Source organism: Echiichthys vipera (assembly GCF_963691815.1).
Source record: "Echiichthys vipera genome assembly, chromosome: 19".
Taxonomy (NCBI): domain Eukaryota; kingdom Metazoa; phylum Chordata; class Actinopteri; order Perciformes; family Trachinidae; genus Echiichthys; species Echiichthys vipera.
The window spans coordinates 16,120,009-16,177,178 of record NC_139844.1 but is presented as its reverse complement, the minus strand read 5'-3'; the positions used below and the strand labels follow the sequence as shown (position 1 = coordinate 16,177,178).

Below are 57,170 nucleotides of genomic sequence, written 5' to 3'. Positions count from 1 at the left end.
TATTTAAGATGTGATTTATTTTACTATATATAAACTGGCAATATCTTGCTGTATACAATTCCATCACAAAATACAGTCTCAAACTGTGCTAGTTCAATCAATACCTTTCTGGAACCATCTTAGATAAAAGTGTAACAGTAAAAAACATCACAAAGGGTGCATTTTCCTGAAGGTCGTGGTATTGGATTGCATTGCATTGCCTTAAGCCTGTCACCATGAAATGCACTTACGGCTCATACTGTAGAATTGTGGCATTGCTTACAAAGAAACATATAAATACACTTCGAGATGAGAAGGAAATACATCACCATGCTGTCAAGGTTCCAACTTTGTCTGACTGCTTTAATGAGGTGATGTGGATTGCACTATTGGCATTGAATTGAGAGTTGCTGTAATGTCTGTACACCACACAAGTGGCTTGCCTCTATTGCATTCCTGCTCTGGAAACAGTTAGGTGTGTGGAAGAGCACAAGTTGTTGTGGTGAGTGGAGTCTGATGACTATCACACACTGTTTCTAGAGTGGAGTCACATGGATCCCTTAACTCTCTCCCTCTCGCACACACACACACACACACACACACACACAGTTTGAGTTGTACCTTTCAGCTTCATCCATTGTACTTTGTTGCTTCGAGGGAACTTAACACTGTTAGTTATTGTGTTTTCTGAAACATCTTACATTCACACATTTTGTAAGCTTTTTTGTCACTCCAACAGAAACAACAGTACCAGTGATGGCTCTACACACATAGTACTAAATAATGTCAATCTAGACTGTTGTGGAAGTGAAACTGTCAGATTTATTACAGCCATCAGCCTTACTGTGGTCTGTGCTTATTATTAGGTTGACTAATACTCAAGCCTGCTTTCAACGTTAACTCAAGTGCAGTGAGAGCGTTCTGCTCTAGCATGGCAATACCAACTGCCTTACCCAGGAGGTCAGGTCTACGTTCCAGTGAAGACCTATTCATTTCATAACCTAGAACATTTGCTTGGGACAATGAACTATAAAATCAACAGAGGGAAACAAAATGTCTATGCTGTATTTGAGCATAACACTGTCAGAAGGTTGAATGTATTGTAAATTATTTTGAGCATGTTGAACACCAACATTGCCCCATTGTTTTGTCGTTTTACATGTACAGTAGATGAACACATTTAAATAAATTAGATAAATAAATACAAACAGACACTCTAGTCATAATGGACACCAAAAATCTGTTAAAATGTTTATTCTATTTTGGTCTTATAAAGTATTTTTGTTCACCTGTAAACTTCATCTCAACTCAATGTTTTAAAAAAATCATCCTCCATTTTTTATCTGAACACTTTAATGTACAAGAGAGTTAAGTCCTCTGTGATTCTGTTTTCATGATATCTCACCAACACGTACAAAAGATACATACTGTAAATCAGATAAACAATTTCATACTGGTGGTTATACAGTGTCTCATATAGTACCGTTTTTTTCTGAAATACTGTAGTGCCCATCTTTCTGTGTCCTTGTAAAATGTTTTGAGTGAATAACAAACTTTCCCAGCTATGACAGCTATATGAGATACAATACGATAACACATTGATAACTGATGCCTGTTTGCTTACTTTTTACACAGTAGACTAAGGAACAGCCAGAAACATAAACATGAAAAAAATATTGTCATTAATGTCCATGTATGTTGCCTGAAGAACTACTTCAGTCTTGTCTTGTTTCTTAGATATGTTGATTGATACTGAGAGAGAATAGATCAAAGTGACAGAAATTAAAAAGGCTACAGGTTGTTTTCTAGCTTGTGTTTCGCAAATTTCTGCTTAGTTTGCACCCCTTCTCACGGCATGGTACAGTCCACGGCTTCAGAGGCTGTCAGGGCAACAGGAGAAGCATCTGGGTTCAAGTGTTGGGTTCAAAGTTGGTGGTTGAATACACAATGAGAGAAATATGCAGTGAGACAAACACAATAACAAAGATGCTGTGTTTTACAGGTGTGGGACAGAGAAATAAGCAGCCGAATAGAGGCATTGACAATACTTTCAACAACATTAAGATAAAATTGGGCTCCTATTCTGGACTAGGGAAAGTTTCAAAGAGAAACTTGGATGTGCAGGTCAAATGGGCATCAGTGCAGGGAGGAGAAGATCCTGGAGCTTTGAAGACCCAAGAATTCCCTTTCCTCAGGGAGGCTGCAGAGAGGACTGAGAACCACAGGCTGGGTGCTCGGGTTGGACCCTGCCAAAGGGAGTTGGACGACTAATGTGAACGGATTGAGTGTCAGCAGCAGCCTGACTTGCTCTCAGCAGCCACAGTCTCCTGGTCCAGTTTAATCCGGTCTCCATTGCTCTCCTCATACGGCAAACCTTTGTCATTAGCCAAGATATTCTCTACCAGGAAACGTGCTGCCTCGTCCACATTGATGTTGTCCTAGGAAAATGTCAAAACAGTATGTCAGAGTGGAGATAAGGCACTTATCTAAAGCAATTATAGTACATTTACACAGTGACAATTCAGAAGATAGTCAATTTCCTTGCTTTGGCATGCTAGAGTACATTTAGTAGGAGGATTCACAGGCCTTTATGCATCTTTTCAGAAAAGCTTCTGAAGTCCACTCAACCCCTCTATATGAACCAGCTTGTTAAAGCAACAAGAGACATATATGAGGCCAGCAGAGACCAGGTAAAAACTGCCATTTGCTTTTGTTCTTTACATCCCATAACTAAGATTTGTTTTATTTATTTTGTGTCCATGTAAAAAACAGCTTGTTCAGTTTCAGAATTCAAGAATTGCATTAGCAATGGAAATCTACAGTAAATGCTTATTATTTCAGAAAAATAATCTAATAAAGCAACATGGCATGTTATTTTCCCAAATCCACTTTTCAAATATGTGACTGAAGTGCATGTGAATGCAATCACATGATGATGATGCCTACAGTACATCACTTTTATGATTTTTCCGTGAGTAGAGGGCCAATCAGAACCAGATGAACCTCCCAAGAGGGACTAAGTTGCTGATTGCATCATAGTAAATGCTGATCAGGACCAGAGAACATTCACAGCCCCTCAGTATTTAACAAAGTAACCTGCATCAGCCGCAAACTCTCAAAATTGTGATGAACACAATGCATAGCTCATATATTATTATTAGTAGTTGTATGTATTAGTCTCTCACATGACCTTAAGGAATATGTTTTGTCCCTTCAAACAGAAACCAAAACACTTCATTGCACTCACAGCAAGGAAATGGCCAGAAAGGCTTGGTGCACATCTCATACCCACACTTCACATGACACAGCATGTGGTTTTGCTGCAAGGCCTAAGGTTATTCAGGATGAGTTAACTAAGAAAACTGCTTTTTCAAAAACTCATCAAAGCATTCCTTGACACTTTAATATAAAAGATGGTTCTGGTTTAAATTGCAGAAGTATGTGTTTGTGTATTTTGGCTAAAGAACACTCATGTGACAGGAAAACAAGGTGAGAAAAACACAGGAGGGGGCTTTCCCTGGAGTCTAGTTAAGAGGATGAACATTTGACTCGCTGTGATTCGAGTGCTTGTCAGACACAACTGCATCTTTAAAAGGGAGGTGATTTATCACTGAACATGAGGTGGCACAAGCAGACTGCTGGCAGCCTTTTGTTAGTGTCAGCCCCGTGCTCTCACCCCTGCTGATGAGTCTTGTGTTATGGCCTCACAACACAGACTAACAGCTGTGGAAAGTAAGCCAGTAGATTTACTCCAGTACTCTGCAATTTGCCAATAGCTCAGTACTTTTCCCATGGTAGAATTTTCATAATGTGGCATTACTACTCCAGCAACTCCGCATTGTTTACTCCAGGGATCAGCTGATAGAGCTGAAGCCGGCCGGCTCGGCTACGGTGAAGGCGGACATCCCTGCTGAACTATGGAGGAAAACACACCGTGGAGGCAGAGGGAAAGGATCGCTACGGCGGAGAAAAGGAGCGAATCACCGGAGACTTATGGAGAGGAAGACATTCAAGCCGTGTCTCCCATCTCTCATCATGGGCAACGTGAGATCACTGGGGAATAAGATGGACGAGCTAACAGCGCTAACCCGGAGTCGTCAGGAATACCGGGAGTGTAGCCTGATGATTTTCTCGGAGTCATGGCTACACGCGGATGTTCCTGACCACAATATTTCCACCGAGGGCTTCCACACTGTCCGGGCTGACAGGGACTGCACTACGAGCGGCAAGCGTAAAGGAGGGGGGCTTGCTGTTTACGTGAACAACAGGTGGTGCAATCCTGGTCACGTTACCATCAAAGACCGCATCTGCAGTCCGGATATTGAACTGTTATCTGTGGGCCTCCGTCCATACTATTTACCCCGTGAATTCTCACATGCTATCGTTGTGGCTGTTTACATTCCCCCGTCCGCTAACCCAACGTCGGCATGTGACGTCATCCACTCCACAATAGCCAGACTACAGACCGCACACCCGACTGCTCTGATTATAATCTCGGGTGACTTCAACCATGTCTGCATTAAAAAGACACTGCCGAAATTCACCCAGTATGTGACCTGTACAACAAGAGAGGAAAGGACCCTGGACCTGTTGTATGCTAATGTGAAGGACGCATACACCTCCACGTCCCTTCCCCCCCTGGGGAGATCAGATCACAACCTGGTGCTTCTCACCCCCTGCTATGTGCCTCTAGTGAAGAGGCTGCCTGTGACCACAAAGACAGTGAGGACATGGTCAGAGGACTGCTATGAGGCACTGCAGGGCTGTTTTGAGGTGACAGACTGGAATGCACTCTGTGAGCCTCATGGAGAGGACATTGATGGGCTTATAGATTGCATCACAGACTACATAAATTTCTGTGTGGACGGCATTGTCCCAGCTCGGACTGTGCGTTGTTACCCAAACAACAAGCCCTGGGTAACCAAAGACATCAAAGCCACTCTGAACCAGAAGAAGAGGGCCTTCAGAGGTGGCAACAGGGAGGAGCTTTGGGACGTTCAGAGGGAGCTTAACAACAAGATCAGAGAGGCTAAGGACAGCTACAGGAGGAAGCTGGAGATGAAACTCCAGCAAAACAACATGAGGGAGGTCTGGAGTGGCATGAAGACCATCACAGGCTTCAGACCAGCTAGCGGTGGATCTGATGGCAGTGTGGCTGGGGCTAATGAGTTGAATCTGTTCTTCAACAGGTTTGACACTGCAGCCCAGGCCCCTGCTGTCTCTCCTGCTGACTGTCTACAGCCATCACTGCTTCTGACCCCCCCTCCTCCTCCTGTTAGCACCTCATTCAACGCCATGAGACCCTCACACCCATCCCCCTCTCTTCACACCTCTCCTGGCTCCCCTGCTACCTGCCCTCCTCTCACTCTGGACTTCAAACCTCCCCCTGCTCAACCTGCACAGTTTACACCGCTTCAGGTACGGAGACAACTGAGCAAACTCCACGCCGGTAAGGCTGCAGGCCCTGATGGTGTCAGTCCACGGGTTCTCAGAGCCTGCGCCGAACAGCTATGTGGAGTTCTACACCGCGTCTTCGAGATGAGCCTGAGCCTCCAGAGGGTCCCTGTGATATGGAAGACGTCCTGCCTCGTTCCAGTGCCAAAGACGCCGCAGCCCAGCGGTCTCTCAGACTACCGACCGGTGGCACTGACTCATATCATGAAGACCCTGGAGAGACTCGTCCTGGAGCAGCTCAGGCCTATGGTCAGGCCACACCTGGACCCCCTGCAGTTCGCCTATCAGCCCCGGATTGGAGTTGAGGATGCCATCATCTACCTGCTAAACCGTGCCTACACCCACCTGGACAAGCCGAGGAGCACTGTGAGGGTCACTTTCTTTGACTTCTCCAGCGCATTCAACACCATCAGGCCTGCTCTACTGGGTGACAAGATGACGGCGATGCTGGTGGATCCCCCCCTTGTTTCCTGGATTGTGGACTACCTCACTGGTCGACCACAGTACGTGCGCCTGCGTCACTGTGTGTCAGATACAGTGGTTAGCAGCACTGGCGCACCACAAGGGACTGTTCTCTCTCCTTTCCTCTTCACCCTTTACACCACGGACTTCAGCTACCAGACAGAGTCTTGCCATCTTCAGAAGTTTTCTGATGACTCTGCTGTAGTGGGATGTATCAGTAAGGGTGAGGAGGCTGAATACAGGGCTGTGGTTGACAACTTTGTCACATGGTGTGAGCTGAACCACCTGCAGCTCAACACAGCAAAAACCAAAGAGCTGGTGGTGGATCTGAGGAGGACAAAGACACCAGTGACCCCAGTTTCCATCCGGGGGCATAACGTGGACATTGTAGAACACTACAAATATCTGGGGGTGTTCATTGACAATAAACTGGACTGGACTAAGAACACTGAAGTCCTTTACAAGAAGGGACAGAGCCGCCTCTATTTTCTGAGGAGGCTCCGCTCCTTCAACATCTGTCGGACCATGCTGAGGATGTTTTATGAGTCTGTGGTGGCTAGTGCTTTTATGTTTGCTGTAGTGTGCTGGGGCAGCAGACTGAAGGTTGCAGATGCCAACAGACTCAATAAACTGATCAGAAAGGCCAGTGACATTGTGGGGGTGGAGCTGGACACCTTGGCTGCAGTGTCAGACAGGAGGATGCTGTCGAAGGTGCGGGCGATACTGCAGCATGGCTCTCACCCTCTCCACAACACTCTGGCTGAACAGAGGAGCACCTTCAGCCAGAGACTGATTGCTCCTAAATGCACCACTGAGCGCCACAGGAGGTCATTCTTACCTGTGGCCATTAAACTGTACAACTCATCTCTTTAATTACCGGACTCTTGACTACTTAAAAACAAAACAAAACAAAATATAAATATCTGTTCTCATTTCATTTCATTTGCCATAACAACCTAATTGTACAGTGTATATATCTCAGATTGTATTTTCACACCCACTTCAGATTGTTTACTTGATTGTTTATTATTTATTTGTACTGTATTTTATTGGCTATTTATTAGCTACTTTAGATTTATTTTAATTGTATTTTATTTGAGTCTTTACTTTATTTTATTTCTACTTTATTCATCTTTATGGCTTGTTTCTACTGTGCACGGAGCATTAGAACGAAAGAATTTCCCCCCGGGGATCAATAAAGTATTCTGATTCTGATTCTGATTCTGATTCAAAACACAACTCATAGAGCAACTGCCTCTGGTCAGGTAAGTAGTGGCAGTATGCAACCTCAAAAGCAATGGTTGCAATGTGCCTTAAAACGGGAAGAAAGGGAATCAACCGAGCAGAAAGTTCCATAGGGGTGTTAACGGAAACAAAAGTGGGTTTGAATATTAAGCGTTTACACATATAGCTCCTGACTCATTCAGAGGTTTTAGGTCTAAGCCCTGAATGTCCATTGACCCTAAAACCTGTCAAATTCTACACGTAACACCACAACTGTGACACTATGACCACAGTTGAGGAGAAACACAACCCAACATTATCTCTTAGAGACCTACCAGTCTAACTCTCACAGCTCTGGGCTGCAACATCCATCAATGTCATGTGATACCGTACTGCCACAGCTATCCAACAAATCTTCTCACTAGTTGGAAAGATAAATGCCCATAGATGGTGTGCATGAATGGAAGGGTAAAAATGACTGTCACCAATTTTACAAAGCTCAAACTGTATCATTCATCACAGTGTTAATGTGAATTACTGTTTAGTGAGTGTCCATGAAAACATATATTATAAAAAACTTTTAAGAAATATATACAAGATCATAAAAACCGGACTAATGTGCAATAGAACAGATTTTCTATAGTTGAGTTTAAATCACAGAGAGAGGATGACAGACTCTCCAAGGGATGCACTGTATAATTTAATGACCACAGGCAGGAATGATTTCCTGTGATGCATCTGGGTGCGAGGAGTCTTCTGCTGAAGGTGCTCCTCTGCTGGGTCAGTGTATCATAGAGATGGTGGGAGACATTGTCCAGGATAGACCAAGCCTGGACAGCATCCTCCCCTGCGACATCACGGGCCCTCCTGATCAGTTTGTTCAGTCTGTTGGTGTCTGCGACCTTCAGCCAATTGCCCCAGCATGTAACAGTGAAGAAGATCGCACTGGCCACAACAGACTCATAAAATATCCTCAGCATCGTCCAGCAGATGTTAATGGACCTCAGCCTCCTCAGGAAGAGGAGATGACTTTGGCCCTTTTTGTAGACATCCTCTTCCTTTCTATTCCAGTTCAACTTATTATTGAAGTACACCCCCGGGTACTTATACTCCTCTACAGTGTCTACAGGGACCCCCTGGATGGAGATGGGGTCACAGGTGTTTTCCCCCTCCTCAGATCCACTATGAACTCCTTTCGTTTAGTCACGTTGAGGTGCAGATGATTCCGCTCACTCCAAGTGACAAAGTTGTCCCCCAACAGTCCTGTATTCACCTTCTTTCCCCTTTCCAATGCAGCAAAGCATTGCTGAGTCATCAGAAAACTTCTGAAGGTGGCAGGACTCAGTGCAATAGTGGAAGTCTGAGGTGAAGAGGGTGAAGAGGAAGGTAGAGAGGACAGTCCCCTGTGGGGCGCCAGTGTTGCTGACCACCCTGTCAGACACACAGTTCTGTAGGCGTACATACTGTGGTCTGTCCATCAAGCAGCCATCTTCTCACCCAGTAGAGCTGGACGGATGGTGTTGAATGCACTGGGGAAGTCAAAGAACATGACACTCACTGTTTTAGCAGGCTTGTCCAGATGACTGTAGACTCTGTTCCGCTGGTAGGTGATGCAGTCCTCAACTCCCAGGAGTGCTGGTAAGCAAACTGGAGTGGATCAGTAAACAGCCTGACCATAGGTCTTAGCTACTCCAGGACAAGTCTCTCCATTGTCTTCATGATGTGGAAAGTCAGGGCCACTGGTCTGTAGTCCTGAGGGCCACTGGTGATGTCTTTGGCACAGGCACGAGGCAGGTCATCTTCCACAGCACAGGCACCCTCTGGAGGTGCAGGCTCAGGCTGAAGACTTGACTCAGTACTCCACACAGCTGGGGAGCACTGGCTTTAAGCACCCGGGAAATACGCCATCGGGGCCTGCAGCTTTGCCAGAGTGGAGTCTTGGCAACTGTCTTCTCACCGGGTCAGGCGTGAAGGACACTGTAGAGGTGTCCGTTGGGGGAGGGCTGAGGTCGTCAGGTTGTGGAGGACATGATGTAGAGCAGGGGGGAGGGGTGGAATAGGTATGTTTGAAGTGAGGTGGTGAGGGGCAAACAAGGGGTGGGTAAGGAGGAGGAGTCTGGGGATGTAAAGTGGCATTGGTTGAGGGGCCGACAGCAGCAGAGTCATGTGGGGGATGGGCCGCAATATCAAACCTATTGAAAAATAGGTTCAGTTCATTGGCCTGGTCCATATGGTCCTCCAACCCCGTGCTACCAGTCTTCTGGAACCCAGTGGATGGTTTTCATGCCACTCCACACATCCCTCATGTTGTTTTGCTTGATGTAGTCTGTGATGCACTCAGTGAGCCCATTGATATCCTCCCTGTGCGGCTCACAAAGTACAGGCCAGTCAGTCACTTCAAAGCAGCCCTGCAGTGCCTCATAGGCCTCCTCAGACCACCTCCTCACAGAAAACTAGCGAAAGTAACCTCGTTGTAGTGGGCAGAACTTCACAGAAGTTAGGGTGAAGAAACAGAACGAACAAAAAAAGAATAAAAGTTAAGAAAGTTTTTAAAAAGCCAACACAAAGACTGGAGCAGTAACAGGCAGTATGCAACTTCCGCGCATGCGCACCATCCAATTCACCAACCAATGAACAAATTCATTTGATAATTTAGGTTATTACGGATTAGATTATTAATACAAAATAAATGATGTCGTGTTATCTTAGATTAAACTACCCAGCAGTATATAGATTCATTGAAATGAGCTCCACCATTACAAACTGCAACATAAAAGTGATGAAATCATTAATGCATCAAAAAATGTAATCCATTAAAATAATACAAATCCTGAAATGGGCAAAATGAGTACTTTTACTTTTGGTACTTTAAGTAAATTTTGATGGTAATACTTTTGTACTTTTATTTAAGAAACAATTTTAATGCATTGCAGTATTTCTACATGGTACTATTAGTACTTTTACCAAAGCAGAAGATTTGAGAAGTTCTTCCACCTCTGATGTAACTATTTCACAACTGTAACCATTGCGATTACATAATTCAGAAGGGGCCTGGAGGATTTCCTGTCACGAGAAGTGACGAAGCCATTCAGTAAAATGGAAAAAAAGTCTTTTGACACAGCTGTGTGGGCAATTTTTTTTCCCAAACTCAACTCACGGTCATGCATAAATAAATTAGAAGGCATTATAGCCATGTCTGGCTATAATACCATGCCTCAAGAAGCTTTAAAGGAAATACGTATGTATGCAAGATATTTCAACCAGCATTAATATGAACCCTAGCTTTCATCATTTCATGCTGCTGAAGTGTACAGTACCACAAATAAGACAAAGCAACATTAGAGAGAACATTTATGGAAAAAAGCTGCTAAACACATAAGTAGCAATGTATGTAAAAGTGCATGGATCTTTTTTACGCAACTAATAGCTTCTTTGTCTAATGTATTGATCTCTCACCTTAGCTGAGGTTTCAAACCAGCCCAGGAAGCCAGTCTCTTTGCAGAAATTGTCCATTAGGGCCGTATTGTTGGAGCTATCTTTCTTCTGGTCGCATTTATTGGCAAGCAGCACTGAGGGGATGGGGCTGCCATTAGCCAGCTTCACCTTGCTGTCCAAGTCATGCTTCCACTTAGACACCGCCTCAAAAGTGGAGCCCCTTGTCACATCGAACACCACAAATGCCCCCACAGCTTCTTTGTAGTACACTCGCGTCATGTTGCCGAATCGTTCTTGACCTGAGGGGATAGGAATAGAATGAAATGAAATTAGCATTTTTACAAAGCAGCTAAAAGCTAGATGAGTAACAGGGTTTTCTCAACGCATGTGGATGTTATGAATCCCTCGAAAAGCGGATGTAATTGAACCAAAAAACAGTTCTTTAAGGATGAAACCAAATGTATGCTCCTGATCCTGGTCAGGAGTAAATAGGGAGATGTATTTCATTCTCAATATTTTCTCCGTTTTGTCAACTCCATGAGAGCTCAACTATTTTCCTCCTCTAAATGTGGTCAAAAATGGATGAGGAGAGTGATGGTCCTTATTTGACCTACTTTTCCTAATTTGCCATGGGCCTAATCCGCACAGAGAATGACAGAAGTGATCTGGCATAATAATAATAAGACCTTTCTCTGTAGTCTTTCACTGAGAAAATCTGAGATGATGTTTTACAAAGGCAAAGCAAGGGTCATTACCAGCAGGATATTTGGTGTCTCTATCGATCTAAGGTCTTTTCTTAAACACAACTGGACCACTTTTTTTAACATTTGTTTTATACTCCTACATCTTCTGATTAATTTCACATCATACCAACTCCTTAACGATTGATCAGAAGTAAGTTTCGGATTTAGTTTGTATTTGAAGTGTGTTTAGATTCCACCACAACACCATGTAAAACCACAACAGATAGATCTAGGGTTTAATACTTTAATACTTTAATAAGCACATTTAAAATGACATATTTAAAGGGGAAATACACTCTTGAAGTGACATTTCAGGAAAAGTGCTCTAACATACCTTCTAGTCTGCTCACATCACTTCACCTTAACATAAATGTGCACCGAGACGTGCAGCATTGGGAGGGAACTGAATCTATGATCAGCAGTTCAACCGGCAGAATATATCTCTGGTAAGATTTGGCTGACGTCATCTGAAGAAAAGATCTCTTGATTTCTGCCTCAGATGCTTTATTTCCGTCAGTAATCATAAGAATCATAAGGGCCCGGGCCGTTCTTTATTTCTTTCTATCTTTAAACCTCCCTTTCCTTTTCTGCAGCACTTATGTCTTTTGCTAGTATGTTGGACTTTCACTACTATTTTTGGCTTGTGTTCCTCAGAGGAGAAGCACGTCCTGTATATAAGCGTTAAGGATGACGATATTCTTTATTTTTCTTATAGTCAACGAATCCCATCAAAAGACCAAAACTAACAATGTGTTTATCCATCTTGAGATACTTCCCAGCTTCACCAGCCTGTATGTTGCTCTCAGCCCGCAAATCAAGCTGTCCCATCTTTTTGTCCTTCTTAAAGACAGCCGCGGATTAATTCACATTTGGTATTTACAGAATTGTTCCTGAGAGTATAAAGCAGCAGGACATTTTTGGGGATTGACTAAAAAATAAACGTTCAGTGCCCAAGTTCATTGTAATGAAGAGATTTGGTCCCAATGATATGTTCTAAATAGTTATTGAATTACTATGTTGGTCTATGGCATTGATGAATAGCTACATATCAGGCTTTGGCTATGCAGACTATTCCTTTTTGGTGTTTTCGTGGGATTCGTTGATAATAAGTAAAATACAGTATTTATCCTGTAGCCACTGTGAAACCGATTATCTGGTTACACAAAATGTACCTAGAACAGATTAGTTGGTAACTGAGAAACAGGCCTTGTGACTGCTTTCTGAAGCTCACTGTTTTATTGGATGCCTAAACAGTTTGGTGTGTTAACACTGCCAGCGGCAAGGGGAACTAAGCATGAAGAGGCAAAAGCTGTGATCATAATCTCATTTAAACAGTCTGGATTGCAAAGGCGATGGAAATATTTTCAGTCAGAAAGTTGTGGAGAATCTCCAAAAGAATGTATTGTTTTCACATCGGGAGCTCATGGGTAAAATAACATCTACTACTGTACCTGTTTACAAGACAGTTGACAGCCAGATCTACAACAAAAGCAGTCAGACATAAAAGGTTAGACGAGGACACACACACACACTCTCTTGCGTCAGGATATGGTTCCTGTTTTTTGTGTGCAAATGTCAGTTATGTTGTACGACTACCACCATCCTAAACAAGCTGTACACAAAATGTAAATTTTCCAGGATTAACTTAAAATTAAAAGTTTTTTTATTTGATCACATTAACAGCAGCATCTAAACACATTTCTATTTAGTTTTTGAACTTTTAAATCAAGATTGTATTTGTATTTTTGCTCGTAGGCTCTCACTTTTTTACAATGAATGACATACTGTGCCTCGAAAGCACCAGTTCATTTAACTGATTCCGTCACTGAATCATACAGGCTTACAATAAGTTGAGGTATCATTTGACAAATTTAGCACATATTTTTGCTACACTGTTCCAATTTAAGAAAGCCTACAGGGCAAGTGTAAGTGTACAGTGTATCAGGCAGTTAGCGTCCACTAGAGCTGAGTTACAAAATAGAAAATGAACAGGATTAAGGAACTGTGAGCGCAGCTTCATTCAGCATACTTTCACCTTACTGTGGGCACTTACCCAATCACGCAAGGAACTGGAGTGGCGAGGCGCAGTGCGGGTGTGAGCGAGGGAGTGAATACACTGTGGGGCCCACAGGCCTGACGGTAATTGCTCATAATTGAGAGTCTAATTTTAGCTGATACAACCCCAGGTGAATTCACCAGAGACACGACACAGTGGGATAAAGAGCCGATAGACTGAAATAAGGCTTTAATTTCCAGGTCTTGTAGAGCTCATACATCCAGCAGAATGGAGACACTGGCAGAGAATGGAGGGAAATAATGGCTCAATCATTTTAAGTTTTATTTTTTATTCTATTTCAAGATCTGACTGAGCCCAACATAATGTTAAGCTAGAATGGAGTGAGGCAAAAAATACAGTTTAGGACAGGCGAGCAGACCCATTATTATATAGTACTGACTTTAATAACATCTAGAAACAACTTTTGTGCTCAGCTGAAATCATGGATGAGCGATGGTACAATGGCTGAACATATAATTTTTGGCTGCTCTTCCTGTACTAGGAACTGTTTCACATACAGTGTAGACATGTAAGGTGGGCCAACACACACTTACATGCACACGGAAGCATGTCAGCAGCACAGTATGTGCTTCATGCAGCTCATATTTTCTGACTCTTTGTTTTATTTACAAAGAAGTTAACCAATGATGAGAATAGGTATGATCATTCACTTGTTCTAGTAACTGAGGACAAACTGTTCCATAAACACCGAAGAGCTCATGACAGCACGTCATTATCTACAGTCCACACTTGACTTGATTTTCTGACACGTCCAACCTTATTGCTGGGTCGATGTATCACCACAGCCAGTCTGGGGGTGTTAACCTCAGTCCCCCTGAGAGACAGCCAGCTCGATGGAAAAGACTCGTATGGGGCTATTATATCAACAATTATCATTGACGCCACTGCAATACACACGCTCAAACATACAAACACTGCATGGTGTAATGAGTTATTTGTAGGGCTGGACCAAAATATTCATCTATATGGATATTTGTTCGTTAAATAATACAAAATCATGACTTTCATTAACCTGAAAGACACAAGTTTCAAAAGGGTGTTTCTATTTCAGCTCAGTGATGAGACCTTACACCGTTTTGTTGTCATTTACATTTGTGTTTTTCTCCTCTCCTCCTCTCCAGGGCTGGGTGCACAGCAGAGAGCTGCCGGAGCGACTCATTAGTTGACGACCTAGATGCTCTTACTACCAATGTTAGCTGCTCTGTTTCAACAATGTTAGGCTTAAAAAAACATGCATGCATGCTGAAATTCACCGTGATATTCTGAGCGGAGCAAGTCCGCTAGCCAGTCATTTATGCAGTGTAACCGCTGAAAAAACAGAGAAAAGTCTGTCTGAGTCGCATTGTAACCGAGCTTTCTGATGTGTGTAGAGGTGTGGGTGGTTATTCTGTAGCAGTCTGATGTTGTTTTTAGGTGATTTAGTGAAGATAAACACAGTGAAAGGCCACACGTACTGCCAGTGTGCTCTGGTGCATCTCTGACTGGAACCTTCCCGAGTCATGCTACTAGAGGTTATATTTGACAGCAGCACAGTACATGTGGAATTTACTTTTTAATTAACTACAATGCACTACTAACTAAAATGTTCATTGAAATCTAATGAGCAGGTCACCAAGCCAATGTTGTGTCTCACTGATGACTTAAAAATATTAAAACACAACAATGGATGTCTATGGCAAAGAGGAATACGTTTTATCAGGCTTTTGTCAGTCCAAAAACCCCAAAATATTCAGTTTACTATCATGTTTGACAAAGAAAAGCATCATATCCTCAAATTAAAGAAGCTGGAAGCAGCAAGTCAGATATGGAAATTTGACAGAGCAATGTACTTTCAAATTAAAGACCAATAAACTTATACTTAGAATATTAATGATTCTTATATGCTGCTAACCCAATCAGCAAAAACACAGGGATGGAATAAGCTGTGTGAACAATTGCGTATTTACTCACTGAATGCCACAGAGGAGCATGAGACTGCAGGAGAGAGCAAAGATATGCGCTGCTGGCTCAAACGCTCAACGTGCCTACAAACTAAAGAGAAGGTTGTTTGAATCTGTCCGTAAAGAGAGGCAGTGAACTACTGTGGAATTCCAAAGGCTTTAAACTAGGACATTTCAGTTCAGTCTACCACACTGATGAACACTGGGGCATGACCTAAAGTACCGTCGGGTATATGAACACGTGAAATCTTCAGAAATCTGCAGTTACAGAACTACTGTACTTGATTAAAGAGAAATGGTTCAGTTACAGCCACTGTATCATCTCTGTTTGTGTGGGAGAAACAGAAATAAAAGTCTCATCATTATCCATAGCCCTAGCAACCCCAGTTTCCTCTACGGTCGTACATATTGCTATCCTGTGGGTGGGTTACCATAGAAACTGTTCAAGCCAGACACGGCAGTAGCAACAGCAGCAGTCTCCGTCTGTTGTTAGGAGGCAACTGGCTGTGAAACTCCCCCCCTACGCCCTCCCAACAACTAAAGACGATAACACAGAGTCCTGTCATTAAGGTAGTCTTCAGCACAAGCTTTAAAAGGAGAGACTGTGAACAACACATGACTGGCACGTTCAAATTCCACAGGGCAGCATGTGAGGAGTGACTTACTACAGCTTACAATGGCCTTCAGCACCGAACAGAGTGTGAATTGAGGGAAAACTCCCAACCTTTTCAGTGGTATGACCATTGTTTCCCCGTTAGTGGGGGCTAAGTAACATAAAGCTTTGGCCCAAGGTTGCAGGACTTTAGCTCAAAATACTAATGTTCATACTAATGACATGATGAAATTAAAACTGTGATATTGTCAGAATAAAGTGGAGTAACTGAGAAAATCCATTGCAAAGACTATTACTCTTATAGCAGGAAAGGTAAAAGGCGGAGGTAAAATTAATGTAACCACCAAGGAGCTTCTTCATGCACATATTTGGCGTCAAGCACAAGACACATTGTCCTTGTTACATTCATTGCTCCTTCAATAGTGGTGCCGTATTTCACATTGTGTGCCCGAAAAGGTCTCAGCGTCACATTCAGTATGTACAGTTCCGATTGCCAAATGGAGCTACGGTAAATTGCTTGGCAGCGATTAGGTGCTGCTCAGTGGTTTCCATTTAGAGTTTCAAGCAAAATTCCAAACATTACCCAGTTTCACTTTATCATTCATGAGGATGTGGTGTTTGCAATCGCATGTAAAAGCAAAGCGAATAGCATCCGGATATGAAGTATCAGTCAGACAAACAAGCAATTCAAAGATGCCACATTGGGCCCTGGGAAGGTGTGTTATCACCACTCACAGACAAAATGATTAATACAAATAATACTGCTTTACATACTTTTACTTATGAATCCAAAATAAACTGATTTTGCTTTGTTTTGATTTCGAAAAACAGATCAAAAGGATGCTGAAATAACATCTGTTATTCTGTTTACATCTGCTAATCTGTAAAAAGTGTGAATTTATGCTTTGTCTGGTCTCTCCACAAGACGACAAGCAAATAAACTTTTAAAATTCTTGTTTTCTGAATGGAGTTCGGATTGATCAGCGCAATGATAGATAGATAGATAGATAGATAGATAGATAGATAGATAGATAGATAGATAGATAGATAGATAGATAGATAGATAGATAGATAGATAGATAGATAGATAGATAGATAGATAGATAGATAGATAGATAGATAGATAGATAGATAGATAGATAGATAGATAGATAGATAGATAGATAGATAGATAGATAGATAGATAGATAGATAGATAGATAGATAGATAGATAGATAGATAGATAGATAGATAGATAGATAGATAGATAGATAGATAGATAGATAGATAGATAGATAGATAGATAGATAGATAGATAGATAGATAGATAGATAGATAGATAGATAGATAGATAGATAGATAGATAGATAGATAGATAGATAGATAGATAGATAGATAGATAGATAGATAGATAGATAGATAGATAGATAGATAGATAGATAGATAGATAGATAGATAGATAGATAGATAGATAGATAGATAGATAGATAGATAGATAGATAGATAGATAGATAGATAGATAGATAGATAGATAGATAGATAGATAGATAGATAGATAGATAGATAGATAGATAGATAGATAGATAGATAGATAGATAGATAGATAGATAGATAGATAGATAGATAGATAGATAGATAGATAGATAGATAGATAGATGTGTGTTAGGTGTCAGGGGTCAATATAATATTATAAAAACAGTAAAGCAGGTTAGCACCATGATGGAAACCACTTCATGCTTCCTGTTAATGTGCGCCCTTTTGCTCCTACAGGAGTGTTTGGTGCTACAAGGTGCAGCCTTTTTTACACTATGCCATGGTGGTAATCATCCTATCCACTGGCCTTGACAAATCCAGGAGAGAGTAGCAATTCTGGGTGAAAAGGGGTGGAAAAGCAGCAAGCTCCACATTGACTTCCATGGTGCCTCCATCTCGTACAAGCCCCTGATTACTATCATTCCTCTGTGACTGTAATCATTTGTAAGGATGGTAAAGGACAACGCAACTCTAAAGTTGCTCCCAGCATTGCCAATAATATAATTCCTCCTCCTTTTCTGCACGATTAAATGGCTTAATGGCTGGATTTAATGACTTGGCAAATATCCTTCCAGCTTCTGCTCTTTCCCACCCACGTTTCGTTACTTATTTTATCCTCGGAGTGTCCCCAGGCCAGGCCTTGGTGTAGGTGTGAATAATGGGGTTTAGTATGTCTGTCATGAACTTCAAACTTTCTGTATTTCTCTTTGTGTGCATTATCCGTTTACCCAGTTACTTGCAAGTGTGTTCCCTTTTGTCTCATTGGATATCAGTCTGTCTAGAACTGTGTGTGTATGTGTGTGTGTGTGTGTGTGCGTCTGTATTTTTTTTTTTACCCTCGCAGATCCTCTGACCGAGCTCTGTCTGGCTGTGACAGGCAGACGGCCTTCCCTGGCACAGACGCCCCTGCACACCGGGCTTGTGCTGCCAGGGCCCAAAGTGACAGCGGGGAAATGTAGCCCACACTGCCAATCAGTCTATGATGACACCCCCTCCAACCACACACACACCACACAACAAACTGTCCACCCCCTTTCTGTCACTGCTGTGAGCGATGGAATAAAAAAAAAAAAAGTCTTCTGACCATCTGTCCTCATCTGTCTCAGCTTATGAGGTTTGTTTGATTGAAGGAGAGGACACCTGCACGACCAAAAGTATGAATAGAACCTATCTACAGGCAGGGCTAATTGTTTGTTCTTTCAACAAAATTTCAAAAAATATTAAAATACTCACAACACAATACTCACATGCCCACATGTACGTACAGTACGGGCACGTGAGTTTTGTTTTAAGACAGATGGGAAAATATGAACATATCATTTAATCAGAGCTTATATACTGTAGGTTAATTAATATGACCCACAGCAGCTGACTCTTTCACATAGAATTAAAATGCTTTGGCAATGAAATCTTTTACAGGCCAGATGAGAAGCTATAACTACCACTTCAGGCTATCTGAACAGCCTATATGAGTAAACAATCCCTATTATCTGTGGTACATGTGGTGCTAAATCACTTGCACATGGCGACTTTCAACCATTTGGAATATTTTGGATAATCTGGAATTTCCCCACATTGTTTACCCAAGTATCTCTCTAGCGCTGACTAGGAATGTCACCATATGAGACTTTAATATATTTTGATATGTACGATTGGATCAGAAGAAATATCACGGTTTTCAATGTTATTAAATAAGGGAAGTTGTTATTTGACACTGTGGAAGGTAAAAGACCCACAAGCGTTCTTTTGTTCCTTCACATAGAACATGTTACGAGATCGTACCCTCTGCAATTCTTACGGTTATGAAACAGTGATGTTATGAAAGCGCAGTTATGCTCTGACATGTGCTTCCACTACACGACTTATAGAGTCAGGTACAGTTAAGGATTGCTTGTACTTCAAAATATTTGAAGGTGTGGTACATATACAGAAAGAGAAAATAATGGACCATAAAGTGCGAGTACGAAGTCCATTCTTAATGACCATAACGAATAATCATTTTCTTATCCTGCCTCCACAAAACCCTTTCCAAAACGTTCACTAAGGTTCCCAGCCGCCTACAGCTGGAAACAGAACAAGAGCTTGGTAACAGTGTTAGCAGGTTAAGTACTGCCTGTAACTTAACTGCATCGCAGAGAGAAGATTTTTAGAGCGAGAGTCTTTTATGATAGAAAAAACTCTTTAAATGTGTCAACTACAGTTTTGATATTTTTCACTATTGTCTGACATTTAATAGACCTAGCAATGAATTTGTGAATCATCTTCAAATGCCACCTTCTCAGACAATGATAATCTACTCCTACTTTCCCTCTGCTTGTGTGAGAACAGGATTGTTTAGTCTGGAACTGGACAAAGCAGACAATACAATTTGCATTTGTAAACTGCCATGATTGAGATTTATAACTACAGCAACTAAAGAAGCAGACAGTTCTTGGAGCCTTTGCTACCAAGAACACACTCTGACACACACACACACACACACACACACACACACACACACACACACACACACACACACACACACACACACACACACACACACACACACACACACACACACACACACACACACACACACACACACACACACACACACACACACACACACACACACACACACACACACACACACACACACACACACACACACACACACACACACACACACACACACACACACACACCCTTAAGCCATGCGATCTCATTATACCTAAAATAAAAATATCCACTGTAAGTTGCCCGTATGAGTTACAGTATATGTGACCAAGCAATTTCACAAGCCCTAATGTGAAATGTATTTTTGGAGATACTGCGGATCCAACAAGAAAAAAAGATGTTAATGAGACATCACAGACACCCCTCACCCCACCAAGCGCCCCACATTACACTCCTCATTCCTGCTGATTGAACTGCAGATAGCCTTGTGTCCGTCGGCGTGGTCAACATTTTAAAAAGTTAGAGTTTGTCTGCTGCTTCTCACTTCCTCTCTCATCTGTCCTTTCAAGCATTCTCAGACTCCTGTATTTGTGCAGGGTGATATATCTGTGCCAGGGAGATGAACAAACAACAAGAGTTTGAGTAGAACCGCCTGCGTGTGTGTGAAACTTTTATTTACACTTCACTTCACTTTTCTCTGGGATTGCTTACTCAATGGAATGAACAGGTTGTGTGTGTGTGTGTGTGTGTGTGTGTGTGTGTGTGTGTGTGTGTGTGTGTGTGTGTGTGTGTGTGTGTGTGTGTGTGTGTGTGTGTGTGTGTGTGTGTGTGTGTGTGTCACGTTTAGAGGCTCTGAGTAAGAATTTCCTGAGGTTTGCTGAAATCCTCTCATAATTACAAGGGTCACATGGACACAGGGGCATTTGAAGAATATTACAGTGGCATTGCAACATGAACATGAGGATGAAATAAAAGGATAAGGGCCAGTTAAGTCACTTGGTAAACCTATTAACACATTAAATCCCTAGAGAAAATATTACAAGACCATTATGGTGAGTTTCATGAAAGGGGGGCGGCGCTCAGTCGGTAATAACAACGTGACCTACATTCCAACGATAATTATGAGCCGTGATCACAAAGTGGAAAAGACAGCAAGCAGACATGATCAACCGGTCTTTTCTGTCGGGGTTTCCTATGCCGATCGTTGAGCTCTCTGGAATTTACATCATGTGAGCATTACCGGAGGAGTAATAAAACCTGTGAAAGTGAAACTTCCCCATGTCTCACACTCCTATTTTCAGTCAACAGGGCTCTTGTCTTTCTCTCTCTGTGATGTAGATTATGATTTTACCAATCAGCTGCTTTACTCTTCGACCACACACACACACACACACACACACACACACACACACACACACACACACACACACACACACACACACACACACACACACACACACACACACACACACACACACACACACACACACACACACACACACACACACACACACACACACACACGTTGAGCTTGATAAAGAAACCATCTGATTGTAAATACAGTGAATGAGCGTTCGCTTACCTGCGATGTCCCACAGCTGTAACCTGACCAGTGTTTTGCTGTCCCAGTTGATAACTTTGAGCGCAAAGTCGACCCCGATCGTCGCCCTGTAGTGCTGCGAGAACAGCTGGTGCACGTAGCGTTTGATGATGCTGGTTTTCCCGACGCCTAATTCCCCGATGACCAGTACTTTGAACAAGTACTCCTTACACTCAAACACCGAGCCCCCGGCCATGCTGACACTGACAAACTTTACTCTAAAGTCAAGACAGCTTCTTCTTTCTCGCTCATGCAGGCTTCCTGTGAGGAGCTGCTCTGGGACTGGGGGTGGTCAGAGGGCTGAGGGCCAGATGAAACCGAAATCACATTTGTCTCCTTGTTGTTCTCCTCCTCCTCCTCCTCCTCCTGCTGCTGTTGCTGCTCAGCAACCACCTGATAAGTCACAGGACCCGGAAATGTCAGAAACTTAATGCCAAGTTTCCTCGTGCTCCTCGCATAAGGTGCTGCTGCGGTTACAGAAACAGTTTACATTGATTTACGGACTCAGGCTACATAACTTTCTCATGTAAAGCGGCTTCAAGTAACGTTAAGCTTCAACCAAGAATAATTATTTGTGTTTGATGTGTTTTTTTCTCAAAAGCAAAAGTACAATTAATTCGTCTCTATATGAATGGGCAACTCTTTTCATTACAAAAGTTTAAAGTGGCTCAATGCCCATTCTCAGAAATCATAGCCTACAAGTTATTCATATGTCCAGTCCAAAATATTAGTCAAAACTCTCACTCAAAAAACTCTAAAAACTAAACCTAAAACTTAAATTTGTGATGTCATCAAGTATCAAGTGTGGAGCTGCTAGACAATAAATTAGGGAAGGTGTTATAGATGACACTGATCACCCAGGGGAATGAGTAGATGGGTACATTTTCTGTTTAGGAACTGAGAACACTACGCTAGAATAAAGCTTATTAAAGAAAACAAACTAAATCAGTCACTTGCCGAACTGTGGAGCAGCTCCAGACTTAATACTTGGTGACATCACAAGTTTGAGATAGAGCCCAATACCCGTGCTATTATACTATTGGTATACCAGAAACAGATTTAGTATGATCTGATACATAATATGTCAACACAGTATGCCAAAAATACCAGGAAGTCCTACTACATCTGGTCGGATTTTGCCATAATAGCCAGCATGCTTTTCTGGCTATTCTGAACCCACAATCCTTTGCGCTGCATGCTGTATGAGCCACAGGGTCAAAGTTCACATTGAATATTTTGCCAGAATTGCCTCCAAAGTGGTTGTGATGTCACAAAATCATGCTTAAGCTGAGTTTTAAGATGAGCGCAGACAAAAAAGTCCTTTAAGTATCAAACATCCATAGTGATGCTCAAAGTGACGTAACAATAAAAGAAGAAAAAAACAACAGTACAGGGGGCTGGAGATACCTTGAAGACCTCTTTAAGGATCCCTGATTGCCTGCAAACATTGGTTTAAACTAATATTGAGCTCAGTTAGAGCCAGCTTTTCAGTCTATTGTAGGCAGTAATCAGTCTTCATAATATAAATAGTTTTTATTTCACAGCATTGTTCAGCTTGCCCAAAACATAAAGGCCTATTATTTCACTCTAGATTTGACAGTGTTAAACAGGTGGCACCCTCTTATATTTTACATTGGTTAAAATCATTTAACAACTTACACTATAATAGACTAAAAACATTTGGAAATACAATACAATTGCACTATGTACTGTATGGTGTTTTACTTTGAAATAATTTGTATTCTTATAGATAAAGAACTTAGAAACTTAATCTCAAGTTAACTACTCAAGTTTATAATGCAAGATTTAAGCAAAATTGAAACATGTATAATCTCATTACAAGAAGCAACTAATCATTGGTTACTTTTACAACTGAATATTTTCAAGAGGATACAGTTGACTCAAGCTTAAAAGTTACCCAAAAACCAAACACACTGCTCCGTGACAATTATCTGAGGACAGGTTCAAAATGTATAAACTCTTTTTTTCCCTGTTGACATTCTAAATTTAGAAACATTGATCAGTATTACAAACATACCACCTGTGTGAAAAAACAAGAGATGGCTCAACAGTATTACAAACTTTGAGAACTTGTACAAGTACTGTGTTTTCATTACAATGACACAGCTAACTCAGAAAACATGAGAAATATCAACACGGCATTGAAAGCAAAGGTAGTTCTTTTTATCATGTCCCATGCTCATAAAAGTTGTTCTCAGGGTTATGATTGTGTTAACTGAATAAACAACATTGCCATCATCTACAATCACGCTAACCTGTATTAGCTACATCGTAAAAATTGAAAGCAGGGATGTAGGTGGATAACAACTTTGATTGGCACATTATATCCATATCATATATCATACAGCGCAAATCTTCAGCAGGATCTCAGTTTAGTGATAATATTTTTGTGCACATCTCGCAACACATTAAAAGAAATATTCAACCAACTTACTGCACATTTCGTCTTATTTAAAGTCTTTGTAATATTTAAATTGCGATGAGGTCGGACGAGAGAAAGCTGAGGTGAAATTAATTAATTAAAAATGCAGCTGGGACTGCTGCACACATGAACAGGCCTGTACATGTGCAGCAGAGAGGAGCAGAGCTAATCAAAACTGGCATGAAATGCACTTCAGCTACTGCAGTGCTTAGAGCCAGTTTGGACTCTGGCTGTGTCTTACAGTGCACATATATATACACACTGAAATGTGTTTGCCTATCCATTTGTTTCTTATTGACTGTTTAATTGCACTGCCATTATGGGAACCACATTTACATCCTTTATTATGATTTTGAGTGCCGCTTAATTCATCATAATTTGGCATGAGAGCTGACTACTTTTGGCACTCTCCCCTGTTTTACATTTTACAGAAAGGCTTTGTACACTGACAGCCCTTCAGAAATGTAAGTACTCACGGATAATTCCTTGTGTTTTTATACTCATTTTAAATAACCCCTATAAAAGTAGAGTAATAAATACAAGCAAGCAAATGACAGAGCAGAGGATAAATGCTAAAAACCCAAAATGATAATAAAATGATGTTGTTGTTCAGTGTGTATCCGTATGTTTGTGTGGAAATGCATGTCTGTGTGTCAGCGCCTGGTTTTTGCTCTCACAGTGTTGAGGAGCTGTGTGCAAAGTCTTGGAGGATTGTTGAGGTGTAGACTGAGCTCGGAGGGCTACCGAGCATCGACTCCATGATGGGGTAGTCCTTCACAGACTCCCCCGAACAAACAGAGTCTCTGAAGGGGGAGGGGGGTGACAGAGCCAGAGAATCCTCCAGAGTTCGCTTGTTCTGTAAGTCCTCATCTTCCCCGTCCTCACCCTCCCCCTCCTCCTTGGCATCATAAATGTAGCCGTGTAAGAGGTCCATATCCTCGTCCTCGGACCCCTCTTCTTCAAACGCCCCCACTTGTGGGGCCAAAGGAAGCTGAGAGGGGGTCAAGCTCAAAGGCTCATTGGTAGCGATTGCCTCCATGGCGGTGTGGTCATTCAGTGCAGGGACATAGGAGCTGTGTGTGTCCACCACTGCCCCCTGCATGCGCTCTGTGGTGCAGTCCTTTAAGTGAGAGGGCAAATAAGAAGCCGGTTTATCTAAATTAGACTCTAGCCCTTGCATCTGCCCAGAGCAAGTAGAAGTCCAGAGGGGGCGCTGCGAATCGCCTTCATCGTCCTCTTCCACCAGGTTGTACAGAGGCTTGGCGCCACGCGGTTCTTGAGGGAGATGGGGTTCTGTGCCAAGGTCGCAGGTGGAGGGCTCACAACTGTGGGGGTCGGGGGGGTTAGTTAGGGGCCTGATGACCGCCGTCTGATTCAAGCTGGCTTCCTGTTTCCTCACATGCACAGACAGTCTGTGCCACACATTCCCCCCCCTCGGAGGGTGTCTTGCACCTGATTCAGACCATGACACAGACTTGCCATTAGAACTATGAACGAGATAAAGACCCAAGTTACTATCACAGGAAGCGGGGAGCCGGTTGCAGAAAAACAACGTCAACATAGCAGCAACATAACACAACAGAGCAGCAGCATATAAATATTTCTGATGCACGTTAAAATACTTTACCACATGATGTACATTAACAGCTTTGCTAAGGGGTTCACTTGTGAGCTATAAGGAGCATTACATTTATCAACTGTGGCACTTCACAAACATAGTGAGTCATAATGTGCTGCAGACAGCATTATGAACTTCAAATTGCTTCAATTTGCAGTGTGTCTCAACTATTTTCTTATATAGTTCAAATGGTACACATGCATTCGGAATCATTATTCAGTTGGTGCCTGAACTGGCCTAAAGACAACACAGAGTTTAAAGCAGAATTAGCTAGGGCTGGCGCTAATGTGATTATATGGAGAGGTGGGGAGGGGAGGGGCATCCATGCTGAGAAAAGTTAAATGTGAGGTTAATTCAGGATAAACCAAAGCAGCATGGTGGCGATCTCCTTCTTGGAGGGTTGCAGTGTCAAAAACATTTTTTTCAGGAGTAACAGGATCAAAGAGGCCAATGAGTCCTTTAATTCATCAGACACTTGAACCAGTTAGCTAAACTCAAGCTGGGAGCCAACCAAGTAATGACTGGTTATGTGCTACATCTTTTCCTTTCCTTTCGTTGTATGCAAATGCAATGACAATAAAGGCTATTCTTTATGTCACTCGTTAACCTCAAGTAAAATAGAATAAACAAAAGGTTTCCATAACAATGCCCCCTCTATGTCAGTAATGTGCAGAAAATGATTGATTTCAGCTTCAAGACTGTTGGGCAAACACGATGATCTGCTTTTGGATCAATTTATGATCATCTAGCTGGTGAGTGACACACAGTATCTACTCTGGTTATATAGCATGATAAGATATGTCTGAGTTGACAGTGCAGCTCTCCAGGAAAGGAGCAGAATGACCACCAAGCCAAAACACCTGCCAGCCTCGACAGTTTGCAGACAGTGGGCTGCTCAGTTTAGAAGGTTAAAGGGTTAGAAGATTAGAAAGGCTGCATAGCAAAGGTGAGAGACAACACGTAAACATATTGGGATCATTCTCATACTCTGCCTCACTCCTTACTTTAGACACCTGTCCATGTGTCACTGCTGTGGATCTCAAAAAAGTTATATGCAAGTCGTATATCTAGATGTGTGAAATCTGTGCTTTAATAATCACTGACACATTATCATGGCCTGTTAGCTTTAAATCAGCGACAGCAAAATGTCCCAGATTTTTTAGCTTTATTCAGCTTGATTCCATCAATAAAATTTCCTGTCCCTCAGGGGGAGGGGGATGTGCCATATACATCAGCGTTCATTGCTTACTATTTCTAAATCAATGTATCAGTTTAGTTTGACAAAGATTGGAAAGTTGGAACATTAACATGCATAAACATTTAAATATTCTTGCGTAAAAATAACTTTTGATAGACTAGCATAGAATAGAATAGAATAGAATAGAATAGAATAGAATAGAATATAGAAATATTGATCCCAAGCTGGGAAATTTAAGGTTTTTTTTTTTTTTTTTTAGAATGATGATTTATTTAGAGAAATGCCAGAGGATCAGCTTTGGACAACTCACCATTTAAGTGTTTAGGTATCTTATAATTTTGTCTCTAACCCAATAGATTCAATCAAGATAAACAACGTAAAAGGTCACTCACTTGGCATTGCCGGACCCAGGCTTTTTCCGGCGGAACATATTGAGGATGCTGTTGCTCCCGCATTGAGCCGACTTTCCATCTCCAACGTGCATTCGCACCACATCAGATGTGGTGAAGGCGCTTCGGACGTTCCTCTCTGGTTTGGCAATGATAATGTACATCTTAGGTGTGAACATGCACCCCAGTGCCACTGTTACACTCAGGCTGACGGAGAAGGATGTGGTTATGATCTTGTAGTTTGAGCCAAAATATATTGGCACAAAGGCCAACCAGATGATGCAGGTAGTGTACATTGTGAAGGCAATATATTTAGCCTCATTAAAATTGGCCGGGACGTTTCGCGTCTTGAAGGCATAGTAGGTGCAACTCATGATTAGCAGGCCGTTGTATCCCAGTGGTGCCACCATGCCTACATTGCTAGTATTACAAATGAGGTAGACCTCACGTATGCTCGGGTAGGACTTGATGGGCTCAGGAGGCTCCAGAATGATGAGTGTGATCTCCAGAGTTAGCTGCACACTGATCAGCATAAAGGCAATGACCACCTGGGCCCAGGCGCTCATGAAACGGGGCTTCTTGGTGCAGATTTTCTTCTTGCTGCCTGCCAGGATGCGGGCAATGCGGTTCGTCTTGGTCACCAGGGCAGAGTAGCACATGGCAGATGAAAGGCCGACCAAGAGCCGCTGTAAGTAGCAGGAGGTCACTGTAGGATGGGCGATTAAGGTGAATGGACAGATGTAGCCCATGAAGATGCCTGCTAAGATGATATAACAGAGTTCTCTGCTTGAGGACTTAACCACAGGTGTATCACGGTACTGGATGAACACAAAGGTGACAAAGGAGGTGATCAGGATGCCCACACAGGAGAAAGCCACTGCCACCATAGATTCCACATCGGCCCAGTCAAGATATTTCAGAGGCAGGGGCTGGCAGCCTGGAAAGAGCAGAGGAGATGTCGAGTGAATCTTTTGTTGGTACTGTAGTAGTTTTTTGTGAATGATGGTGCATTCAAACAGGTGAAAAGAACCAGAGGGTAAAGAGGAGGCAGAAAGGAGAGTAACACAGATTTGGAGACAAAAGGGAAGTCAGGTGTGTAGCAGAGATCAGAGTCTTCAAAGATAGCCTTAAATTGCTCAGAAACTAATTTGCATGTGTCAAAGCTCCAGTTCTGTCAGATTTTTCTCTCATTTTCATTTTATGCCAAATGTGTTCAGACGTGGGTATGTGTCAACTCTGTCATGATGTACTAGATGCCATCCAACACCCAGAGTAAGTTTATAGAGCTTAATGGGAGAAAACTGACATCCCAAGACTTCCCCAGCTTAACACTCCATAAATTACATGCTGCAGCTAATAGCATTACAGTCACTGCCATCACAAGCAAGGCTATGCAAAGAGACACCAGCTTCTAGTCTGCATTGCTAACTCCCAATATGGCAAATCATTAGAGGACTAAAATTGCAAAATAATCTCAGTAAGAAAGCTTGGATTTTGGAACACAAAGTGTGAAGGATACTAATGTTAATATGAAGGTGTACAACAGTTGCAGTGACCTGTTGCTGTTTTCTTTTGACCAACCCACCGTCTCAGTTCACTGAAGCATCAGCCACCAGCAAACAGACAAGAGTGGCAAAGATTAAATGCTCTTATCTGTATCTGTTCTTACGCAATCCTCATATCCTATATTCCTCTAAAACCTATGCTGTCATATCTAAGCTGGGAAGACTTTTGAATAATTCAAAAACAGAGCTCTCTCTTGTGCTGCACATAGGCTCAGGGCATTTCAACAGAAGCCAACACCATAATGACATTTTGTTAAAAAATAAAGTTTATTTTTAATTGTTTTATCCTGCCCTTAATTAGCAAATTAGTGAACATATGGACAATACCTCACTCTATGAATAGAATACCAACTCTCTTTCTTAGTATTCTCCAGATAGGGCCATATAATGAGAGTGAAGGGAGAATTTCTTCCTCGACAGATTGCTGAAATGTATCCCCAAGCCTCCTGTGGCAGTAATAGGATTTTACATCTGGGAACTGAGAGCTCCACTCAACTCTATAAATCGCTGTCAAAACATCCACTGGGTCACAACAAGGCAAAGAGCAGGGAGGGGGGAAGCAGTAGTGTGGAGGTTGAGAAAGCCAAGAGAACAGGGTTATGGGACCTGGATGATGAAAAGCTTTAACGAAAGGAGGTGTCAGGGTGTAGAGAACAGTCTTATCGGAGGAGGACTTTTTTTTTGAGAGTGCAAAATAGTTAGAGAGAAAGGGTTTGTGTATTTTCAGTGAGATTGCTGTTATAAGATATAAATGACCTGACAAGGGAGCAGGGGAAATGTAGGTTGGCTGGGAGCCCATGAAATGGGTGGTATAATGAGGGTCGGTGTAGATGGTTGGCATAGATAGTCCCATATTGGAAAAAAGTGAAATTTCCATATATTTTTATCTATACAGAATGAAATGTACACAGCTTGAATTCAGGAACGATGCCTTTAAAGTTGTACTCTGTAAGATTTCCATCTTTTTAATTGCCTTTTAAGTTCATATCTATCAAATAGTGAGTTAAAACAATGGTGATTGATCATATGACCCACAAATGACAGCACTTCTACTTGCCTTTTTTTGCCCAGTATTCCAATATTCGTGTCTGTGGCAACATTCGCAGGCTAGATGTAAATAGGCCGCCATGTTAGTGACGCTACTGAAAGCGGTTGGTCTGTCGGCCCAGATCACCAAAGGTGATGCTGTGTTTACTTCGAAATCGGAAATTCTAACTTCTGGCTTGACTGTCAGGCTTGTAGTAAGGGCAGAAGTGTAATAGTGTGTGTGTATGGATTTAAGAGGGTAACATATAGGGGACGAACTGGAAGTAGAGAGGTGAATGTGTTTCAATAAAGTTTACAAAAGAGCAAAAAAAAAATTATTTTCGAAATTGTGCACTATATAGTGTGTACACCATTTTGTAGTGTAGTACCAACGTGACAAGAAGGTGGCTCTGAAAGAACAGGCTCGCCTACAAGTACATCTTAACGCAACAGAGTTCGCTAGACACAATATATCTCAAATCTTATGGAGAACAACTTTAAACAAGCCGTCAGGACTTCTTAACGGTTATGATGTCACAACTAAAAGTGCAGCTACAGTGCCGTTACAGTCATTCCCATGACAGTACAGAGATGCCCAGAGCACATACGTGGAAGACCTAGAAACGCTGACCGATCAGAGGAGGCATTTAAGGGTTGGGGGCTTAGAACGACAGGCGCTAAAATGGAGAGTTTCAGACAGTGGGTGAATACAGGTATACTAGACAGACAGTAGAGGAAAAATAGTGTGTTTTGAACAGGTAAGCATGTAAACATGTTTAAGAAATACGTATGAACCTAAAAATTAGAACAATATGGGACATTTAAGCGACAGGAGATAGGGAGTATCAATGAACATTGTTGATAAAAATCATAGGTAGATTCAGAGTGTCTGGTTTTGTCTCCTACCTTCCAGGTCATCATCGGGCCACCATCCCAGCTCACATGCCTTACAGGTAAACTCATCCTGGACATACTCATTATCCTTGCAGGTGGTGCAGATCCAACAGCAGCTCACCTCGCCCTTCCTAATCACCTGCACGCAGAGATGCCAGATATAAACAAAGAGGGGGTCACAACACTAATCAAACGGAGATAGGAAGCACCTCACACCCAAAGCAACCTAAATAAGTAATTAGCTTAAGAGGATATCAAAGAAGAGGATATGTGGGTGCAATTTCTTTTTCTTGAGCCCCAGACACAAAACAAGGCCAGCAGCTTTTAAATTCTGCTCCCAGAGAAGCTGTTACCAGCACTGTGATATGTAAAGCAGGTTGATAAGTGGGGCAGGAAACAAAGCAGATAGAGGGGGAAGTGTGAGCAGCCAAGAGAGAGGATGCACCCTCCCTCAGGGCGACTTAGTGTACATCTAGACTGAAAACAATCGGCTCAAGATGAAGCAATCAGGGCATTTCTTTAAAACTGGCCTCAACCTACCAGTTTTTATTATTTACCGTCCCAAACTGGCTTTCTCTTCAGCCAGATGGGATGAAAGGCACAGGAAAGGATGTGTTTACCGTGTGCAAACTTTGTCTGTGACATAATTTAGACTGATAAGACTTTGTAATCGTGAAAAGCACAAGGATTTAGTTTGGTTTTCTTTACTCCAAACTTTTTTCCATTATGTCTAATTGGACTGAGAAAATATGCTTGTAAATGACTTTCTCCTTCGTAAAACATCTTACACACTATTTAATTGATGAAGTAGGATGCCAAAATGTAGGACAGAGTTACATCCCCAAAGTTTACTTGCCCACTGAGGATATGCTGGATGATTATCAAAGAGAACAAATGGGAAGATTCATTGCAAGAATGGAGCATCACATCCAAGCAGTGACACAGTTACGGGTGTAAGAAAAGAAAAAAAGAAGTTATTTGAGAGCACAGGGGAAATACCATCTGTGCCTTAACTTTTATTGACATTTTTGGTTCAGAGTCCACAACTAGTGGATGGATTGCCATGACATTTATATATGTATTCATGTCCCTCTCAGGATTATTTGTAATAACTTTGATGATTTCTTAAAGGTCAAGTTTGACATTTTGGGAAATATGCTTGCCAAGAGTTACATGACAAGACTGATACCACTGAAGCCACCAGCAGCAGGTGGTTAACTTAAGCTTAGCAGGAAGTGGGGAAACAGCGAGCCTGGCTATATCCAAAGGAGACAAAATCAACCTAATAGCACCTCTAAAGCCAGATTAACACTATATGTTATATGTTTAATCCATAGAAAAAAATGAATTCCAAGAAACCGTCCAGCACATACTGTAACATCCGCTTAAACCGACAATTTTACACCTCAGTTTTTTGTAAACAACAGAATTTTAGCATTGTCATCATAAGCATGGTCTCTAGTTGCACTTGATAAAGACCAAGTACTACTAAATCATCTACTCGAATGAAAATAAGCTACTTTGAGCAGAATAAATGTTAAATAAGCTCTGCTCTGCTGATTTAACACTTTTAGGTTTTGGACCTCCAGAGTCACACAGCAAATTCTCCACTGTTCTCCACTGACTATGGATGTTTCAGACTTAATGAACTCTGGCGGAGTAACATTGAGGATTTAAATCCCAACCTTGATTTGACCTTTGGAGCATGGCTCACTGCAAACTGAGCGGACCATGTCACTGCTGTTCATCCACAGCTTGTAGTCATCAATGCTTAAGATGCCCTCATGCCAGGAGCCCACATTTAAGTAGTCATAGCGATCATCTCCCACACCCTGTAGATTCATGATGTCATATCTGAAAGGACAGAGGAAGGGACGGAGAACCACAATGGTCAACAACTTTAGTAAGTGACAAAGGAGATAAAAAAAAGGCTAGAGGACGACAGAAAGAGTTAAAGATCATAAATGGAGAAAGAGTGAGGAAGAGGGAGATATAGAGGAAAGGGTAAAAGAGAGTGACAGGTAATTTCATGATAATGATTCCACAGCTTAGCAAACCTTTTATCCAAAGTCACTTAAACAGCTTACAACCCTGTTAATGTAATATCAAGAGCTCATGCCATATTTTATATATTTATATTGAACCAGGATGTGCTCCACCTGACCTCTGCAGTTGATGGAGGAATGACACAGCTGTGTTTTCTGACTGTCAAATGCTGTCTGTTGGACTGAAGAGAGATGAAAGTGGCTGCCACAGCGGACAATCCACTGAATCTGTTCCAGTCCAAACTAATTACATCCTTCTGTGCTCAAGATTGGTGCACACTTGTTTGCATGTACACATGTGCTAATGAGTAGGAGAGTGTTAGATGGGGAAATTCACAGATTACAACCACGTTGATGATATGAAATCTCTATTTACATTTCCCTACCTTTTGCTATATTTTTACCTCCTCTTCATCCTCTTACCTGCCTGGTGTGTCTCCGTTTTCATCAAAATAAATCTCCTCTCCTGAGACTCCTCTGAAGGACGTCTTCAGCAGGTAGTCCAGCAGCTTGCTGCCATCGATAGGGTCCATGGCCTCGCAGAGCCCTGGCTGCCCTGGGCACAACTCCTTGTGCATATCATGGAGGCCATGAGCCATTGCATAGATGGCATTGATGACAAATCCCATTTTACTATCCTGTATATAGTTTTCATGCAGACTCTCATTTCCTGTTAGAGGGGAAAAGAAGAGGGCATCAAAAGGAGGAAAAAAAGAAGTGAAGAAAACTTTCTTTTTTGTTTGGTGTTTAGTGCTGTATTCAAACTGCAGTTACACTGTAGGAGATTGATTCATTTAGAAACCAGACGTGGAGAAAAAGCAAAATTTTCTTTTGCAGCAAAATATATTTACATACAAGGAATTCACAACATGATGTCCGAAAGCTCAATAGGAAACATGTGGAGAGCAACCATTGTTGCTCAAAATACCAAGACTGCAAACGTCAAGTTGTACTTCACCATCAGCCCTCTAAAGGCATTGTCCCACAGTCAAACCTCTTTGGAGGATGGTCAATAAAAGTACAAAATGTTACATTTTTTTGCATCCTTGTATGAAGATATTTCTTCCAAGGTTTAAGAATAAATTCCCATTTTTATTTGCCCCCTCAGACAGTGCATCTAAAATATTGACAATAATTGTCCACATCATAAACATTAACATGCACATACAGTAGAGGTTGTGATCAATCTTTTTTAGGTGTTGCAGCCATTCAGGGGTGAACAGTGTGTGCTGGGTGAGCCAGTCCTCTGTGCAGTTTTCAGAGTGTAAGGCCATTTTCTTGTTATTCCTCATACAGTATAAACAAGCTGAGTGCTCCACAGAGTTTGACTAATGCAATCCTTGCTCTGGCTGAGAGCCTGAGACTGCCAGGAGCAAGACATTTCACAATTTTACAAAATAGCAGTTTTAAGACGTTACAGGGAGTGTTGTGTTAAAGAAAGCATCACTCAAACTCTTCCTGTCACGGAGGAGTCAAATGCTTACAGAGTGCAGGTGCCATTCTGATATAATCTTCACTATGTTAGTGGCAAGAAAAATGCACTTACCACCTTGAAGGTCTTTGGAATAAAATAGGTATATAAAAGTGTGATACAGAGAAAGTAGAAAAGCAACTATGACTGTACTGCAATTTATTTTAATGGCATTTTGATTGCATTGTTTACTTGATTCCTTGTTTTACACGTTTGAATGGATTTGTTGTGAGTAATTTTGAATTGTGTTTTAAATGCCATTAACAAGCCGAGAACATTTTACCATGATCTCCTTTTGGGAGCAAAGGGAGAGAATATTCAGGGAGGAAAACAGACAGAGAAAAAAAATTGTTTTTTATTAATGAGTTTTGCACTCTGGTTAAATTTAACCCTCTACTCTCACTGACATTAAGATGAAAGTCTATAGGGTTGATACTTCTATCTATAAACCACAAAAATATATATGTCTCTGATGTCACCCACCGGAGCAGACTTTCTTGTAGTTCTTGTTCTCCTGTGGGTGGCCTGCGAGGCGGCACTGGAAACGGTACTGCCAGAACTCAGAGAACCAGGGGTTTCTGGTGTTGGTGTCCAGACGCAGCTTCAGATAGTAGTCATCAAAGGTCTTGACCACCTCCGATTGCAGCTTCATGGTGATCCCTCCCTCTGCTTCCTGCTCAAAACCTTCCACAACCTCGTAACGGTCTGCCCATCCATCACTGCCAGAGAGAGAAAAAGATGTTATAACATAAAAATCACAGGGGGACCAGTAAAGTATTACGAAACCCATTTGAGTAAGAATAAACTATTGTCATAATTTAAAAAGAGAGGTACTCCTTGACAGTGATGATAGGCTGTATGTGTTACGGTCACAAGTCTTTTATATTGAATTGTTGTAATGATAATTTACACTTAACTGCTGATTTAGACTGACTAAACTGTTCAAAAGAGCAGCATCATTGACACTGGTAATATAAAATTCACTAATGCAGATTTATTTTGAAGGATAGATCCTAGTCTATTCAATTCATGATTTTCTGTCTTCTGTTAGGTGGACAAGGGCAGTAGAGGTGTTCAGTATATGTACGAACAAATCTTAAAGACCAAATCTTCAAACTCAACTGACTTTACTGAATCACAGCAGTTACTGTACCTTTGAAATGACAGGTGAAACAAAGAACACACAGAAACGTGGGCCAAACACACGCAGTAAGGTACAAAAGACATAATAAAATACATCAATACATCAAGTCACAACTGAAAACCATCGCTAAAAACCATCATCCATAACCCCTAGTAGTTAAATGGTGAACTAACATTAGTTGGATAGTTGTGAGAAATCAAGAGTCTGGTGGCCTGAGAAACAAGAGTTGTGAAGACAATCGACTGGACTTGAACTAAATGGCTGTGAATGGTGAAAAAAGGGAACGAACTGTGTCAGTGACTACAAATCGTGAACTGAATCATGTTATTCCGGTTGGTTATGTGTGTGTTTGTGTTCTCAGTTCTTAGTTTCGTAACAGAAAAGGAAGCTACTCTAATGCATCGCTGCTTCTACTGAACTTGCTTCAATAAAAACACATTTGACAATACAAATCATGAACTGAACTGAACGATTTAAAAAAGGTCATTTGTAATTCTTACCTCTAAAGGGCTTACAGAGGAAGTACAGCAGGAAAACTGAACTGAAAGCCATTTGGACATACAGAGCAGCAAATAGAAGCAGCAGTAACATCAAGTAACAGATATTCTGGCTTACTGATGTGTAGTGCTGAGATAAAACCTGTCATCTGGCACGGTGCCGGATGTCAGGTTTTATCCTCTTTCACTATCTCTGCTGTTTGACTTAGCACTGCTCAAGACAATAGTGATTGTTTTAAAGGAATATGAACAAGCCAAAGTGTTTTTCCCCTTTCACCGAATGATAAGTCGGTGTAACCAGACCAGACCATATGAGTAAAAGCCAATGTGCGTGTTCAGATGGAGACTAATGGGAAGGTTTCTATCAAACAACCTAATGACAGAACAACATCAGAGCAGGAACCCAAACTCTAGGCCATTTAAATAATGAGCTTCCACTACAAATAGGTAGAATATAGCCTCTACTCCTATACAATGTTAAATTAGCATGGCAGCACTGGCTGGAGTCTTATCTCAACTCCACTGCAGTAATCCTCAATTTAAGAGGATGGAAATCTCACAATTAGTGCCTGAACGTGATTGTAGGCTTTACACAATCCCTTCAGCTTGCTTGTTTGTTTGCTTGTGTAACCCTCTGTGGGAGAATGTCTATAATACCAAGCCAATTTAGACACATAGCTGACCAGTGGGCTCTAAGAGAAATGGAAAACTCCTGTGAAGGGGACACTGAAAAACAAATAAACAGATAAACAGCACAACTCTGCGCTCTGCTCGTTCTCTAAATCTGAGCCTGTCTCTAATGTGGGCTCCGGGCTACTGCCTTGGAATACCTGTGCTATGGACAGCTACACACCAATTAGGTATGACTCACCATGGAGCCAATTATTTCGCACACATGGGATGTTCTGGGTGATGGATAGGACATGTGTGTGTTCATGTGTGTGTGCGCAGGTCAAAGTCTCTGACCTTTATGTCTACAATTAAGTCAAGAAAAAGGAGCCCAAATCTGTGAAAATGTGAGAAGGAAACTTTAACCAAAGTGATTGAGCTAGTATATCTCTTCTCAAACTAAAAGAAGTATGGATTCCTACAGCAGGAGACAGCCAGTGGGAAAAGGATCCTGAAAACAGAGCTGATGTCATCCAGAAGCTGTCTCCAGCTGACCCTGACATCTGTCTCTGATCTGACACATAGGGAGGTGGAAATTTAATGGACAACTCTGGCATTGTTACTATTCTGTTAAGAAAAACCCTGAGAACTCCGAAACCAACTACATTCACGCTTACACACAGACCTCCCCCAGGGCCATGCCCTATCTCGCAATGTTAATGGAAGTGAAAAATAAATTGTGAATCTGCCCTGTGATTTGGATCCGCTCGGAAATGTGATTTGATTTTTTCATGGCCCATGCTACACCTGTCAGGAAGAGCGAAGCAGGCCGACCCAAATGCAGGAGACTGCAGACAACAGAACCCGTAGACGACTCTTTTAGTACAGGCTAGGGAAAGCAATCCCAACATACTGTTGCCCAAATACAAACTAAACCGATGATTGGATGAAGTGTAGATGGAGAGATGGGCGGAGAAGCTCAGGAAAACCCTAACTCAACCCCATGACAACAACCTTAAAATGAGTTCCATGAAATCTGGCTTGTAGATTTTCCTGCTGAGAAGCAAACCGAACCAAAAACATAACCTCTGGTGGAGGTAACAATGTATATCTCTGTTCCTCCATAATTTCTAACTTCCCTACCATGTCTGTGACACTCTCACATAACCCATTGGTTCCTACCTCAATCATTAGAATTGTTTTTCACATAAAACATTTGAGCACTGAAGTTCTACGTAGTTCTAGTTCAAATGTTACTCAAACAAGAGCAAAAAGTGCATTTGTTGGGATCTATTTTAGGCCACGGAGGGATACACATTAGATGCATGATAATGTATGATGGGATTGAGTCAAAATAAACTACAGTGCCCATGTTCATGGTAATTAAAGAACATGCCACCCAGTGCAACAGTTGCATCACTGCTGTGTTTTAACAGTTTCTGGCCAACAACAGAGCTCTAGCACAGAGGAATAACCTGTATCGGGCTCTGGCTACAGAGGCGGTAGTTGATAGTAGGATTATCAATTCATCACTAGTTTAGGAATGAAACCCCCCATAACTGACACTTGAGAGTCACATGCAATACAACACTGTATACCACTAATGTAACCCATGCATATAGTGCAAATAGTGAGCAAATATATTCTTCTTTTGACAGAGATTGGCTTTAAATTCTTCTTCCTCCACAGTTCCCACAATCAGAGCCAGTTGGATACGTTTTGGCATGTGGGATGCAGTTAAGAAAATACATCCTTGCATCTTTGCACAAATGCATTGGAAACATAACAGATTTAATATCATTGTACAGATTTGTTGGGTTTATATTGAAGATTTGTAATGTGAGTAAAGTTGACAAAGGTGTGCTTAGTCTAATTAATGAAAATGTGATGGTTTTTTAAAAAATGAATGGTGAAAGCAAAGTAGGCAAGTATATTTATGCTCCATTAAATTATGCATGTATACTCCTACTGTCTGCAACAACTACAGTTAAAGACAAAAACAATGTTGAATAATGATGAGAGGTCAAAATTACAATATGGCCTTAATCACAAATAAGATATGTCTTATTCTTCGGGTAAGGACATCTACTTTTTGTATCTCATAAAATGTGTGCTGTATGTTTAAATTCAGTTGACTCATCCTTTTCACTCCCCTAATTGAGTTTAGAGCCAGAAACACGTGAATTCCATTAGTGCGAGTCACATTTCCTTAATTTGCTCCAAGAGAATACTGTCTCTGTCCGTTTTTTTTTCAGTGAATGTACAGATAGAGACACGGACACACACACACACACACACACACACACACACACATACACACACACAAACACACACACACACACACACACACACACACACACACACACACACACAAACACAAAAACACACACACACTTGTCTGAAGAGAGGGAAAGATGCCCCCTCTGTTTCACGGTGAAGTTTGTGATAAAGTAAAAATACATGTCCTCTGTCCGCTCTCCTTACACTTTCTTTACGCTGTCTGGCAGAACTCCAAACAGCTCATCAAAACTCTCGGACATCAGAGAGGGAGACATAATGGGACAACATCTGATTTAATTTCACCTCAATGTTCTGCGGCTTCACGCAGCATATTGGAAAGCCCGTTATTACATACGTACAGTCAGATAAACCGGAGGAACACCTGTTAGATCAAGGAGTAAACGCTGTTCAAATATGTTATTGGTTTTGCACTTTCACTGAAGATAGGCGAGGCAGTCGGTCTGAGATATAAACTAGAGCATACCTCTGATATTTCAATTTAAATTTCTACTCTTTACTTTTAAACTCATGTTTGTGACACAAGACAACACACTGGATACCAGTTACAAAAAGGAATTTTTGTTTTTTTTATCTGTGCCTTTCAAAGTGACCCATACGACCATTATAAATGCTAATCCCATGAGCGTATTCTGATGCGGAAACAAAAAACATGAACAAATGAAAGGATAGATTGTTGTCATAGTTAAAATAAATCAACTTTGACTCTTGGTTGGAAGTGAATTGAACCATGAACCACGGTATCCAGTGTCCATGTTACTTCAGACACAGTAGTACAAATGTATTTAGGGTACAGTGGAATCAAACAAGTAAAACCCACAGCACTGAGGCTGACAGTATGAACAAAATTGTATTTCTCTTTTACCCTCAACTTTCCAGATATCTAAGTCAGTATTTATACCTGCAAGCTAAGTCAGCAAGATGCTATTCCTTTGCCAAACACTTGAAAATGGGACCTGCGTATTTTGATGATTTACTGAGACCTGGTGATGTGTGGCATTGTTTAGAGGAGCGCAGCATGCCAACAGCTGGATAATTTATAGAGTGGTATACAACAGTGAGGAGACTGAGAGCTCCCCCGACTCTCCTGGATGATCTAGTTCCAGTTTGATAGCACTTTTGTATATTTATGAAGCCATGAATTAATTGGCAGGGCAGAGATTTAATCACATGCGCTGCTTCCCCTGGAGGATGAATGGGAAGAGTTACTTTAAAAAGAGGAAAGGGAGGATAGGGGAGTCAAGAATTTCCTAATTGCTCTATGCGAGTGTTCATGCGAAAAGTTCAGGTAGTTAATTGAAAAACCTTTAATTTGTCGGCCATTCACAGACCACTAGAATGTCAACCAGTCTAATTGCTTGAATAACATTATTATTATAAGAAAAATCAGGCTTTAACTCTTGGATTTTAATACAACACACAAACATTTAATTTACTCCCATCATAACTTCTTTTCTCTCTTCTTCTTTTTGATCATTGTTCATCATCTTATTTTCAGTGGTGGAAGAATCTCTCAGGTCTCACAGTACATAATCATTAGCAGGAATTCTGCTTAGAGGCGTTTAACCTTTACAGGTCGAGGCCAAAACTGCATTACTGAATTATTTTTATTTGACTTTAAATGTCTTTGAATATAAATTTAAATATAAATCATTCAAAAGAAAGTTGGGCTATTTAAAAAAGAAGAGGTATAATATGTAACCATGTTTAATAACCAAAGGTCCTATATTGTAAAAAGTGAGATTTCTTTGTCTTTTTTTATTGTAAAGCAGGTCCAGGTGCTATTTAAAGACTTTGAAAGTATCAAAACACTCAATCCACTCAAGAAATGCACTCAGCCCTTATTCAGAAACTGTATTTATAGATTAATGCTTTAAACATTTTCTAGTAGAAACCTAAAATACAAGTAGGGACCTGAACATTAGCATAAATGGGACCATTAATATGTAAATTGAATACATTTGATTCACTTTTCTAAGAATTCTGAAGGTCAAATATGACTTATACTTCAGAATCCATAGAGGTTAAGGGTCAAACTCTAGAATTTCAATAGTTTACAAAAATCCATAGTGCTCACAACAACCAGAACTATTGATATTTTGATTGATAGACAAGTTAAAACAAACAGTTAATGAGCAAGCCTCACTTAAACATTTCTACCACTTTCTCTATGTATTATGTTATGTATTCTGTTGTGTATATGATCTATAACAATGCATATGTTAGAAGATGAACATATGTTTTGGAGGAGGACAGCTGTCAAATGAAGAGAAGTAAACATGAAACATTTCCTCCAGAAGTTTAGTGGAGTAGAGGAGAAATATAAAATGAAAATACTCAAGAATCGCACTACTCTAGTAAATGTATTTAGTTTTTTTTCCACCACTGCTCTCTTTAATTTCACACAACAGGAGCTCTTATGGGTGATTTTTGTTTTCTGTTCTACGTTTATCTCTTTGCTGATCCCACAACATTCTTAATTCATTTGAAAATGGTCTGGTAGTAGAAGAAATATTCATACAGGGGTTTGTAAACGAATGCTCCATCACCAAAACTCTCTCTGCCTTTATCACTCTCACTCTCTCTGCACTCCCAATCTCCTCCATTTATCTTATTTCTGCAACTCTGTGGAGTAAAGACAGGAGTGATGGTGGGTTGTTAGCTAGATGGCGGCAGCTGCATGACTCTCTGAGGGTGAGCCGGGGAGTCTTTAAAAGCCCATCCACGCTGCTTTTACTAATTCATCATGCCCCAGTTTGAGTTCGGGGATCAGTCTCCTCTACATTGACAGAGAACACTGCTGGGAGAAAATCCTTTTTGCTTTTTACCACCAAGGGATGTCAATCCACTTCTAAACCCCATGACAAAGTCTCTGCATCCAATATCAGCAGTAGTAGTAACTGATGGATGACAAGCTTGTATCATCAGTAGGTCAATTTAATGTAAAAATCATTACACACGGTTGGCTGCTCAGGGCCTCCTACATTTTTAAAATGCTTTGATGCTTCTTTTATTACATATTGCTTGCTTATTAGTGCAATAATAACAGCTACAAGATCGGTTTAAAGAGGTATAAGAAACCCATGTCTATTTTCATTATTGACAAAAATGTCATTTTTAAAATGCTTTGATGCTTCTTTTATTAAATATTGCTTGCTTATTATTGCAATAATAACAGCTACAAGATCGGTTTTAAGAGGTATAAGAAATCCATGTCTATTTTCATTATTGACAAAAATGTCTTGTTTTCCAAATAATCAATGAATCATTGAGTCTATAAAATGTCAGAAAATAGTAAAATATATGACAAGTCAGGGTAGTACACTGATTGTTGCAAGCTCCCAAAAATGTATATGTTATATGATAATAGAGAAGGTAACATATAGTGTGAGGGATTTTTTGAAGACCCTTCATATATTTTCTTAAACATGGTGGAGCTGGTGATGTGCTGACAAATGTGACAAAAGTGTGTATGTATATTTGTGTGTAGGTATGCAAATATGTGTGTATATATGAGTATGTATGTGTATGCATATATACGTATATACATCTGTACAAAATATTGATATTTTATCTCTTTTGGCAGGCCCACTTGGATTACTGTCCTTCTGATTCTGTATATTTTTCATATAAAATTCAATTGAACAATTGATTTTTTTTAAATTGAATACTTTAGATGCTGATGATGCTGTAGATTACTGGTGTAGCACTATTCTTGCAGATACTGACAGATTTGTTGCATTTCATGTGTTTGTGATCAAATTTTGTGTGACACCATTTGTTATTCTCTTTGTGTCCACAGTAGCCTACATGTAATATCCATACACTGTGGCTGTTTGTGCGAGAAACCATTTCAGCTTCTGCGAATGAGGATGTGACAACTATGTCCAGATGCAGAGCCAGCATGCTATCTTTGATCACTCCAATGTCATTCACCCATCCACTCGCACAAGGGAACACAAGGCATCAATTGGAAAGAGAGAGATGTCCTTGACAGTGTGTGGCTGCTTTCAATTAACATCAGAAGCGTGTTATAAATATTCAGATGCAGCTAATTGTTCTCCCTTGCTCTGTGGAACACAAACAGATGCAATCACGAATCCCCGACTCAACTTGAAGATACTTGCCAGCGCCATGTGTGTGTGTACGCAAGCAGGGCTCCATTAGTGAATGAATATAGACCGTGTTTCCTTATCTTATAATTATAATCTTTGTTGATGTTGTTGCTGGGAGGACTTTTTCAGATGTCAGCCATATTTCCAGAGAAGGGACTATTGTGTTTGGAGTCCTGCTGACAGACTGAATGACAGATCTGCAGTGAGACGATCACACCAACTCTGTCATGAGCCCAAACAAAATCTGCATGGTGACTGTAGCACGAGCAGCACAAAAGCATTTTATTCCGGTGGTAAAGTAAATCCTGCCCTGCTAACAAAAATGATACTGAACTTGATTTGTTCATAATGTGCCCTAGTAAACTCTCACTGAACTTACTAAAAGACAGAATCATGTCACACAAAGAGAATAACGTAAAAAAGATGGGAGGCTCGATGCTCGACATCACTTTGCTTCTTTTTTTCAGTCCCATCCCCTCCACCGCCCTCAACACTCTCTCTCTTCCTTATATTAATAACTAATGTATCACTCACTATCTCTGAAAGTCTAACGAAAGAAACATGTTTCAGGAGAGTGAGCCTAGCAAATGTGCCAATGTGCAGCACATTGTTGGCCGTAGGGATCCTGCCACCACACACATATCAAGACAATCCTGAAAAGGGGAAGACGAGGATTATAGATGATCAGAAAAACCTGTCAGTGATTTAAGGCTGAACACAGTACTGCTGTATGTAAAGCAAGATGGCTATCATAACTTCCATTTGAAACAGTTTTCATCTTTAAATGTCCATCAAATCACTGAATGGAAATCATTGTCTGCATTCCTAAATGTCCTTCATCTTTTCCAGACAGTTCTCATACATTTGAATATCCCTCATATTGTTTGATTTCAGAAGCTTTTTTGAAGGGTAGATAACACCAACGCCTGGAAACAAAAATTCAGCCTTAACCCCTAAAATTGTACATCTACAATTCTGCATGAAAATGATTTATTTTGCCGTTCTTGCCAACGCTGTTGCCAGGGACGAGGTCTCTTTTTGCCCATGCCCTGCTATTTGCCAAATTACTAGCAAGTCAATAGGCAGAATTCCACATCCTCCGCACTCTCCTCCCTGAGATGGGTAGGAGATGAAAACCTTAGAGATGACAGGAAAAATGCAGCTAAATCGCATCGCAACTCCCCTCTTTTTCTCTCTGGTGCCTTAAACGTTTCATTTATTCAAGCTCAGAGCAAAACCTGTGTCTACTTGTTACAGGAAATTGAATAGGAAAGCCAAATGCAGATAAGCATGTGACACACGCAATATGGGGTCACAGCTTTCTTTGCACCTCAGCGCGGTCTCAAAAGACACAGGAAAACTCTGCTAATGACTTGTGCCAAGCCATTACAGAGGCAGAACATCCCCGTCTCTGTCTTAGTGTCCATTTTGTCAGGAATAAAAGAAGAGAAAACAAGAAACAAGCATTCAAAATGGGAACTGGACCAAAACTGTTTGTGTAAGACAGCAGGCAGAAATGAGCGTTACATGTGGAAAAGCAGCTTATGCAAATTATGTTTAGTAATAACAGCATTCAGGCAGCATTAGAGAGAGAGAGAAAACGAACGCTGCTAATTGCAAGAAAGCGAGCAGGCGGGCAAATGGGTAGGTGGGTTCACTGCATGTTGCCATTCAGAAACTAGGCTTGGTGCTGGGGAACAGGCAGAGGGGGGATATAACAAAAGACACTGTACAGCAGATGTATATCTAGTTTTCAAAGCTGAAAAAAATATTTCATGGCAATTTCTTGACCTTACTGTTAAAATTCAGTCAGGATTCAGAGATTTACTGTAAAACCGACTGCAAGAGAGTTTAATGGTGTGTGCCTCGGGGGAATCCTTAGTTAAATCACACACTGTCAGATATTTTCATTGTACTATGCATTCCTGTCAGCTCACAGTCCTATTCTATCCCATTCAGAACTAGCAATTTATGAATCAAAATTTATGAATCATTCCTATTTCACATATTCCTATATTTTTTTGAAAAAAATCTTTCAGTGTTTTATCTTCCTTTAGAATGGTACTGATTGAATTGTTAGCAGCAAAATATCTTGTTATTAAACCTCCTTTTGACTATAATACTCTAGTTTTCCAATTGTGATTACTGCCCAGCTTGCCTCAGATAGCTATTTGCCTCTGTCATGTGATTGGTTTATGGGTAAAAAACAAATGGGGGAGGGGGTCAAATATTAGTGCCTGGATTGCTTTTTTGTTTAAAGCGCAACATTAACTCTCTGATAAGGTTAAATTTCTCGACAAACATAATCTATAAATGGAAACACTTTGGTTGCGAGCACTGCTCACAGCAACATGGTGGTGGTGGAGGATCTGTGATAATGTAGGCAGCAATCTCCTGGGAGTCATTGTGTGTATTGCTCTCTATGGTCAAATAACAGGCATGGGGTCTGTGGTAATTTTACTGCCTTTATGGCAGCACTGCACTCTATGGAGCACACTGTGGTCTACACTTGCTTCCTGGTCAACCCATAAAGCTTAATGAAGTTGTGTGGCTGGACTCAAAAGACGAATGAAGCTGTTCTGAGGATAAAGTGGAACAATTATTTTATTCCATTTTCAAACATGAGCTCAACATACCTGTATGTATTACAGTCCTGTAGCTGCTCTCTGGTGGACATTAAAATGATTTCTCCCTGTGGTGAGACTGGTTTCTGAGTTACATCCCAAACTCATTGGGTGAAAAGCTATTGCAACTTCAAAGAGGCTTTGGGGGAAAAAACTGTTGAGGTATGATGTGCCAATTCCTTGAGGCAAGTTCAATTTCTCATTGAACTGCCATATGTTGTATTATGCCTTTGATAGCTGATGAAACGTAAAGCAACACCTTGTAAATTTCCTACAATAATTGCAACTCCCCCCAGACTCCAGTTACAAGCTCTACAGTCAGATGACAATGCTACTTTTATGAGATGATTCAATGTGTTTAATACAATAAGTCCTCCAAACTAGACAACTACAACATAACGTTTTTGTGATATGCTACCACTATGTTTAAGATTGAGTCTTCAAATGCAACTTTGATATATTTTTTGACTTTTTGATTTATGCTGTTTTGGTCTCAACCAATTCCAGAGGGAAATATCTGCCTAGACTCTTTATCTTTTATTTTGTTGTTGCTAAAAACGGTTAGCCACAGCTGTAGCTGGAGAAGAGGTTGGTTCATACAGGCATACAAATGACACCTCGGACATTACATTACATTACATATTTACACGTTTTACTCAATGTCAATAAAATAATATTGAATAATGCAGCTTTAATGTTAAGCTCAAAAAAGTCACATGTTTTACTGACTCATGTATTCATCCAAAATCAATGCATCGCTATATCCACTGTACCTTTGTTCCTGAAAGACAAGGGTCCAACGGGTCTTGTTTTATGAACCTAATAAGTGGAAGAATTTCTCAGCCGATGATTAAGCATGTCCTTCAGATTTTCTAATAAATGTATAAACAAAAAAAACTTGGGTTTTCACTAGATCAGTGATAATAAACTAAGATGATCTCCTGCCAACCATGCTTGGCTTTCTTTGCGTCTGTCTCTACCTTCATCTCTCTTTGTCTCCTTTCATTACATCTGTTTTTGTTACCTCATTCATGGTTGGGTCTCCAACTTGATACGTGGACAGACAAGCCACAGTCAGAGAATCCAAAACCACTCCAATCTATCTTCAACCAACCTGTTGCAGAAATGGTGGACTACTAATCCACCCACAAACCAGCTTCCTGCTCAGCTATACAATAATTTCTTATGTGTCTCATCTAATAGACTTCCAATTCATTTGAAATGTACTTGAACAAAACAAGAGGACAGACATCAACGTTGTTGATTGTAATGAAGTGGATAATCTATGTCGGGAACATGTGTCTGTATTTGTGTGCCAGAGTGTATGCATGGAATAAATGTTGCCTCTTGCGTGTGTGTGTGTGTGTGTGTGTGTGTGTGTGTGTGTGTGTGTGTGCGTGCGTGTGTGTGTGTGTGTGTGTGTGTGTGTGTGTGTGTGTGTGTGTGTGTGTGTGTGTGTGTGTGTGTGTGTGTGTGTGTGGTCGAAGAGTAAAGCAGCTGATTGGTAAAATCATAATTGACATCACAGAGAGAGAAAGACAAGAGCCCTGTTGACTGAAAATAGGAGAGCAGAGTGAGTGTAAAGTGTTGAAGTGATGCAGAGCAGAGTCTGCAGGTCAGGGATAAAGTGGGTCGAGCATGCTGCCACACCTGGCCCTCGTCTGAAGAGCAGGTTAGCCGAGCAGCTAAAACAACCAGCCCACTCTTGGATTTTCTGCCAGCTTTTATGTGGTTTTATTTTGTTTGAGTACAATAAAATGGGAAGATGTATAAGGTCACAGCGATGTAAAAGACAATAGCTCTCTCACCATCTCACTGTTATTCTTACAAATTATACTGACTATCCTAATGTAGTGCAATAATTAAACATCAATATCCTCAAATGTAATATTGCAAACACTGCTGATTGACTGTGAGGAAGAGCGATGCATTTTGGTGTGGTGCTTTAGCATTTAAATTATCACATGGATTGGTCTGATGGGGAATTCTGTAATTGAAAGTGTAATTTTCTAAATCAGAAAACATCTTTGAATGCCATGGCTGCAAAAGTGCCTGTCTAATTCTGAAAAAGAAACTTGGACTTATAATGTCCCTGTTCCTGGCACATTTGTGCTTGTCCTGGCATGGTTGTTGCACATTTTGAATATCTGTCTTTCTGTGCCATTTTCTGTGCTACATTATCAGGTTTAATACAATTAGCTTTTTGTTGACAACAGACTAAGTGAGAATACATTTGCAGTAATAAAACAGTGACAGAGTAACCAGTGCATTAGATGTTCAATATAAGAATGAAAGACTTGCTTGTCTGTACTCTTCTTGCTCTGTCGTTTCATTCCCCCTTTGTTTGTTTTTGTGTACCTTGCATCCTTCCAACACTCTATAGTACTCTGTGCGCACACACAAACACACACACACACACACACACACACACACACACACACACACACACACACACACACACACACACACACACACACACACACACACACTTGATGAAAGAGGCTTCTTTAGAGGTGAAAGCATGAATTAAGAAAACAAGCTCCCCTTTGATGAGATGATACCTGTGTGACAGCTTCAGTCAGTTGAAACACACACATGGCTTGGCATCTGTGTTGGCCAAGACGTCCTCTGTCATCTCTCTCTCTCTCTCTCTTTCGTTCTTTCTCTCTCTCTTTCTTTGACCCAGAAGCATTTCTTCCGCCCATGGAGACTTCCACAAAAGCTAAAAAAAGAGCCACTTTCCCATCTCCAATGGTGGAAAAAGGAATGGAGAGATATGGGAAGGAATGTAACCCTAGAGTGTCATTATGATGGATAATTTAAAAGACACGTTCTGCATCTGAAGAGAAAGAGTGCCTTCCCCTGCCCGGGCTTAAATATGCAAGTATGCATTGAATATAACACATAAAAGATAAACAGAAGCTCAGTAGAGCAACACTTCTCTTTATTTCTACCACTGGGAGATATTACAAAAATAGGAAAGGTCTTTCTCAAGGATAATGCCAATGACAAGAAACCAATCCCCCAGTGCCTGCCAATAGAGAAGTGTCTATTAGACTGGAGGATCTTGTGTGTATGTAAGTACATACAAGGGAATTAAGTCATTGATTCTACCTAATGCAATCATTTTCACATCTACTAGATTTAACAAGACACCGTTGTTCTGCATTTTTCTTACTGTCAACAGATCCCATGAAAAGATCAAAACCAACAGTGGTAAGTTGTAAATGTTAAAGATAGTTGTAAGGTTGTATTAAAAAAAGGTCACAAATACATAGTTGCTCTCTCTCTCTCTCTCTCTCTCTCTCTCTCTCTCTCTCTCTCTCTCTCTCTCTCTCTCTCTCTCTCTCTCTCTCTCTCTCTCTCTCTCTCTCTCTCTCTCTCTCTCTCTCTCTCTCTCGTTTTTAAGTACAAAAAGTACCCTTCCTAAAATTGCCCAGCTTTTTAGCAAACATTACTTTTGTAAATGTCTCCGGGTCAAAAATGGAAGAATTTAGTAAAGGCCCAAAACAAATTGCCATGAGTCTTCAACAAAAAATTACTTCTTGCATGCACATACTTTGATGCAGGTCCTAATTGTTGAACATTTAGGTTACTATGGGCCAAAATCTGAACAATGTTATGACTGAACACACAGTAAAACTGATAGGTACTGTACTGTATTTTGTCTCTCAGGTTATTCCTAATTAGAAGACAAGGGCTCAGAATTTGAGCTACACTAATGCAGTGTTCATCAAATCTCAAATACTGCTTAGCAAGGCTACAAGTCACCCTCAGCTGTCTCATTAATGTCCTGCTCATGTAATATACGGCTGACAACTGCCCTACAACAGACTGGTGCCAAGAACATCCTCCCTCTCTGAAAAGATGGGGGGAATGATACTACATGAATGAACTGAAAAGAAGCATCAAGGTTGCTGTGGGTTTTATGGACAAGTGTGAATGTTCCCTGAGGGTTATTTCATGGTGTAATGTGCCACTGTAGTGTGTGAGACGACTGCTACTTGCCCTTTTGTAATGACTAAGATTGAAGCTACAGTCAGTCACTATCACTCAACTGTGACTGACAGAAAGAAAGAGAGTAAGGGGAAACAGAGAGAAATAGATGGAGGTAATATCAAGAGGTGCAATCACACAAAGGAAAGATTTTTACAATTCAAGTCGATTCAATATGGTCTTCATGTGTACAAATAGATGTGTGTCTCTCTCTTTGTTTGCAAAATGACTGCCACTGCCTTGAAAAAGCAAATAAGAGACAGCCCAAAAGGGAGAGAATGGACTAGAGGTATTGGTTCCCTCTCTAGTTTTGTGTCTGTGACAGAAATACAGATTATTCATTGCTGGAGAACATTTCTATTCAGCGCTATTGGAATGTGCTCTAATTCTTCTCGGTTGCCTTGGTGACATGCACATCAGGAAGACAACACAGCATCTTGCAGCCTTCCAGCCCCTTAACTGATTTCTTGCCATCCAGAGAGATGCTCTTGACTGTGAATCAAGGGTAAAAAAAAAGAAAAGGAAAACACATCCATACCTGCCGATGAGGAGGAACTCCCCAAACACCCCCAGTCTCCTCATGGCCATCAGAAGACCTCGGACGGTCATGCCCTCACAGAAACACACCACTACACGAGCTTTGGGTAGACGTTCCCGTAGTTTCCTCAAAAGGCGATCAAAATGCTTCTCCCCCGCATTACTGTAGATCTTGTCCGAGTGGGCAATGCATAAGCCTTCCTGAGAGGCCAGCTCCTTGAAGGCTTCCATGCCACTCTCGCCATAGTTTCCTATAAGTGATGAAGAAAATAGACTGTTATTTAACAGTGAGATTTCAAGAAAACATTTAGTCCTTATTGGAATTTAACAATAAAATAAATGTCCTTGCAGAATATATTTTCACTGTCTGGTAATCCCATTGTTTAAATTAACCTTTGCAGATACAGATGATACACTGGCTGTGGCATTATCACTAACTGTGAGCTCAAAAATGGGGCATTACTTACTGATTGTAAGTGACACGATCAATGTTTTAGTGACAGCAAAGCATAACATTCCTTGTTACTTGCATTATTAAATGCTTTCAACCATACATTTGTAATTATTTACTTGATGGACAAGCAACACCCCCCCCTCCCCCCCCCCTCCCCCCCCCCAACCCCACCCCCCGAGCAGTTGTTTAGTGTCAAGTCCTGACTGAGCGAAAGCTCTGATCCTCTCATAATGAGTCAGAGAATTTACTGGCTACTGATTGCAATCAAAGCCAAAAGGGGTGAAGATTGCTATCCTTGTTTAACTGTACACCATCCCAATCAAGAGCCTTGCAAAGCTGTTTGTGTGTGCGAGTCTAAATCTTCTATTTCCATGTGAACTGCAGCGCTTGACGACTGTGTCACGACCTGAATTGTTGATAAAGCCAACAGCTCTTTAGCATGAGAGTCGGATTACAGACAATCCCATCACTTGTGCATGCTTGAACGTGTGTGTGTGTGTGTGTGTGTGTGTGTGTGTGTGTGTGTTTGTGTGTGTGTGTGTGTGTGTGTGCGTGTGTGTGTGTGTGTGTGTGTGTGTGTGTGTGTGTGTGTGTGTGTGTGTGTGTGTGTGTGTGTGTGTGTGTGTGCGTGTGTGTGTGTGTGTGTGTGTGTGTGTGTTTGAATGTATTTGAATGTGTTTGAATGTGCATGTTGTCAAAAGGAAATTAAGAGCACCATATCCAGAAAAATCTGAAAACATTTGTTATGCAATTGCCTTGATGAGAGCCAGGTACCTGGGGGCCTCCATGCAGGTCACCCCTTATATGAGTGATGAAGAACGAATAGTCTATCTGTGTGGCTTGGCTCTACAGAGCAAGGACGACAACAGCTGAAATAGGCATCACAGTAATGCATTTACTCTGGCACACAATAGGCCCATGTGTTGGTTTTCCAATAGTCCTCTGATGATACATTCGGTTGCCTCATTTCATTCTCCCACTGGTAAATGGAAATAATGATATCCAATTATTTTACTCTTTCCATCTAGGCTGTGAGACAGGTGGGTGGTGGTGCATTACAGTAGTTGACAGCCCATTTGACGATGACTACCAAAAGCCTCCTGCTTCGAGTTCTCCTACCAGACTGATGATAATCAGGACAGGTAATTTATGCAATTTCACAGTAGCCGTTGCTACGGGAACTAGCTGCATTTATAACTTGTCTAAAATGGTGGTGCGAGAAAACTCATGAGCTAAAGGCAGTCGTGACCACTATTTCAGAGATAACTGAAGACAGAGCAAAACAAACACATGGATTTACATATGACTCCTCAAAGGTCAGGGTAAGGTCTGCATCAGACAAATTAAGATGTGATGTCTCAGTAAGAAGAATTCACTGTGACTCCTGTGACTTATCTGTTGTATCTTACAAAACTGAACCTATAGCCAGTCAGTATAAGGATGAATATTTAGTTGTTTTTTTAAAAATGTTATCCCAATTAAAGTTAACAAGTTTGTACAACTTTTTGTATCCTACGTATCCTAGTATTATCACTCACACTGTAGCATGTTGAGTAAATTAAGTCGCTTGCAATAGAATCCATCATTACGTTTAAATTATGACTTTAGTCTCAGAGGCACCTCCTGTGTGTTGAAGGTCAGACAGCTGACGCCACCTAGTAATGTCTCCAGGTACTACAGCTCCCTAACTCCCTCTCTTCATCTATCTGATAGCAACCTGTGTCAAAGCCCCTATCCAGTACCGGACTATAATAGGACATTCCAAAGATGTTATACACTCCCTGTGAGTCCGCAGCTCCTCAAGGGGGACCCTGGGTAATGTAGCCTGTCACTCATATTTTGGGTACACATCACTGACTGTGTTCCACTAAGACTTTAATGAAAAGCTATGGACATAATTCACTTCACAGTCATTACTCTGTCTACCCAACCACTCTCTTCATTTTACCTTGTGTCTCCAAAGCACACTGTTGTTCTGCTCCGCTGAACAAATTAGCATAAGAGTTCTCTAAAAGAAAAAGTGGTGTGAAAAACTGAATGCTATTGTTGCTAGGGTTTCTGTGGGGATAAGAAATGTATTTTAAGTCATATGTATATCTGGTGAAATTTGAATCATTAATGTCATTGTTCATACAAACTTCATCCTCTTAACCTAACCATGTAATTAATTGAACATTTCCAGATGAACAAAATTGTTAATGTTAAAACAGTCCCTTTGTGTTTGGCTAGATACTGCTTATAAATCTCACTACAAAGAATCTAACAACAGTCAAGAACCTCCCGCTCTGATTCCACATGCTAAAGCATATTAGAACAACATGCTGAAGGGGAGAGGTTCATATATTTCCCAAATAATCAAAAGGAGAGACCACCCAATGTACTCAACATACACGCTATGTGCATACCCTAGTGCATGTTATTTAATAAATGCAAACACAGCTATTCGATGATGCACAGGAGGTGTGGGAAGATGCTTGAAGCAATGTCCACACAACCCCCAACTCCAGACAACTGTGTAAACATCCTAATGAAGTCCTCAAAGCAATTTCAGTCAAAAGCAACTGGACTTGTTTATTTGTCTAGGAAGACGTTTCACCTCTCATCCATGAGGCTTCATCAGTTCATGTACGCATCTGACCAGGCTGGGACTGGGACCAAGTCTGGTTGCTTTTGACTGAAATTGCTTTGAGGATAACGATGACCTGGACAAATGAGAACATTCACAGGCTTATCCTAATGAAGATATACTTACGTATGAACATGTGTGGCTGCAACTACCTGATCTAAAAAGCCCAAAAGGGAAAGACTGAGACAGAGACAGGAGTGACTACATTTCCTCCAGTTTGTCTTCAGAGATAAACATTGAAGTGCACCTGCAAAGTTGTGCTCGGATACTGTGAAGGTGGAATGGTTTAAGATTGTAGGTCCCCGAAACCTTCCTACATTAGTTGCTGTATGCACATTTTTTTGTCATTTTATTGAATTATTTAATAAACAAGGGCTTTACCATAAAAAAAACAATTGTCTTTCCAGGTTCTTTAGTACATCTCAATGTTGAGTCACTCCATCAAATCCGCAGAATCTCTAACAAAATATTGTAGGTAAAGAAGTGTATAATTATCCTTACATCCAGCTTCTCAGACTCTCAAACTCAATGGCAACATTATAGAGATGCATGAGAAACTAAAAAAGTCATGATGAACAATGAAGTCACTAAAAATCACTATATTATCCACTACCAGACTAACAGACAACATGTCCTATGATGATTTTTCAGTAAGAGGTGTCAGTGATAGGGGTCTCACCCTCAGTGTGCACCGCAGACACATAGGTCCAGTTGTACCGCTTGACAATGTCGAGGATGGCCCGGGCCTGGAGGGTGTCTGAAGGCACGACCCTCAGGAAGTACTTGAACAGAGTCTTGTCACTCAGGTCAATGCTGGTGGCAGAGTAGGCGATTTGCGGGATGTTGAAGAGCTGTAGGAGGTTCTGCACCTGAATGGCCACAGAGCTGGATCCTGGTCCAATCACGCCTGCGATGGGCTTCTTGGAGGGTGGTGGCTGATGGGATGGGGTGCCGTCAATGCACCATTTGGACCCGTCCTTATCATCCCGAATGGAGATGAGAGAGTCCCGGATGAACTCGATGCTCTGTTCCAGGGCCACAGAGGAGTGCCAGCAGGAGTCTCGGATCTCACAACCCAGGCTGATATTGGGTAGCAGGTTCGGGTCAGCGTTGATCCGGTCCAACGTATGGAACATGGCCTCCACCCTTTGGATGCCGTACTGCTCGCGGACGTCCCCGCACTTCCGCTCGGCCACTTTCTCCGCAGATGGCTGGTGGTGGACGGAGAAGAGCGCGCCGATGATCACGTCTCCATCCATACGAGCCACGGAGCGGACCACGGCGCGAGGGACCGCCGACCGTTCATAAATGCTGCTGCTGTGGGAGAGCACGAGGACGTGGAAGAAAAACGTAGGGAGACACAGGAGAGCGAAGAGACCCATCTTTACGCGTGCCATATTGTGCCACATCGCGTGAGCCGTGCCAACAGTGCAGGCATACTATCTGCTGTCCGTCAATACATCCACGTTTATCCCAGCGACCATGATCTGTGAGCACGACACCCGGGGCATATCCACGCGCACCTGCAGAGAAATGAGACAAACTGATGTGACATGTCAGCTGGGAGAAACGAGGCCAATGTATGTGGGTAGAGTTGACTAAGCAGGCATGCTTCTTTCCATCAACGCCCTGTTTTGCATTCCTATAGCTGGCAACAGTCCTCGAGCCTCTCTTATCAGCTACCATCGAGGTGCCTTTGAGCAAGGCACTGAACTCGCACCCGATCAGCGAGCAGTAGTGGCCGAAGAGGACAGCTGTCCACTGGGTGTTGATCTGTCGTGCACGTGGTTAACACTGGAAGGGGCAGCCAGGTACTTTAAACATGTCTCAAACAATCGAGTTATATTAGAAATAGCCAGTAGCATATTGTGGCGGCAGAAAGTCCTGTGCTCGCTATCCATTGAGAAAACCAGGCAGAGACACGATATCAGCACCGTGGACAGCGCGCTTTCCAAACACGATACAAGGACGTCTTTGGGACTGTTGCCTGGGTTGGTCTTCTTCTCACAGATACTATTCACGATTTGACTCAGTTGGTTTCTAGTAAAGCCGAGAAACTACAATCCTTCCAAAGCCGGCTCCTATTTGAATTCTACATTAGGATGTCTATAAGACACCCTGGGCTGTTCTTGTTTCAAACGCACCTTCTTATCCGCCGTGCAGCCTATGGTAGCATCGGTTAATGATAATAATAGTAATATTAATAATAATAATAATAATAATAATAATAATGATAAGAAGCTAATACACGAACTAAGGTAATATCATCCAGCAGATAGATGCATAACGTGAATAGTCTATTCTCAATAACCCATATTACATTTTATATGTCTATCTTTTTCATTGCCTTATTTACATCAAACACATTTGTAGATGAGTCTTGGATCGAAACTTACCTGAATCCTTGAGACATGTCGCGTGCCTTCGTCCGTCTCCTGTAGCGCGTGGTCCTCGGCTGTATGACTTCAGTCTCTCTCTCTCTCTCTCTCTCTCTCTCTCTCTCTCTCTCTCTCTCTCTCTCTCTCTCTCTCTCTCTCTCTCTCTCTCTCTCTCTAAGCGTGAACATAAAGAGCCCCTGCAACAACCGCCTTTTCTACAGTATTTACCTCTTGTGACTTCATCTCTTTAAAAGCATGCATTTTAGAGTAAGACCTGCAATGTTATATCTGAGCTAAAATAACAGCAGAAACATAAAAACCTTCTATAACACATTATAAAAATGACATCAGTTGAGCATTTGAGGATCTGCGCAAAATAGCTGGCTATACCTATATGGGTTTCGAAATGATGAGGGCAAAATATTTAGCCTGTTGGACAACATCATTGTTATGAGCATAGCATATGATTGTGTATGGGTGTCCAAGTATTATTATCTTTTCATAAACAGTTGTAGCTACTAAATAATTCAGACAACGTGTCAATAATTTTGAGAGGGAGCAAGTGAGAGTAGTTATTGGTGTCAAATAACCGCAATTTGAATTATGTGACAGCTCTATAACTGAAGAGAGTTTATAGGATTTTAGACTGACAAGTGCTAACAACAAGCAGACAGAGGCGTCAAGCACTGCTGTCCTTCATGGCTAATACATCTCATATGCTCACTCCTTGAGTTTACTTGAGGCGCCTGCTTCTAACAGGCCACGATTGATGTTTTCAGCACCATGGACAGCAGTCAACAGAGTCTGATTGAATGTTATTTGATGACATTTAAGCCATTAGGGTCAACAGAGGCAGCAGCTCTTTATCCTGCTGAATAAATCTTTACTCATAACTTCTGAATGGGATTGAACAATCATGGCATAAGGTCTACATTATGGTACTCTAAGTACACTGGTGTGGGTCTGAGGCAAAGATGTTTACACTGGAAAATATATTACACTAGAGATCATCTTGTGTTGGTATTACACCACCCATGACGCCAAATCAAGCTTCTGGCCGGTGGCTTCCGACTATTGTCATGACAAAATCTGACAACAGACAGACATACACAAGGGGAAGAAAGGTGATTGAAGTGGCTTTGAACGTGGCATGGTTGTTGCTGCCAGACAGGCTGGTCCGAGTATTTCAGAAACTGCTGATCTACTGGGATTCACACACAAACATATCTAGGGTTTACAGAGAATGGTCCCAAAAAGAGAAAAGATCCAGTGAGCGGCAGTTCTGTGGGCGCAAGTGCCTTGTTGATGCCAGAGATCAGAGGAGAATGGCCAGACTGGTTTGAGCTTATAGAAAGGCAACAGTAACTCAAATATCCACTGGTTACAACAGAGGGATGCAGGAGAGCATCTCTGAACACACAACACGACCTACTTTCTAGCAGCTAGGTAACAGAAGCAGAAAACCACACTGACACTTTATTAAGCACCAGGTATGCCTTATAAAGTGGCCGGTGAGTGTATAAACACCTACCAAAATACTCAAAACCGCTGCAGTAGTTCCCGCTACAGGAATTCCCGCTACAGGAATTCCCAATACTAGGTGTTTCCAGGACCACATCTTGCCTTATGAGACACACGCACACATGCACACACACTATAAAAGTATATATTTTGTGATTAGTGATTGTTTTTGTGATAGTCAACCCGAGGAATTTACCACTGCGGTGACGACGACAATGTTAAACAAAAAAAATAGAGAGTACACAT

The 57,170-nt window shown here is 41.4% G+C and overlaps 2 protein-coding genes across 2 annotated transcripts; both read right to left on the bottom strand.

Moving 5' to 3' along the window:
• Nucleotides 1–1,328: 1,328 nt before the first annotated feature.
• On the bottom strand, nucleotides 1,329–21,813 carry rab32a (RAB32a, member RAS oncogene family). Its single transcript, XM_083934462.1, has 3 exons — nucleotides 21,459–21,813; nucleotides 10,576–10,853; nucleotides 1,329–2,417 (listed from the first exon to the last, which is right to left on the bottom strand). Exons 1-3 carry the CDS (start codon nucleotides 21,670–21,672, stop codon nucleotides 2,268–2,270), a joined length of 642 nt encoding a protein of 213 aa, XP_083790588.1. The 5' UTR covers nucleotides 21,673–21,813; the 3' UTR covers nucleotides 1,329–2,267.
• Nucleotides 21,814–24,592: 2,779 nt separating this feature from the next.
• On the bottom strand, nucleotides 24,593–54,434 carry grm1a (glutamate receptor, metabotropic 1a; the record flags this gene model as incomplete). Its single annotated transcript, XM_083934461.1, has 8 exons — nucleotides 24,593–25,406; nucleotides 27,128–28,061; nucleotides 30,622–30,748; nucleotides 32,295–32,463; nucleotides 33,078–33,324; nucleotides 34,609–34,844; nucleotides 49,947–50,196; nucleotides 53,705–54,434. 8 exons carry the CDS (start codon nucleotides 54,432–54,434, stop codon nucleotides 24,593–24,595), a joined length of 3,507 nt encoding a protein of 1,168 aa, XP_083790587.1.
• Between the last annotated feature and the right edge of the window lie 2,736 nt (nucleotides 54,435–57,170).

Bases quoted from the DNA above. Each gene is read 5' to 3' on its own strand.
- rab32a (XM_083934462.1), bottom strand. From the start codon at position 21,672: ATGGCCGGGGGCTCGGTGTTTGAGTGTAAGGAGTACTTGTTCAAAGTA. The intron at 10,854-21,458 runs GTAAGCGAACGC...CTATCCCCTCAG, and splicing joins ACAGCTGTGGGACATCGCAG to GTCAAGAACGATTCGGCAAC. The intron at 2,418-10,575 runs GTGAGAGATCAA...ACATTTTCCTAG, and splicing joins GGTTTGAAACCTCAGCTAAG to GACAACATCAATGTGGACGA.